Below are 72,089 nucleotides of genomic sequence, written 5' to 3'. Positions count from 1 at the left end.
TAACAATCTCCTCAGACTGTCATTATGCTGGTATTACAGTTGACAAATACTATGTTGCCCTGCCTGCCGTTTCATGGGAAGGGCTGAAATAGCTATCGGCTACAGATCAGAGTCCTTGTGACAGCGTGTGAATGGGTTGCTTGATCTTAGCTTGGGTTTGTTTAAATGTTTAGCTCTTCTGCCTTTCCACGGAATGAGGGCGTATTGTGACTATTAATCTCATGATGATTCATCTCCGCTTATCTACCTTAAACAAACACAAACACACACACACACACACACACACACTCTTGCACGTACACACAGCTTTACACCGGAACACAAATCCTGTCATCAAAGTCGTGTGACTTCTACGTGGGAACACATGCAGAGACATTTTTCCTTCCCTCACCCAGAGAGTTTGCATTGGTAATCAGGCAGTACAGTAGGCCGCGCTTCAAGAAGCACAAACAACAGCCCCTTTTTAATTGCTCCTGGAAATCGAATCGGCACGGCGATTCCTGTAAAAGAGAGGGCAAAACAGACCGATAAACAATGAACGGCCCCGTATTTACGGTCACATGGCGGATGTTTGCTCGGGCTGGAGAGACATTTACGGGAGGCGGCTGCTGGACGTGTACGCCCACTGGACACTTCAGACCCACTCAGCAAGACATGCGGACGATAGAGCAATGCACTCTCGGCCCACTCAGCAAGACATGCGGACGGTAGAGCAATGCACTCTCGGCCCATTCAGCAAGACATGCGGACGATAGAGCAATGCACTCTCGGCCGGCAGACACAGGAGGAGGAGGAAGAGGAGTGTGCTTGTTTTTAATCCTGAGACATGAGGAGGAAGAGGAGTGTGCTTGTTTTTATCCTGAGACATGAGGAGGAAGAGGAGTCTGCTTGTTTTCATCCTGAGTTTATGGTTGGGGGGGGGGGGGGGGCAGGGGGGCTGTTTTGGAAATTGCAGTTAGATGGAAAGGCGTACGCAGGACAGCAGAACAAAAAAAAACAACTCTTTTCTAAATCCAGACTTGACTGGCGGGGATTTTGTGAAGTTGGTCTTTAAGTCTCTGACTTTTTGTTCACTGATGCCGTCCGCTGCTCATCACCTCGTCTCTTTTTGTTCACTAATGCCGTCCGCTGCTCATCACCTCGTCTCTTTTTGTTCACTGATGCCGTCCGTTGCTCATCACCTCGTCTCTTTTTGTTCACTGATGCCGTCCGCTGCTCATCACCTCGTCTCTTTTTGCCACAACTCACTCCCTCTTCATTGTCTTTCCCTTCTTTCTTTTTTTGGATCAAAAAATCTCTCCCTCTCCCTCCCTCCCTCTATCACTTTCTCTTTCTCTCTCTCCCTCTCTCTCCTTAAAGAGTGGCTCATATGAAGCCCGAGGGCTGAGGCTCATGCTCCGTGCTCTAATTTCCTGACTGCACTAAGTAGGTCTGTGTCACCACAAGAGCAGAGAGCGCTACCAATACCACCGTGGCCTTTCAAATGCAGGGGGAACAGCTTCAATTAGAGATGAAACCAAACTTCTCTCTGAAGAACCGATGCAATCCTGCAGGATGAGCTCAGAGTTGCTCTGTCCCCTCAGTGGGTGACTGGAAAACAGACCCTTACCAATGCCGATTTGTTGCCTCATTGTTGCCATAATTGGTGCATCATTTCCCCCTCACACACACACACACACACAAATACAAGCACAGAAACAAATGCAGACATACACACACACACACACAAATACAAACACACAAACAAATGCAGACATACACACACACACACACAAACACACACACACACACACACACATACACACACACACACACACACACCGTCCCTCTCACGTACACACACACAAACACACACACACACAAATACAAGCACACAAACAAATGCAGACATACACACACACACACACTCTCGTCAGCCTGGTGTCGCTGCCTCATGACATGCTGACTAATCAGCCCAGCGCAGCTCCCCGGGCTCCTGGCGCCCCGTAGACGCGCTAAACTGTGCCGAGAACCATCAGGTCCCCATCGTGCCGCCCTGCCATGCTTTCCTGGGAAATGAAAAGTGAGTTCATCGTCTGATCCCGGCAGGATGTAGATGCCAATGTGCAATAAGTTGTCTTTTTGGTACTAAAGTGAGTTCATCGTCTGCTCCCGGCAGGATGTAGAGGCCAATGTGCAATAAGTCGTCTTTTTGGTACTAAAGTGAGTTCATCCATGGGCGTAGATTTAGGGTGGAACGCTCATGACTAGTCCTAACCAATATTTTAAGATGACAAAATTGTCCCCACCAATATTTAAGCGAACTCATTTGTGCTGCTGATCATTCCAAGTCGCGCTATCACAATAGATGCTATTACCAAGTCACTGAATGTTAATTAGCCTACCTTAAGTTAGAATCTTGGAAGTCACAATAAACATTGGATCTGGACATTTTTCGTTTCTATTCTGTTTATGTTATGAATTTCTGAGTGTAGCCTACACAATGCAGAGAAATAAAAGGGAGACCCAAATTCGTTTGAAGGACTGTCATTGCATTGTTATGACACATGCTGTAAAAACGTGTTATGTGAATAAGTTAACACTGTTGGTTATTCAAATATAATAATTCATTATTTGATGAATAATATCAAAATAACTCTATATCATATACAATAGGAGGTAGGAGGGTTAAACTCGCTAGCCAAAGGATAGGCTACAAAATGAATGAACCACGTTGTATGCAGGAAAGACAGCATCAAACCACAACAGATGGATGGCAGGTTGAGGAAACAGCATCAGGGTTTCAGGTGAGGTTCTAATTATTAGCCTATGTCAAATTGTCAATTCAGTTGGAGTCAGCAGCATTGCTGTACAATATAATGAGATGGAGTAGATTCACTTCTGATATTCTGTAGCCTATTGCCAACAGTCTGAAATAACAAAGGAAATCGCCATTAAGGCACTGGTATCTTACAGCAAAAGAATTCCAATTACAGTTAAGCAAATATAAATATAATTTTGAGTCGCATAAATTCATAGACATATTCAATCCTAAACTATGGTGCATTTCCATACTCAGTAACATAAATAAAATACTATGTAACTATATGACTATATGATATATATGACTATATAATCTGGGCAAATTTAAGATATGCTTAGCTTCTGTTATCATGAGAAACAAAGTTGGCATCTAGTGGTCAAACATTTATTTACGTTTAAAACGAATTGTTTTCGTCTGCACATATTTCTCTCCAGTCGGAGATTCTTTAGCTAATAACTTTAGAGTACTATAAATAATGAAAGAGGCTATTGTCTATTGACAGTATGACTCTTGTCAGTAAAAGTTAACTTTTCAGCGGGGGGGGGGGGGGGGTATTGGATGTCCCCACCAAAGCTGAAACCAAACCTATGCCCTTGAGTTCATCGTCTGATCCCGGCAGGATGTAGAGGCTAATGTGCAATAAGTCGTCTTTTTGGTACTAAAGTGGAAATAGTTCTCTTCCCACCACCCTCATTATTTTTTTGTAATCCTCATGCAAGACATTTTGATGGAACTGTAAAAACTTAAAGGGGCTAATTATTCCTGTGTGTTTTTTAAATTTTTTATTTTACATGTTTTAGGACAGAACACACCTCTTAAAAGAAACAGCCAATAGATGAATAGTGTATGGGACCACTGGGAAATTATTATGTCAGGAAGCTTATTTCCTCTTGACAAGAGAAACAACATATTGCACCTTGCATCACTGGATGAGCAGGTTAGGGCACTTGTCAGAAGACTGCATACAACCTAAAAGTCTAAAAATGTAAAAGGACATGCCGGTATCATAGTTTATTCTCTTTATTACAAATGGTGCGTGACTTGGCCAGTGGAGACCAGCTTCATTGGGTCGGCTCCAGAACTTGTTTACGGCTCTCCATGGAGAAGAGGCCTCTCAGACTTTCATGTTCATTAAGGCGAGTTTCTGCACAAAGGCATTTTTTAAGGGGGTCTCTGAGGGAAATGGGTGTGTGTATGTGTTTTGTTTGTGTGTGTGAGTATATGTTTGTGTGTGTGTGAGTGAGTGTGTGTGTGTGTGTGTGTGTGTGTGTGTTTGTGTGTGTGTGTGCTTGTGTGTGTGTGTGTGTGTGTGTGTGTGTGTGTGTGTGTGTGAGAGAGTGCTGTTAGGGCGAGTGTTAGATTTGGCACAAGAGAGATGGCAGCGTGCATGGGCCTGTGAGTCAGCCCTGTCAGATGGGCTGTCAGTCCGCGTTAGCCACTACAGAGCGGCGCCAAGCTGCCACTTCCCATTTGGCCGGGGAGGGAAAGAAAACAACAGCAGCAAGAGTCCAGAATGTTCCGGTGAGTGTCTCCGGCTGGTATTCACCCTCCCACGCTCCTACTGTATCGGCAGGTGTCGCCGGCCTGACTGTATCCACTCGGCCCCGTTCCCCGCCACGTGTGCGGCTCATTAAAGGTTGACTCTCCCTCGCGGTGGCCATTAAGTCACTCCGTTTTGGTGGAGTGAAGATGAGAGGGTCTGTTGGTGCGGTTGTGTCACTCCATAAGCCAACAGCGATGCAGTGGGCAAGTGAACCGCTAATGCACTCTGACACGTAGCTCGTGCCTCTGCCAGTCAACCGAGTCGATGAGGGCTAGAGAGCGGGTATTGGATTTAACCAATTATGTCTGGTGTGAAAGAGGTTGTGCACTGTGTAAGGCAGCACACTGCATCAAATATGGGGAGATCACACCGTTTTCAAATATATATTCACTGCAGTGGCGAGGCAAGAATTTTTAACATGGCTGGACTAGATGGGCCTCTACATTTATTGAGGTATATTTCAAACAAATAAACATATTTACATTTATTTGGAGCATGATCACATGAGAGAGAGAGAGAGAGAGAGAGAGAGAGAGAGAGTCTCTGTAAATGAGAGGGCAAGTGTGTGACAAAGGGAGGTTGATGGGTTAGAAAAACCTAATCCTGATGGCAAGTCTAGTGGGAGGGTAGGTGAGGGAGAGAGAGGGAGGCTCGTCGCTGTTTTTTAGTCTTAAAAGACTGACATAACCTAGATTTGTTAAAGTCATACAAGACATACAAGGTTTATTTTAAGAGCATTGGCTAACCTTGTATATATATATATATATATATATATATATATATATATATATATATATATATATATATATATATATAATATTTTACCTGTTTTATATTGTCTTGTGTAGGATCAGGTTACTGTTATTCTTGGTAATGGGAGGAATCTCTTGACAATTGATCAAAATGGCTGGGCAAAAAGAGCATGACACTCTAAATTAAAGAAAGTTGTATTTTTAAAAGTATGTGGATTAGAATTGTGTTGTGTTCCCTCTTTTCTCTTTTCTTATTGGCCTACCCTGGCCCATGTGGCCCCACCCCTGATGGACAGGTCATGAGATTATTAAACTTAAACCTCCCAGTTACAGTTTACTGTATTTTACACACATTTTAAAAACTCGGTGTCTATTTTTCAAACCTCTACACACAAAACCCATTATTGCAATGCCCACACAAAATGCAAAATGCCTCAAATCTCCAGCAAAATGACACACAACATTCAAAATGTCATAAACACATCTCTAAAGCAAACATTCGCCTCGCTTTACTCACAACACTTTTGTCATTATATGACATTTTGGATACATCATGTACACACTGTTGCTCAAAACCTAAAGCTCTTCTGTCTTCCATGGGCTTCTACTGTATGTATATTACCATACAAGAGTGAAAGTCATCTTGAGAGAAGTTGAAGTACACAGTAAACATGTAAGCAATAATAAAACCAAAAATAGTGATTTTTCACTAATAGTGATTTTTGGATAAATGGAAGCAAAATACAATGACCACCAGATGTACATGGAGTTTTGAAAAAGCTGATTTTGCCAAATACAGAAATGACTGTATTTCCACAGAAATAAATGACTGACTACTAATTGAATACTATCAAATTACTTTGCATTTTCCAAAAAATATATATTACTGTGTGTGTTTGGGGCAGTTGGTTGTGTATATTCATAGGCCTATAGACCCTTTCAATTGCAACAACAAACATGTCCATTCCTAAGGCATTTCCAGAGGCACAGAAAAGTTTTACGTAAAAAGTCGACATTATGTTAAAGTCCAATTCATTTTCATTTCAAAGTATGTGCATTGGTTCTGAAAATTTCAAATGGAAATCCTCTAGGGACAGATTGAAAGGGTCTATTCATATAGAGTATATCTAGTCATACTGTAGGCCTATACTAAGGCAATGATTGGATGGTGTTCAGTAAAGTAATAAGTGTTTGTACAGTATATTGAGGACTGAGTGTGAATAAGTGGCGAATAAGTGTGGCATTTTGATAGGTTGTGTTTGAAAAACGAAATCAAGTTATGTCCTGTTAGATTTGTGTGTGTTAGGTAGAAAATTGTTTGTGCTGTTTTGCAATGTGTTTTATGAAATTGAAAACTGAATCAAACACTGAGAATTAGTGTATGGTTTTGCAGGTGGGTGTGTAGTGGGGTTATGGTGCTTAAAAGACATGTTTAGAAAATTGTGTCAAGGAAAAATGTAGTGTGTAATTCTGAATGATATCGGGGCAGAGCTCTACTTTCTGGTCAGTTTAATGCAGAGCTGGTTGTCTCAGATCCACAGTAGTTGCTGTGGTGTGGAGACCGCTGGCAGTGAGAGTGTGTGAATAATTGTAGGTGTTAATCTTTGAGTAGGTGATCTTGCGTAATTTGGCCTACATTTCTGCCCCACATTTTATTCCTCCCACAATAACAGCCTATTGTGTAAAGCCTCTAACGGTCCACTTCAGCCCAGTCATTCTACCCAGATGTAGATGTGAGAGTGAGTGTGAGAGCTCACGTGTGTGTGTGTGTGTGTGTGTGTGTGTGTGTAGCAGGAAACCCAAGTGCATGTGTCACTGACCTACAGTAAGAGTACCCCATTAGAATGTAAAATGTGCGTCTGCAGAAATAGGTCTTGACCCAGAAATCGAAAGGCTGATGTGTCATGTGGAAGCTCGCGCACAGGGAATAATTTGGAGGAGACAGAGGCGGCCGAAAGCGAAATATCACTCTGTGTGGAAATGAGGGACCCCATGACGAGTGCAGAGGCAGCTACACTTGCAAACTGTGCAAAAGCTCAGCGCTCAAGTCGAGTCAGAGGCGATGAACCACACATGCTGGTAAATGGCACAGCCTGCCAAGCCTTCACCTGCCAATCATGGACATCTCTCTGCGGCCACTGCTGACTGCAGGGCAGAGTCCAAAATAAAATATCTCAGGAGCCGTTGCATGTTAGGTCAGATTTGGAACCCAAATGCCATGCTGAATGTGTCTGTCATGGTTCAGCAATGATTGTGATACTAAGCAGAGATTAAATATGGTGGGAAATAAGACAACGGGACAGTATTCCTGCAGTCTCCTAATATGAGTTAAAGCACAATCCAGATATACAGTATATCACAGATGTACTGTATCTATATACACAGTTCTAAACATGTTTCTAATGCAAGAAGGAAACTTGCAGAGCACAACAAAAGTGGTATGGGTATGAGTGGACCCTATGATGGAGCTTACTAACAGACATACGTGGATACAGTATGAGTGGACCCTATGATGGAGCTTACAGACAGTAGCTCTGGCTTATATGATCTGGAAATAGGATAGATGTGTTTTAGGAAACGGGAAAAAGGATCAAATAATGGACAAATAAGTTTGTCTGCTTGCACAAAACTTGCAGTACAGCCTGTACTGAGCTGTGAATGTGCATGCGTCTCTCTGAGTCACCCATCCCGTGTGCACACGTAGTGCAGACAGGCCATGGGAAGCCAGCCAGTAGCAAACACTGGGGCCTGAGCTAAAACAAACTAGCACACCCCTATTTTATGAACTGTAACTTCACGGAACAGTGTACACAACAAACTTTAATTATTGTGAAATAATAACTCGAAGTACCTCAAACAAAACCAATGGGTGACTATTTAAGATAAACATAAGATAGTGTGTGATGTTGACATAACCACTGAAGCTGAGTATAATTCTGTAAGTGCATGCAAGAAGATGATTTTATTTAGCAAGACACTGATACAAATATTAGATAAAGTCTTCAGCACCACCTAAAGTCTTTAACCTCCCTGAAAAAATATTGGATCATGTCAGCAACTAGGTCAACTTTGCATGAGCACTGTGTTACAACACTATAATCAATATAGAACCAACTGTAACTGTGTTACAACACTATAATCAATATACTGTGAATCTATAGTTTTATAAAAAACATTTTTTCTCAACTCATTATTTTGAATGTGCTAATTTTATGTAAAAAAAGTCTTTTGGCATCATCTCAGTGATTCTCTCAGGACACTGGGGCCAAATGAGGGTTTGTGCACTAAGTTGGAGTGTTTCCATTCATCAGCTGTGATCGTTTTCAGAAAAGATCTCCTTTTCACCTTTCATCTGCACAGAGAAGTGTCTCTTCGTGACTCATGTTCTAGAGCTCACTCTCAATCACTTTCGAAAAGAATGGCCTCTCTGTGCTTTGAACTCGATCAATGACAGCTTCTACAGCTCTTCAGCTGAATGCTTGAAGAAGTTTGTACTCTCTAGAGCTTTGTTAGCGACAACCCTGGCCTCTACCTGTCTGCAGACTTCATCGCTCATAATAGAGCCCCCTGCTGTAAAACTGTGCATCTGACTGACCTGTTAGTGTGATGCGATGTGAGTCACCACTGCCGTGTGGCAGGTGACAGACTGGACAGACGGGTCAGGCTCAGGCAGGTCAGCCTGTGGCTCTCTCCGCTCGCTCCTCCATCTGTGCCGTTGGTGGAGCTGCCATGTCGTGCCACTGACCCAGTTTGGAGAGGAAGGCGTGGGAAGAGGGGGAACGGATCGCTCAGACGGCTCTGCCATCAAGGAGGTGTGTGTGTGTTTGTGTCTGTGTGTGCGTTTGTGTCTCTCTCTCTCTCTCTGTGTGTGTGTGTGTGTGATTGTGTCTGTGTGTGCGTTTGTGTCTCTCTCTCTCTCTGTGTGTGTGTGTGTGTGTGATTGTGTCTGTGTGTGCGTTTGTGTCTCTCTCTCTCTGTGTGTGTGTGTGTGTGTGATTGTGGAGGGGTGTGCTGGTAGCTATCTGGTACGGAGATATTTATTTTTTTTATAACTTAAATCGTTTTAATTCCTTAGGTGTAGGCACAGAGGGCTCTGCCATCAAAAAGGTGTGTTTATCTGTGTGTGTGTGTGGGGGGGGGGGGGGGGGGGGGGGGATGTGGAGAAGATTTCTATTACTTAAATTGATTTAATTCCTTGGGTTTATCAGCACAATGCAGGGGACAGAGGTGTGGAATATGTACAGATTTTGTTTTGCGCATAGACACGTGTGGTCCTTGTGTCAAGCAAAGCGTCTCTCCCTCTCCTCTCATTCAGCTCACGTCATGTTCTCCTGGGCCCCATTTAAACCTACCAGAGAGGGAGGGGGTGATTGGCTCATGGGGGAATTATCAACACGGACTAGGTTACCTCGCTCATTGTTATTCTCAATTAACCGCCTGCTGTGGGGGAAATTACATCTTCATTTTTTTTACATTTTGCTCAAGAAGAAGACGCCGTAAATATCACCCTTGAAATTGCCTCTCTGATAATGAGTCTATCTATCAAAGTATTTCCACTTGGCGTTAATAACATTGTTATTGCTGAAGGCTCCCCATAAGGATCGCAGCTCTCTGGGTTTAGCATTATACTGGCTGCTGTTGCACCCAGTGACATCGATGGGGATTGCAAACGCTCCAATGTTTTACCCTCAACAGGTGTGGTCAGCTCCCCGGGCATTCAAGCTGACCTTTTCTTTTGGAATTCTTTTGAATAGCCGCTTTGTCAGAAGAAATCGCTGTTGTTATTTGTCAGTTATTGTCTGAGATCCAAAACAATCGGAGGAGATTTACATCATATTTACATGGCAATCGCTGTTGACTGATTAAATCTGACATGAGCTGTTTCAGAGCCGAAGTGTGTTCTCCTGAGTACAAACGGGCTCATCTCTAGAGAGTTTTTTAATACAGTGTCCCTATGTGTGCAGGGAGCTGCTGGAGTATTAATATTCATCGGAGGGAGTCAACATCGTTACATTGTCTTTGATAAATGGTCCTCGTTCAGAAGGCGTGAGGCGTTTCTGTTTACCCCCCTGACGAGTGTGTGAGGGGCCTCCTGAGCACAGCGGGGGAACACGGGGGCGGTGTGTGTGTGTGTGTGTGCGTGTGTGTGTGTGGGTGTGTGTGCATGTGTGTGTGGGTGTGTGTGTGCATGTGTGTGTGGGGGTGTGTGTGCGTGTGTGTGTGTGTGTGTGTGTGCATGTGTGTGTGGGGGTGTGTGTGCGTGTGTGTGTGTGTGTGTGTGTGTGGGGGGGGGGGGGGGGGGGCAGGAGGTGTACAGAGGGTGAGAGAGGGCGTGCGTGCGTGTAACACGTTTCTCCTCAGCACATTGCAGGTCTGTGGTGCAGAGGAAAGGAGAGACAGAGAGAGAGAGAGAGAGAGGGAGAGACGGATGGAGGGTGAGAGGGAGGGAGAGGGGGATGAAAAGAGAATGTACATCCAGCTCCCCTTGATGTCCTCATCCTCACATGGACAGAGCTGCCAGAACTCTCCCACCTCCAGCCCAAACTCTGCATCTGAACTCGGATATGAAAGGCCCTCTGGGGCCCGTATGTGGAGCAGACTGTTCTGTTCTCTCCTTGGCACACGTGGGGAGGAAGAACAGGTGTGTGTGTGGATCTGTGTCAAGTGTCGTTGCAGGCGCCTGAGACGCTCGGCCCTTTGGGTGGCTAACACGCGTGGATCAGTAACAATAAAGGCTGGATCCCACTCACACTCGCCATTTTAAGCACGTTAGCATGATTAGTCATTGTGAACTAACAAACTGGGAAGCGACAAACATCTCAATGGCGTTCCGTGTTGCAATTGTTCTGTTTGTTCAAAATAGCAAATGACCTCGTTTCTGAATCAGGATGTTTGTGCCAATTTAATTGTTTCATTTTGTCGTCCTCGAGCTTCAGGCTGTGTGTCATGTAAAAATACCGTGTGGTGGAAAAAGGTTGTTACAGTTTTCAATGAAAAAATAAAGAGGTCAGTGAAATACAAGAATGACATAGATTAATATATATGTTACAAAATGATTACTTTTATGGTGCGATCCATTTGTCCAATGTTCTTGTTTTACCAGTAGGAAGTTTTCCAAAAAACCGCAAAGTGATGGACGTCATGCCCCCCTAAACTCGTCTGACGAGAAGCGATCGCGTACAAGTCAAAGGACCCCGAGGACAAGGAAGTTCATCATGATCATTTCACAAGTAACAAGGTGTCACAAGGCATCAGCATGTACAAATGGATCGCACGATTAGTGTCAAACTTGGTGACATATCCTGACTTCATGACCTCAAAACCACAGTAATGACCCGGTAATGCGTTAAGATTCTGCCCCGTTGCCCTAAAACAAACAGAGCAATCAAATGTGTCTGTCTCACTCTACAGGGCTGAGGGGGATCCCATGGCCTGCCGCCTGTCTCACTCTACAGGGCTGAGGGGGATCCCATGGCCTGCCGCCTGTCTCACTCTTCTGTCAACAAGCGATTGTGATGCTTTTTTCCACAACTGCGCTTGCGTGGTAGCATAACTCGACGGGTAGCCCAGTTCGACACGACACCGGCCCTAATTGGCATTCTTTGGCTGGCAGGGGCAACCCAGGGGCAATGTCCAGGTGACATGTTTTAGGGAACTTGGTCAGAAAAACAGACAGCAGATGGACAGGAGGCATTGTGGGGGCAGGCGGACGGTGCGTAGCGCTAAGTTACTGTGTTTGGAGATGGCTAAGTAAGGGATACCACACAGACAGCTGGCCATTATCACAAAATAAACCCTCTCAGGGTCTGTGTGAAGCCAAGTGGAAGGAGCCTCGAATAGATCAGGGCAGCCTATCAGTTATTTGCATGGATACCAGCATAACAAATCCACGTCTTTAATCTGGGACAACTGTGCCATAGCTTTCAAGAATACGAGGTCTTTCTGCTGTTGTGAAGAAAGACTGTTTGAATATGACAGAGATCTGATATAGAATTTAGTGTTGTGAATTAAGCCTGTTGAGTGTTGACCTAGCAGCCTTGAGCATGGCACACTGATGTGTTACCATCATGATTCAATCATATTTGTGTTTGGAGGCGTCTGCATTATACCAGAGCTGGTGCATTCCTGTTTGAGATCCTGTTGTAAGAAAAATTGACTGCAAGCAGACAGAGGCAGGTTTGAAAACTGAGAACATGGTGAAACATTTATTGGTTAACAATGGTGTTAGAACTACGAGCTCGGAGGCCAGCATATGAGCTCGGAGGCCAGCATAGCCCACCGCTTATGGCGGTGGCCAACTGAACCTCCAGAGCAGTGTCTTCCCTCTGCATTTAAAGCGTAGCCCACCTTCTTTGATTGTGTCAAGAGGAAAGGACTCATCATCAAATGATTAATTGTCGTAATGTGTCCTTATGTGGTTACAATGGGTCATGTGAGCATTTGATTGACAAAGGTCACAAGAGCAGTTTGGTTGACAAAAGGTTTGGCATGATCAAAGGCTGGGGTGATGATTAAAATGACTGTTAAAGTACATACACTCTGGAATTTCTCACTACAATCCACAGTATCATGAGCTGGTCACTGTGGAAGGCAACTATTTTCCTTTTATTTGCACCAAGATGGTGGTTCATCAGCCACTGCATAACATGAACCTTACATTCTTCTACCCAAACCTTTCTACAACTTTCCCCCGTTTTTCAACTGTTGTATCATCTGCAGATATGGATCACATCGTTCATCATTAATCCTTCCTATTCTGGGAGTTCATGCCATGACAATCGATTTTCAACTGTAAAAGACAGAGAGCTTTTGAAGTCAGCTTTGGGTTAGTTAATAAGCACATTCTGTTCTCTCACACTTCTGACTTGGCTTTATAAACATTGAAAAGTATGCATAATGCATAATGCATGCGTTGCACTCCAAATATTTTCACGATTCAGAAACTCTGCAGTTAATTTGTAGCTTAAGACAATCGACCGTGACAAATGCAACCCTTTAATATGTATAGGACTAAATAAATTAAATGAAATTCTAAATAGCTGTAAAGCTGCACGGAGTACTAAATAGCTGTGGCCTGTTACTAACCGCTCCTGTATAATTTGCAAATAAACTGTAACCTAAAATGGGAATGCCAGTATAAGCTTTCAAAGGGGGAAACTAAAGGTGACATTGTTTACCCAAGTTGACAGAGGGAGTGTCCGACTCGTGTTCTGTTATCACATGTGGGCAGCACAGGTAGCACAGTGTACTGAGTGCTGCATAAGAGCTGGCCGCCCAGTGCTATTAATACCTGATGCTCTATGAATCATTTGTGTTTCGTAAATTTCACCCATCTCCTGTCTGAGTCATTTGCTCGGGGTCGTAGATAATGGGCTGTCAATTACGGCTGATAGGAGCTGTTTGTTTGGCAGGGTGGGCACCGACTTTTTTTAACCTTTATTTTAACTAATGAGTAGGAAACATCCTGAATTGCTTCCACATATTGCACTATGCAAAAAGTTATTTCCACTTGTAGCCGAAAATAGTGAGATGCAAGCCTTCCGATCCACTCAGAAATGTAACTAGGTTGACGCGGCTCCTTGAGATAAAAAAAACACAACATTTTGTGATCTTGTGTGTGAAACTTGGGTGCAATGGTACAATCTCTAGTTTAGGTGCAATCTTTAGTTATTCAGTGAAATCTGCAGTTTTCAACTTTTCTAGCCGCTCAATCAGTGGCGATTCTAGACATTTTTAACAAGGGTGGCTCTGGTGAGGCACTGATTAATTCAAGGTTGGCATGAGGCAAAACATCCAGATAAACAGAAACAGGCTCAAGATGTGAAATTAGCACAAATACATTAGGGAAACCAGACACAAACACCATAATCATAAATTGAAAGAAAAAACCCACAAATACCTTGAGGGTGGTATGAAGGAGTGTATTGTGTATGTGAGCAATTTCATCTTCCTAAATCTCAATATTATGATCACAAATGTGGGCAAATTATTAATTAAATTTTCACGTGGGGTAACTTGTTGCAGGGCAACCACATAACTGGTTTCATGTCTTCCGATTAGATGATTAATGATCAGTTTCTTGAGAACTTTAAAGTTCTCAAGAAACTTGAGGTTGGTAAGAAGGAGTGTATTGTGTAACTACAGACCTATAAAGTATTTTGATACAAAATATGATGCCATTTTTTTCCAACTAAATAAAATACAAATTTGTATTTTAAATACATGTATCAGACATGCCTATCCCTGGCTGTTGGCTGCAGCAACTCAAGCTACTGATTGTTTTGTGTTTGTTTTGTGTTTATGTTAGTTTTGATCCAATTTGACAGCTTTGCTATGTTGCCCACCCAAAATTTCTACCAGCCCACACAAATATAGTAGCCTAGCCTAGGTTAGAACCAGCCCTGCCCTGCATGGAGACATATTTTACGATAATAATGGAGAAAATGTGGACAAAACTTTAGGTTTTTGTTAACGGAATCTCCCTCCCTCATTCATCTACAGTATTTGCGCAACAGCCCACATTCTGCGTTCAATCCAGCGAGACAAGTGTTTTTTTTTTTTTTTTAAGCGGACATCGCCATAGCCATGATATTTAGGCTGCCTCTGTTAGGCCTACAAAAAGACCGGCTCGGACAAAAAAAAGAAAAAACTATGCCAGATGGCCAGTCCAGCCCTGTTCAGGAATTATTTAAGCAAAAGTGGAAATGTGCGCAATGTTTCATTTATCCCTCCTGATCGGGACGAATAAAACAGGCATGGGGGACGAAAGAAACATACAGTTTAGCCTAAGCTATGTAAACTTCCCATAATTTCAATCAGGGCTCTCAAGTTTTGAGGACAGGCAAGAGTGAGACCCCCCCCCCTGTCCGAGGATTAAAGGGGTGGCTGGTCAGACGGGTTGGTTGCGAGAATGGGAGTGTTTCATTAATAATACTACAACTTTTTGTTGCTGTTATTAATATGCCTTCAGATGTTCCAGTGTAATAGAGGTCGTTTCGTCAGCCGCTCACGGCCCTTAAACCCGCCACCTCAACACGCATGGGAGTCGAGCGCTCTAACCACTGAGCTAAAAGCCCAAGCTTCAAACTCAGCGGTTAGAGCCGTTCTTAAGGTTAGGGGTGTGAGGATTTACACGCACAACTAGCATCACCAGCTAGCATACACCAACCCCAGGTCGGTTACCAGTTGATCCAATATTAGTTGTGCAGAAGCCCATCTTATACATACCAATTGAATTGAAATAGAAATGGTATAGATTTGTATTTTTTGTAATTATTCCACATTTAGTGTAGTCATATCAGAACCTGAAGTAGCCTACAATCCAAATGCAAGCATGAAACTTCAGAGTATTACCTTTCATTTGAGGCCAAGATTATGCTTATAAGGGGTTCATATGCAGTAAGCATTTGATTGCCAGTAATTTTGGATAACCCAAAGTCCTATGGGGAGTTTTCATAGGGCATTTTACAAAATGCATAGTATACCTTGGCAAATAATGGTCTAAAGTACTCATGTTGTCATTATATATTGATCTACTTTTGCACACAGCATGACAAGACCTAATGCTAGGACTCAAGTCATATCAAGTCCTAGAGGGCTGAAATGTGGTCAGTTCAAAGGTGATTGTTATCCGGTAGAAAAAGAAAAGAATAATCTAGCCTTTGTAACTTTGTGTCAGTACATCACACAGTTATTCTAATTGTTTTCCAACAGTGCCTCAGCTTTCCAAAAGAGAGCAGGCATTTGATTATTGGCTAAAGTATGTAGGAGCAATGCCCTCCTAAGTCAAAATGGGGCAAAAGTATAATTTATAATTGTTCAGATACAGTGTTTGGGGTAACACATTACAAGTAACGCGTTAGAGTACTCTTATTAGTTTTTTTCAGTAACAAGTAATCTAACGCGTTAGTTTTGCGAATTCAGTAATCAGTAACTCCGTTATTTTCCAAAATAAGCACTCGTTACTCCGTTACTTTAAGAATTTCCCTCGATAAGGAAAGTAAAGAGACACATTTTGCATCCACACTGGATAGCAAAGAGGCTCTGCTGGCTGCAGTGACAATTCCTAAATTCAAACTGTGCTGGTTAAGGGATGAGGCCAAAAAAGACACAGCGAAGTGCGTGCTCGCTGGCGAGTGTCGTGCCCTGGGTCATCCACTGCCAAAGGAACTGCCGCCCGCACCTGTCAGCGGACGAGAAGACGAGTCCGACTTTTTTTCATTTACAGAGGACAAAGAGGACTCAAATTCGGTGGAGACTGAAATTGCTGATTATCTTAAGTCAGGAGTCGAGATCACCACATTAAACAAGTTCCCCATGATCAAGGCACAGGGCCGTTTCATGGAATTTGGGGGCCCCAAGCAAAATGGACATGGAGGCCCCCCCCCCCACTGCACGCAAAGCCTACAGAAACCACTGCATAGCCATACAGTTTAAGTTCACCCACAGTTTATATAAATACAAAATTTTGACAGTGCAATACTGCAGTTGCATATATATATACTGTGCATTAGTTTTGAACATTTGAACATTTGCAAAAACACCACAGAACCATAAAATCCAATATAAATGTAAAAAAGTGCACAATAACTAAATCCAACATACTTAAACACACACACACACACTCACATTAACATTTTTCAGTTCTCACAAAGTGAGAAAATAAAACACTGCCATCCTATGCAGAAAAAGGATGCTTTGTTCACACACACACACACATAAGATTAACCTTTCAGGCCATCTTCATCAGTGGAGGTATCCTTAGGAAGAGCCTGAGGGCTGAGAAATTTAAGCAAAGCACCTTGAGGGAGAAAGAAAAGATATGTTAGCATTTCCATATTTTGATATTTAGAAGGGATGCAGCTGCTTTCACAACTACCAATGCTTACTGTAAAAACATCCCAAGCTAATGTTATACATTGACCTAGGCCTACTTGTAGCTTAACATAGCATTTAAGCATTCTGCTGTTTGAGAATTAGACAGACGCACCTGATGCAGACAGTAAACAGCTGGCGTGCATGAATACTACTAGACATGAATGTTCCAGTCTGCTTTGATGCACGGAATTTATCGTGTGGTTTTCCTAACCCCCATTTGGTAAATAGATTATCACGGTCGAATAGTTAGTATAGCAGAGAAGCTATGCCACTTTCATCAAAACCTATTACAAAGCTATAGCAATGTTATGTCATTAAATACGATAAAAAGTGATTCTGGAGCAGATCGTCTTCCTTATCCCGTTAATAAACATATTACAGTATGTAACCATATTCCGTCCGTTCGAAAAAAAAGTTGCGCTAACTGTTCTAGTTTGTTACAAGCAGCATGGGCCGTCAGGCAGGTAGTTAACATAAATTTTTTTTGCTAGGCTAGCCTCCCTGCTGCGACATTACACCATTTGTACAAGACAAGTAGAGCTATTTTATCCAGTTTAATTTATCACTTACCACTATCTTGTTTTTTCTTGTCATCCTCTTCCTTTCTCTTCTGGCTTCCGGACGCATAACTCCGCTTCATCATTATGACTGCCGAGGTTTTATATTTTCGCGGCAGTAGATGAGACCACAAACCTGGCTGGCTGGCTGCTGTCAGCGACTACTGAGAGGGGCCCCCTTGAGGGGGATCCCGGTATTGCCGGTAACAGTGTCGTTGCACTTTACTGCATTGACTATCAAAGGGGCGCTCACAGTTTGTCGTTGCATTTTATTTTTAACCAGTCGTTGTCTTGGGGCCCCGGGCGACGGGCCTGTCAAGGCATTATTTTTGCGCTTCAATACCCCAACACCCTCCAGTGCGCCTGTGGAGAGGCTGTTCAGCCTCGGGAGTCTTGTTCTAACTCCTAAAAGAAATCGACTATCAGACAAACGTTTTAAGAATCTTCTTTTACTACGTTTCAATCATTACTTTGAAGATGAAGAGTAGGCTAAATGTAGCCTACTTAATGATTATATGAATGAATGTAGGGCTCAAGGTGTGCACAAAAGGAAAACTATAGTAACTAATGAGAGATTGAAATGAATGAAGTTATTACCCGATTATCCTGTTCTCTTCCACCTCCAGTTGGTTCTCTTCCAACTCCACCTCGTTTACCACCTCCGCTATGCATTCACCGAAGGCCGAGACTGCTCACGAAACTGAAACTCAGAGTTCGCCCGGCAACAAAACAAAACTATTTCCTGATTGATTGAGAAATCCTATTTTCTGATTGGCCGATAGGTTAGTAACTGAACAGCAGCTCTCTGAGCTGAATGAGCGCACAGACAGCAACGTTGTGACACTTTTGTAAAGTGGGAACCAAGAAAAAAAAGTGTCCAACAATTTCTTTTTTGTTTTGATTTCCTGTCTATTTAGGATTAAAAAAAAACTTCTTACAATCTTACAATTTTTATTTTTTAAAAATGTATTTCTATTTTAAATTTTATAGCATGTCCCCTGTGGTGGACAAAAGGACCATTTTAGTATGAAAAGGTAGCCATGAAAATAGACAAAAATGGACAAATTATGCTTTTAGTGGTATTAAATTAAGGGTAAACTTAACAAAATATAAGGGAAAAGGTTATTTATCCTTATAGACTACTTTATTTGCCTTTTTGGACAGTTGTATTTCTTTTTTCTGGATAGTTCATTTCATTTTCATGTTTTTCTTTCATCTGCGATAATTCATTTTTTAGTCTTACTCTTCCTCGCTATCTTCTTGAGGCACAGGTTCATAGTCCTCATCACTATAATGGACATTCATAAAGTCACTATTATTTCAAAATGTAAATAACTTCTTTCAAAATGAATCATATGATTCCTGACATTTTCATTAACAAGACCATATATTGCCATCATAATGAATGCTTAATAAGAAGACACTATTTGACTTCTCTCCTCCTTCCATAAAATGTGCTTGTTTTGATGTCAACCATTTTTGAGAACAAGAAAGAGGAGGTTCCCAGCAACCCAGCCAATCACATGATATATCATTAGAAAGCCCAGGATGCCCTCTTTAAGAGACCACAGGAATTTATAGAATAGCTCAAAGGGGTAAAGGGGTATGCATCTAGAACTTATGTCCACTACAAAGGACATAGGTCTATGGATTCGGTCTCAGGAGGGTATAGCCCTTAGAAATTTCTGTGCGGGCAAGTTAATAATTTCTCGGAGTGAGAAATGCCATGTGTGGCGTGTGAGCGTGTCAAGTCATTGAAATGTGTGTGTCTCACGCTCAATCCGTGAGACTTGAGAGGTCTGATTTCAATATTTTACAACAAATGCTTGACTGGTTGACTGGTCATACATGTCATCAGAATATCGCTACCTGTAGCCTAGATGCGACGAGTGTTTAGTGAGTAGGCCTAAGCTTGATGAACCATAAATGAAAAGTTTTCTTAACATTACATTAGGACATTATTGCCATTAAACACTTTTACAAAAGTATAGGCCTAGCCTACAGTTAACACTTAATGACCTATCAAATGTCGGCGACTTAAGTGTGTGATTAGATACAGTAAATAGGCACTGGCAGATGCAATAGGTAAAGATATCTTTGCGTGTTAGCACATGCAGTAGCCTGTAGGCCAATAAAGGCAAGCGTGTTTGCCACTTACATTGCTGACGTCTGATACTTCAAACTACTGCAAGTGCATCATGAAAGGTCCTGCCTTAGACCATGTTAATGGCCAATCGTAGACTAAAATGGAATTGGAATTTGGGGGTGGCACCTGGGGTGGCCAATCGAATCTCAAGGGTGGCCTGTGCCACCCCTCTGGCTCCGCCCCTGCGCTCAATCCTGCACATTCTTTCTGCAAACATAAATTGTGTGTGTGTGTGTGTATGGGTTGGGCGGGGGGGGGGGGGGGGGGGGGGGGTGTTAGTGCTAAGTTGATGTGGGCCCTTGAGACCAACATACCATAAACATTTTGTCATCCCTGGTGCCACGCTTCAAGTAGTTATTTAGGAAAAACAGCATTTTTACCCAGCGCCCAGCACGGTTGGGGGTAGGGGGGGTGGAGAGGCCCCCGGGGACCAAACCAAATGTAAAAGTCACGTAAAAGTCTAGTGGGGCTACATGCCCATCAAGTTTCATATTCACCGGCGTTTTTTGTGTTTTTTGGAATCGTTGAGCAAAAGTTCAGGAAGTTCACAACAGAAAAAAAAACAAAATACAAAATTTGACAATCTCTAATATGACCACTATGCTAACTCCACTAACATCTACTGTGCACAGGAGGAGGGGCACTTGGTGAGTAACAGCATAGCGCTAACTTGTTACATGCTCACTTCTTCATTGCTCAATTATGAGTAGATTCTTAGTTTTTGTATTCTGAACATAGATGTACTCGTAGATGAAATATGTTCTGTCTCTTTGCATGTCACAGACAAACACTGAAACACACATACATACACACGCATGTGCACGTACACACACACACACACACAGAGAGAGACACACACACACACACACACACATAGACATACACAGACACACTATCACACACACAAAAGTGAACACACTGAACTTTACATATACTCACATGCAAACCCACTCAGTTGGCTTGACCTGGTTCTTGTGTGTGTGTGTGTGTGTGTGTGTGTGTGTATGTGTGTGTGTTCTGTAATTTTAAAGTTCTTGCCTCAAGGCAGCTACTCAGGCTGCAGAGTCTCATGCATTCTGAAAAGCAGATCGCTTCAAATTTGCACTGGAAGGGTGGAGAGAGATAGAGAGAAAGCGAGAGAGAGAGAGCAAGAGAGAGAGAAAGAGAGAGGGAGCCATCCCCTTTTGTGAGTTACAGGAGAGATGACAAACTTAGTCAGTGCCCTGTGCCTGTGACCTCTGGCCTCATGTGCCATCGTGGTCACGTTGAAACCCAGCGCACTTGAAATTGCTTCCCTCTCACATAATGTTCTTTCACCTCGTCTGCTTGCCATGTTTTCTCAAGCAGTTCTGATTATTTTTCCCCCTCCGGATCCCATTCTTCTTAATGAGTCCCTACCCCAAAGCCTTTTCTCCGTTCAGGCAGTCTGAGGGTATGAATCAGAGAGTGAGGGATAGAGAGAGAGAGGGAGTGAGAGAGAGAGAGATACAGAGAGAGTGAGAAGAGAGAGAGAGAGAGAGAGAGAGAGAGAGAGAGATAGAAAGAGACTCTGTGGTCAGAAGTCGTGTCGGAACTGACATGTCCCCCCAGTGTGTTGTTAAAAAAACCTATTCTCCCATATTATTTTGCCTTATAAATAAGAAGTCTATAAATAGCGATGCCACCGTTTCCTTCCTGAAGCCCAGGGAGCTGTCTGGTTAAGAACGTGGAGCACTGTGGCCGCCACGGAGGGGGGGGTCAGGAGGGGAGGGTCAGACTGATGTGTCCAAAACCAGAGCCCAGTCAGGAGGCTGTCCAATTAGTTTTTTGGTCCAATCAGGTTGATGTGTCCTCTCTTTAGCTCTTGCAGCAAGTGAGGAGAGGAAAAAAAAACAGATGGGCGGAAAGAGAGACTTTTCTCCCCATAAGTGACGGGGAGTTTGGTGTTGGGCTGAAAAGCTGCCCTCCAGGATCTTCGTCTGCTTGTCGGAGAATGTCATGTCTGGGTGCTGTGTGCAAAACCCTGCTGTCGATCCGCAGCAGAATGCCTGGTTCTGGTTCCCTCCCCTTCTCTCCCCCCCCCCCCCCCCCCCCCCCCCCTCCCTCCCTCCACACACACACACACACACACACACACACTGCTGAGGCTGATCCTAGGGTACTGCGGATGCCAGATGCACTGAATACCAAGGCAGAACACGGTCGGGTTAGATGACACACCATACATTACAGGATGTGGCATTCAGAGTGCTCCTTGGACACTTTACAAGCTTCTGTTTTTCACACTGCCAATTTTTGTGAGCAGCAAGTCAATTCGGGATCTTAAAGCCCAATGCATTTAAGATGTATGCATAAGCCGGGTGCAAATACACTTTTGTATAGCATTTTGTATATTAGGAGCATATATTTGGTTGACCCAGATCGAGGTTTTTTTGTCAACTCTGTCACCCTTAGTAAAGGAGATGGCGACGGAGAGAGCGATATAGAGTATGTGGGTTGTTGATTTGGAATTATAGGTAGTGGTGTGTGGGTGTGTTGTTATATGCGCTTTGGCCCGGAGACTCCGGGAAAGAGAGTAATCATCATAATCAGATCATGAAACTTCTGAAGAGCGAGCCCCGTGCTGCTATACCATGTGCTGGTCTTCACTGTGTCCAATGATGACGCACAAAGGACTCAATACTATTCTAGACTTCAGAGTTGAACAGTAACGTGATAACCATTGGGAACTTGGGATTGCTACTGGGGTTCAATTGATTGTTGAAGTATGTGTTGTTTTATAAAGAATAAATAATAATATATCCTTAGCCTGCACGTGTGAATAAAATAACGGTAGAATGTGTGCTTTGAGGCTAACATGTGATCTGGCATGTGACTATGTTAAATATATATGTATATAGCATTTTAAATGTATAAACGTAAATATAACATTTATACAACATAACACACTACATTGCATTACACAAGAGAACCGATTATAGAGTTAGGTATGTTTTGACTGCTTAGCAAATTATACAGACACAATGCATATTCTCATCCAATTTGAGCCACAGAAACCCTCAGGTAACTCAAACAATCTTTAATCTTTAACTCAGTGGGGGAGAGAGAGATACAGTATGTGCTTTATTTTGCTTTCTTTTGGCACCTCACTAAACCTTAAGCCTAAAAAGACTATAATAAGGCACTATGGGACCTGGCGTCCAGTTGTGACAGATAAGAAGGCAGTAGTTGCTGTCCGCTGACCCATTTAGGGATTTAGAATAAAGCGTGTCTGCAGCTGTGCTACAGTGGGCATGCGGCGGAGCTTTGTTAGCGCTTTCTGACCAGCACCTTGTTTTGGACACCACGCTGAGTCCTCGATTGGATGCTAGATTGATCAAAGTCGCGGGTGCTATCACGCTGTGAATAGCAGGGCCTTCCCTCCCCTCGGCGTTGCCCCCACTCACCCCCACCACCACTCTTCTCCAATCTCCCCCTCCTCATCCTCTTCACTCTTCTCCAATCTCCACCTCCTCCTCCTCTTCACTCTTCTCCAATCTCCACCTCCTCCTCATCTCCACTCTTCCCCAACCCCTCCACCTCCTCCTCCTCTTCACTCTTCCCCAACCTCTCCACCTCCTCCTCCTCTCCACTCTTCTCTAATCTCCCCTCTTCCTCCTCTCCACTCTTCTCCAATCTCCCCTCCTCCTCCCCCTCTCCACTCGTCCGTTCCCCCCGTCACACGGTCATTAACGTGTCTCTCCTCTCCACGACTCCCCGTCCAGCGTCCTCTCCTGCCCCTCAGCCGTGTCGTCGTCATCCATCCTGAGCTTTGTGGCGACGGTTTTGATCGCCGCTTCATGCCACCGCTCCTTTGCCCTCGCGGAGGACGTCCACGCCCAGTCCACGGGAGAACGGAGAAAAATAAACAGGACGAAAGTGTTGTGAGACATCAAGTGCCCTGCAGTCTTGGAGAGCGTGAAGGGCTTTTTTTGTTGTGGTGCCACCAGCTGAAATGTAATTCACAGGGGAAATCTAGGCCTCCCCTTAAGAGAGGGCGATTAAGTTTCAGTGGTTGCACATGCCCAGGGTGCGTGAGGAGGAAATAGCTTTGACAAGGAAAAGAGACTGATGGCCATAGCGGTTGAGAGGCCAGCTCTGAAATTGCTTTCACTTCACTCCAGAGAGCATTTGTCATCGGGGGAAAATGGAGGTCTCATGCCAAAGATTGAGGTCGCTCTTGTAGAGTAGGTGGTCTTTGAGATGGCTCCCAATCTGAATTGCATTATAGTCAGCCACAGCAAACACGTGTTGTGGTACATGCAGGTGGATCTTGTTTTGGAGGACCTCATGGAACCCTCAGATAAGACTAGCAACAGCCTGATCCCTGTGGCTTTACTTACGTTACTCTGCTAATGCAATTATATCAGAAGGTTGTTGCTGGTAATGAGGCAATTACATGTTTTTACTTTGCTAGTGATTCCAAGTGCTCCAAGTATCTCTTATGCTATGCTAGTGCAGCAGATAGCTGATCGCTATGCTAATCTATGCTATTCCTATGGTATAGAGGCTGCATTGGCAAACAGTGATTCCCTTCACCCCATGTCAGTTCACACAGCATTGATAAGTATCACATGCGGACATGGAGCTCTGGCTTTCTCTCAGCTACATCACTCTTTCATCATTCCCTCTGATTCCAGAGCAGCGCGTCTGACAGACATGAGACGGAACAGCAGTCAGCGCAGAGCTATCGTGGAGAACAAATGGATCTATCTGGAAAACATTTCATGTGCAAATAGAACTCCAGGGCTTCCAGCTCCATTGATGGGTGAATGCCGGTCCCATTTTCAATCATTCTGATTGATCATAACAACCCATATTTCCATGATGTTGACCCTCCTGGGTGCCCTGTGGCAGTGTAAGAGTCTCTCCCTCTAAACTAATGACATAACAGAAATCAGAGTCCATACACACTTGGTGAATGTGTCAATTCATTCATCCATGGCTATTGAGGAATTAATGTACGTATTCTAATGCACCCATGTAAAGACGCTCAGTGAGCAGATGCAGGGCACTGATGGTGCCCATGTGAAGAGATGCTGCCATGTGTGTGGCTGATGAGCCGTTTGTGTTTGCCCCAGCCTTACATGTGCAGTATGCACAGAACAGAGCATGTCGAGGAAGTTCTCACTCTCTCTTCTCTCTTAAGACAAGATTTGGGAAAGATTGTATAAAGCTTGAGGGGGGGGGGGGGGGCATTAGTTACAGTAAAAGACTCAAATCTTTCAATAATCTTTCCCAAAGCTTGTCAAAGTCTTCTGATGTATGGGTAACATAAAACTCTTGTGAGCTGGGGCCTGTACTATGAAGCGGGGTTACTGGCTTATCTGGGTAACGTCGAGAGTAACTTGATCACGTGTGGCGTAAGTTCCTGATTAAGGTGAGGTATGCTGCCATGACGCTGCATCTCAAACCTGCTCCGAGCAGGTTATGTTCTTGGTTAACCCGAGGTTTCCGTTAACCACACCCTTTACAAGTACCACCCCTCCACTAACAATTCGAGATATGTTGGCGTACCTGGATGATCCATACGATATCGGAGCGCAAATCGTGAGGTGCTCTCTTTGAGGGGTTTTAGAGACCGCCATATATATATATATATATATATATATTCTCTATGAAGATATAGATTGTCAGTCGAGGGAATTCGTTATCTTTGTCAGATGATCTAGGCAGAAGTCTCTAATGTCACCCGTCATAGCAATGCCCTTACGTGGACATTCATGTTTTCCATCTAATCGGTGATGCTGAACATCTGAGCAAGAATACTGTATGTCCGAAAATAAATCGGACATAGGCCTAGCCTAGCCTACAGTATGCTGAACATCTGAGCAAGAATAGCCTAAAATAAATCGGACATAGCCTAGGCCTAATGAATTAAAATCACCATTTTAACAAACTTGTTGAATTGAATGTCATATTACTGTACCCTGCACATAAAGGCTACACATTTCCACAGCACCAGAATCCGACCGAATGCTTCCCTCAACCCCTTCCACAATCGGCCTTCCACTATTATTTGCAATGGCCAACTCCTCTGCTACTGTAAAACACTCCTTACAGTAGTGTTCAAAGACACCTTTTTCTTGTTAGCTGTAAAACAGAGGCCAAGTGAAGGCTATAAGCATACTAGGCCTACATGTTTTCATAATTAAGAAATATTAATGCAAGCTATAACTATATAAACCTGCTATTCTGAATAATGTGTTTGTGTTTCATTTTCACCTGCTGCCATGTGTGTTTGGCAATGGTGTTGTATCTGAAATGTTCACAGGATTAGGCATACACTAAATCAGTCAATGGGGGCTACTTAAACATTCAACTATCCTATTACTGTAATCTACAGTATATGCCCACTTCTAAATTGTGTTGCATCTGTAGGCATTTCTATGAACTCAAAATTATTTAATTATTTCAACTCATTTCAGACATTCATACTTTTAGGCATTTAGGCTACCCGATCTGCAATACGTTGCCAACAGCCTTGCCTTGCTTTGTTCACTGCCGACGTATTTGATTTTTGTCGTAGAGTGGGTTTTAATTCCTCATAACTTGGCATAATAACTGTGCATTTCTCATCCATAAAATAAGGTGATCGCGTCATCATTTAAAGTGGTGACTTGCGCTGCAACCCGCCCCTTTTATGTGAACGCGCACAAACTCCAATTAGGTTAACCCCGGCTCAACAAATCAACTTCATAATCAGCGTCGTAGTACCGATTAACACCACTTAAGATAACCAGGTTTTGTCAACCCCGGTTTAACAAAGTAACCCTGGGTTACATCTGGGTAGGTTAAGCTCCCTTCATAGTACAGGCCCCTGATACTTGAGGGCAAAACCCCATGTCATGTGACGTCTACTGTCTCACGTAAATGCGTTCAGTGTTTCAGTCTTGGTTAGATAGAGTGAAAAGCATAGACAGAGAATACAGGCAAATTATCTAGCATCAAGTCTGCAGTATGCTAATAAAAACAAGTGTTTAGATACACTTAGATACTACTAGATATTAGATACTACTAATATAACTAGATACACTATCATTAACAAAAGCATTTTCTTGTGTAATCCTACGCTCTCTGAACTCGTCTCTCAATGTGTAGGTAAAAACCTGGCACCACAAGTTAGCCACATTTAGTTTAGTCTGTGTTTATATGACTGAAACCTCACATTTCTACAGTGAGTCATTAAATCAACTCTTGTGTTTCCTTGAGGTGGTGTGGTCTGGTTTCACAGGGAGTTGTGTGTGTTACTGATTTATCAGTCAAGATTACTGAGTGAGCCACAGAGATATATGTTGCCACGGTAACGGCAGCTGCAAAAATGGATCAACAGAAGAACACACTTTTTGAGGAGTCTCTGTTAACTTATATTTTCCCTCCTTATGTTTGACCTTTGACCCGGGGAGCGGATGCGCTGTGTGTTTTGTGGGATATGAGTTAGTTGGACCAGTCGCAGGTGAAATGGTAGCTACGGAGTTGCTCTGTACTGAACTGGAATAAAGGTTAAAGTTATATAAACGTAGTGTTTATTGAGTCTAACAGTCTCCATTGCATCCTAAAATGTGAATTAGAACCCTAAATGTCTCGTGGAAGTTATCTAAATCATTCTGTATGAATGAGTTTTCCATTTCCAAGTGAACGTTCTGGGGACATTACTACGAGTCTCTGGAAAAAAAAAGGGTAGCGTCTCCTCACTCAAATCTCTCTCTCTCTCTCTCTTTCTCTCACAAACACACACACACACACACACACACACACACACACACACACACACACACACATAAACATTGAGTTAGTGTTTGACTTCAGATCCACCCCACTTTTATAATGATTCAAATTTAATTTGCATTGGGGAACATAGCTGTAACTCCTTGTAATTCTTGATCAGAGAGTTATTGTTATTAAAGGAGAACTGAGTGGAAAAGAGAGATGGTGTAATATCATTTTAGGCTATGACTTTTATTTTCAATTGGGGCAACTGAGTCTGTAGACCTATAGTCTACTGTGATGGGACAGATCGAGGGAGCTCCTCCAGACAACACTATCATTTTGAGATCTTACGATTGGAAAACGTGTTAAGGGATCATCGGAAAAATCGGAGGGATCTGAGTGTCATACCTGTCAACACTCCCGTTTTTTCCCGGGTTTCTCCCGTATTTCAAGGTCATCTCCCAGCACCCTCCCGTTTTGTTATTTCTTCCGGAAAACTCCCGTAATTTGCATGGCCATCAAACTTCATTTTAAAATCATTGATCCATTCAGGTTGCCAGATTGTGTATGAAATACACCCTACACATACACGATCACTTAGTTTCAATTTCAACCGTTTTGTCATAGGCTAAAACCTGGCAACCCAAAACCCAAATAAGGAAGCGGGTGCCGACTGCGCAGCCTGAGTCTCGTCGTAAGCAAGCGGGCTAGTTGAATGGCCTACTCCAGAACTAGCTGTTGTGAAATTGTTGGGAATTTAATTCATTAACACATCACATAAACTGTTATTGAGTGTTGTTGATACACTGAACTTGTTCCCTCGGAACCAAATCTGACAGCAAGCAGCTTTGGAGTTTTGGAAGTAGCCTAGGCTGCAGGCAGGCAGCTGGTGGATACATAACTGGCATGCGTAAGGTAATGGTAAGGTAAAAGCAACGACCGAAATGCAGTGTTGAAACACGTGTATGAAACGTATTAAATATGCAAACACAGATCCGGTATAAACACTGCCCCCCCCCCCCCCCTCGAAAAAAAATCTCCCGTTTTTGGAAAGCTAAATGTTGACAGGTATGCTGAGAGTATCTCTGCGATGTGGTGCTCTGTACCTACAGATGTTGACAAAGTGTATATAAGGTGTTTTTGTTGCCTGAAGAATGAAGCTCCGTTGTCTTTCTTTACACTAGTTTAGAAATAAAGCATTAAATGTATCCCACAATTCCACTAAGAGGCATATTGAACTATTGTTTACATGTTTTTTCTGCATGGGTCAGCTATCATGTTGTTGTTTGGTGATTTACTCCTTTACTACACCCACTTCTGAGCAAACAAGGCATATAGGTTGATCATGTAGCCTACTGCCATCATATACTGTTCTTTCTTACATTAAATAACTTTAATTCATATGGTTAACTCTATTATCCTTTCTACTTGTCTAGTTATAGCTAATTTCGGGCTCATCATTTTCAGCGGGGGACTGGCTGATCTGCTGCTCAGAGGCTACTTTTGTTTTTAGGCCTAGGCTACTGCATACACAGATCAAGCTTGAGATTTGGGTAACACTTTCTATGAAGGTTGTATTTATAACGCTCTATGAATGCATTCATAATGTTTTATAAGGTGTCTATAAAGCATTGTAATGCTCATTATTACCATCTATATGTATTCACAAGTTGTCATAACCAACTTCATGATGCATTATGACAGATAATATGACATTAAAAATAGATAATTTTTAATGATTATAATTTTAATCTGAATAATGCATTATAAATATGTCAAGATCTGCCTACTCACTTTTTTATGATAACTACTTTGCTTTGCTAAATGCATATAGTGATGCATAAAGAGTTTTGACTTCTACTGTAGTCCTATATATATATCTATAGCTATGTATATGTAATAAAGTTATAATAATTTATACATCTCTGTACAGCACACAATTATAAACAGCTATGCAATATCATAAGTGTTATTTGTCAGCATTGGGGGGGGGGGGGGGGGGGGGGGGCAAATCTGTGGCGGGGTTTGGGGGACCCCCAAACAGAATTTCTAAATATTTCCTTGCATGCAAAAATATTATTAAAAATCACAAACAAGTAATTAGTTAACTTAGTCAATTAGGGTATTCCAAACTGTTGACGGACATATGGTTAAATCCAGTTAAGATAGGGGGGTCAGGGGCCTTGCTCCCCTGGAAGATTTTTTTAACCCTTCAAAGTCATCATGTCGCCGGCGACATGAAAACACACCGTCTGAATCACCGCGAATATCTCCGCGATCGTACCATGGTTTGGTGTGTAACCTGTCGGGATCGCGAAATAAACAGTTTCTTAAAAATACAGAAAATTAATGTGTATTTTTGGAACATTCCATTGTAATCGATCAGTTTTTTTTATCACGAATATCTCCGCGATCGTGTGTGCTAGAAACGAACAGTAGCAATGGAAAGAGCAGGAAAAGCACTTTCAAATGATACCATGATATAGGTATATAACCTACCGGGATCGGTGAAAAATCGCGTTTTTATCATGATGTCTAACATAAACTCAACTAAATTAAGTAAAACATTGTCATGAATCTTCTACCCACAAAATACCACAACACTTTGCTTACAAGGCAGTAATCTTGACCAATCAGAGCATGTAAACAACGGTCAAGATGGAAGTTCCACTCGGCAGCGCTTGGGTTCATCCGAGGGGAATCGTGAAGATGTATTTTCTGGTATTTGAGATGTTTTCTTTGTTTATTTTAGTTTGGTATGCATGGGAATGAATAATATAATGATCAGAAAAAAGTTCATTGACAATATATTGTTGCTCTACCCTTTTTGTATTTTTGGGGTGGTTTTAGATAGGGTATGTCTACACATTATATATTTTTAAAGATATAATTACATATTAAGAAAGCAGATATGTATGTGTATGGCAGTGATAAAAATGACTAAAACCGAGGGTATGCTAAAATGGTCAAAATGGGCTGTGACTCCCAAGGGTTAAAAATCACCCTTTAAATGATGGCTTCTGGTAAGTTTTGTGGAAAGAGAAGAGAAGGGTGGAGAAGAAGCAACTTCACGCAGAGGCTTGGGCTTCAGGGCCCCCTGAGCTCTTGGGCCCAGTAGGCCCATTCAGTAATCCATCCCTGGACGTAGACGTGTGGTATGACTCCATTTGTCTCCCAAATTAATATTTTAAAAGAAATTACAAACTAGAGTATCTTTATTAACCTCTATATTACACAGAATGCAATAGCTCTTTGACTAATTACTTACACCTGAAGATATTTTTTTAAACTAAGGCTTAGACTCATAGGTTTGGACCTAAAGCCTAATAGGATTTTGTATTTTGATTTTGATTATATTATGCTGGTGGCTAATCACACAATTTTAACATAGTTTGAAAGGGACAGGATTCAGGAATAGGCTAAGGCCTCTCTTCTGCTTGAATCACCTCACTTTACTCCCCATGCATTATAGGCTCCTTTCTGACAGAAATGATGTTTTGTGCCAACATGTAAAAACACTAAGCGTACTACAGCCTTTACTTGGTGAATGGAGGTGCAAATTCCTTTCTTTGGTTATTGTCCGCGATTTACATTAAGTGTAGGCTATCACCGCCAGTGCATTGTAAAAATTTTTTCACAAATTGTGTGCCGTCGCCACATTTGAGTCGTAGGCCTATACGTTTTGCCTGCATGGATGCGCGATTGAGTGCACATCTAAATGTAACATGCAAGATGCAACAACTATTTCTAAGAGGCCTATAAACGGGATCATTTCTGACATTACTACCTGCATATGAATGCATTATTTATGTTGTAAGACGTGAAAGAAATCAGCGACACATGCACGCACAAATTCATCATTTAAAATAAATGGGCACTATTTCATTTTCACTATCATTGCGAGGAAAATAGCCTACAATATGGAAAATGCTTCAGAGTTCCCTTTGAGTCTTATCGGCTCCGAAAAAAATAAAAATAATGTGCTAAAAATAATGGGCTTTCCTACCGCACCGCAGTAGCCTGCCCTATGGTACAGCAAATGGAAGCTTTTGATAGCGCACGCCACTAACGAAAAACGAAAAACCACCAGAACATACCACTCAGGGGTGTAGGCTACTCTCTCTGGAACCATACAGTAGGTCACTAATGTGTGCGTTATTTACATTTGACTACATTTTTACATCTTTACCTACATTTTGCATCTTTACCCCATATGCACAATATTATAAACTAGATGTGCCGCATAGCGGTACAAAATATGACCGCCGCTCAGTCCTGTACATCCATTCCGCAAAAATAAATCATATTAATGAATTTGTCTCCATCTTCTACTCCATCCCCCACTCTTGAAACTTTTGTGTATGCTTGTTTGGAATGTGTGTTTGCACACAAAGTAGCTATTTATTTATTTATTATTAAACAAAACAATCCCTGTCAGTTCCATGCAGTTTTCAACAGCTATCAAGAAGAGAGGTCATGTCATGGATTTTTGTGAATGTTTCTTCTTCTACATATGCATAAGTTTAGTCATCTAGTTCATATGATATTCAGCTTTATTGTCAATGCACAAATTAAATACCAGTAGTCTAAAACAAAATGCCTTTTTACCCAGTGGTGCAAATAACTGACATGTCCAAAAGGGCCTTCATGAAATGCGTTGCTAGACTGTTCATACACATTTTAACGGGCCAAGTTGAAGAGCTACTGTCCGTTATTGTTTGTGCAAATAATATGCTGATTCATGTTCCCTTGCATTTTGCAACTATGAGGTCCATGGTTAGTCTGGCTTTCGCCAGACCAAGCTCAATCTTTTAAGAAATCGAAAAGGAATCGCCGGCATATCAGGCTGAGTTCACCCAGCCTAGTCCATGGTAGGCACCCGAATATTGTTTAATTTTGCGATTGAGATATCCACGCACTGGCGCCCCCCCCCCCCCCCTGCGACGTGTTCGCCCCCGGTTTCAGAGATATTCTAAATGCAAAAATGCATAGAGGGAGTTATGACAAAACCGTGACTGTTAACAAACTATAGGCTATATAAGGTAGGCCCTATGCTAGGCCTATTACACAACATAAATTGTCACTAGGCTATGCTGGCGACCCAAATAAAATCTCCTTTGGGAACCAATGGCTTACAGTATCAAGCGGACTTAAGCTGCCACCTCTTGGCGAAAAGTTAATAGTTTTGCATATCAGTAGTAATACATTTCACGCAGCTGTGTGAATCACGGAAAGCGACACTTCTAAATGGAACCCAACCCACTGTACAGTAGCTCAAGGTCTGTGGCTAAAGCAGCCATAATGAAAGCGTTATCATTGTTTGGATACTTCACACACACGTGTTTTTTAATCGCATAGACTACTACTACCAAGCTGGAATCAAAGCACATCGACTCCCCTCTTCACACCCTAAACACGCACTTCGAACAAACAAAAAACGTCTCAGTCTCACGGTATAGCCATAGGCAAAACTGTATTGGACCGGTGTAACGTTGGTACTAAATCATCCATCGCAAAGAATGATTTTTGTAGCACGTGCAACAAATATGTGTAGGTACAGCCCTGCCCTGGATACATCTCTCAACGTGCGCTCTAAAACATTTGGTTTAAATGGAGATGTAGATCACGGGTGCATTAATAAATCTACATTGCGGCGAGTTGACACAAATTATTCACTTTGACGAATTTCTGTAGTTTCAGTCCTAGTTACTTTACTTTGAGCCATGCTCTTCCTTACTTGAATCACCTTTGAAAATAGAGGATTGAAGTAGCCTATATGGGTGTTTGGGAATGAACGTTGACTCAGATGCTTTTTGAGACTTTTGAGCTAAATGTCCCAGCCAGGTGTTTAGGATGCATCATAGACAGGTTATCTTTCAGGTAGCCTATATATTTTCAATTAGAAAACCATCACGTAGCGAACGTGTTGTGGCTAACTCACTTAGCTGCTGTTAGTAGCCTAGGTTATGGTCATAAGCAAATGAGATGACAGTCGAAAGATGCAATTAGTGCTGTTATCAATTTTCTTGGTAGCCTATAACCGCATGGTTTTCCACAAATACATCAATAATCAAATTGGCCTCCATCACTCAACCAATGCTAACGGTAACATTATTTTACCTACTCTAGGCTATTGATATAACTTAAGATTAACGTAGCCTACCTGCAGTAAAAACCAAGCATGTCCGATAAACATTCTCAGATTAATTTCGGCTTCAAGAAGAAATGGGAGTTACATGTCATGCAGAAATCATCCTACCCTTATTAGACGTTCTCTGCGGTAAACTACAGTCTTGTCCTTGTAGGAAGCGTAGTGTCTTTCCAACCCACTTTAGATTAACTTCCAACAAAATTACGTCTCACTGCAACGATGCGCCATCTGGTGGACAAACGACTATGTGACGCCAATACTGGAAATGCAGCCAAATTATTATGATGAATATTTGGTTTTCCTTTAATCCTGCTGAATTTGTAATTATGTATCGCCCGTTGTAATTGCCGATGCTGATGTGCCTGTGTGTGTGTGTGTGCACCACCATCTACAGGCCAATGAATGTACAGTCACTAAATATACACATAACTTAATTTTTTTGGACCCCCCCCATGGATGAAATTCTACGAAACTTGGCATACCCCCAGGTTAATCATACACATACAATTTGGTGCAGTTCTGAACATCTTAACTGAAGAGAGGGGCGATTAAAGCAGAATGATATTGCATTTTCATTTTTTACCGGGGGGGTGCAAATCACAAATGAGTGATTATGAGCTAGGTTGATGTGGGCCCTTGAGACCAACATACCATAAAAATGTCTTCATCCTCTACGGCTACGGTTCAGGTAGTTATTTAGGAAAAACTGCATTTTTTGGGTTTCAGGGGGCCCAGCATGGGGGGGGAGTGGCCCCCGGGGACCAAACAAATTTTTTTCGTAAAAGTCTAGTGGGGCTACATACCCACCAAATTTCATGTGCCCCGGTGGTTCGGTGTCCCGGGTATCGTTGACCAAAAATTAGATGACGGGAAAAAAAAAAAAAAACGCTAGCGCCGGTCATAATTACTATGTTAATGTCATAGGTGTTATTTGTCAGCTTTAGGTAAAGTAGAGCAAATGAGGTGTTGTTATAAATAGATATAAGGTTATTATAAACAAATATGAGACACAATGAAATGAGAGCCTGGACAGTAAAGACAAAAGGAATGCATTTAGTTCACTTTATTTAAACCAACACACATAATCAGACTGATTATCAATGCTCTGAGCACATTACACAAACACAATGAGACAGGCCAAAAAAGTGGCACGGCATGGTCCTATATTTTGTGGTGGTGGTTATTATTGGAATAAAACTCACAATGCTACTGAAATCTATCTTGGGTCATTATGAAAGATCGTTTGAATCAAAATAGACCTTTGGTTTAAATGAAAATAAAGTGGACTAAATGCATTCCTTTTGTCTTTACTGTCCAGACTCTCATTTCATTGTAGGATAATAGGGTCATATTCTTGTCACTTTACTTAGAGCTGACAAATAACACTTATGATATTGCAGAGCTGTTTATAATTGTGTGCTATAGGGAGATGTATAAATTATTATAACTTTATTACATATACTTATAGCAATAGATATATAGGACTACAGTAGAAGTCAAAACTCTTTATGCATCACTATACGCATTTAGCAAAGCAAAGTAGTTATGATGCATCATAAAACTGACAAGTGAGTAGGCAGATCTTGACATATTTATAATACATTATTCAGATTAAAATATCATAATTAGCTGTCATAATGCATCATGAAGTTGGTTATGACGACTTGTGAATACATATAGATGGTAATAATGAGCATTACAATGCTTTATAGACACCTTATAAAACATTATGAATGTATTCATAGGGCGTTATAAATACAACCTTCATAGAAAGTGTTACCGAGATTTGTTATCCATATTTGCATAATATTTGCAAAGTATATGAATCGCCATATTGGATGATACAAAAAGGCTAATATTTTAATTAATTTAATATGTTGCTTGCAAATAGGTTGACAACGCTACAACGTCCAGTATTAGCCCAATAATTACGCCGCTAATAATCATGGCTATGTCTCTTTACCAGTTGCCACTTATGTCTGTCCGGAAGCTGTATCTGGAAGCTTGGCACATTTGGCAGCATTTTCCCCTAATACTTTTCGTCTTTTTTACCTGGCCTTTTCAGTCCCTCGTGGCCTCTTTGTACCATCCATCCTCCCTGACGCTTATCACCACGGTAGGGCCGGCCCGGCTATGGTATCTGAGAAAACTTTTTAGAAAAGACGGGCTATATGGACCCAATCAACTCTTCTTGGGAGGGGAGAACAACCCATGCAGAGCTGCGGTGTTAGGCATAGAATGAACGTGTGTAGCCAACTTTAAGAGAAGATAGATTAACGTGGCAAATGTCAATATTTTTCCCTCGACCGGCCCAAAAGTGAAGTGGCCCACCGGGAATTCTCCCGATGATTCTCCCGATTACCCACTCCGGGCCTGCTCACAAACACACACACACATATGTACATGTATACAGACACACACACATTCAACAAAATGTAGTAATTCAAACTAACTTGAGCTTCAAACTAACTTGCTTGCTTACTTAAAGATTATTAAGTAATTATTCCAGTTGTTAATACAACTTATATAGCACATTAACTTCCACAATTTTGCATTGACATAGAATGTAATGCTAAACTATTTTCCTTCAAATAATGACAATATTTACCACAAACATTACAGAGTGTGCATCCTGCATGTATGAAACTCAGGCTTTTAATACACATTTTTAGTTTGTGCAGAAGGTGATGTTGGAGTTAGCCTTAAGGGGTTGCATGAGAAATGTATGTTAGATTGTGTAAAATACCCTACATGTATATAGGGTTTATAGGCATATAAAGGCCTGCATCTGCATAATCTAGGAGGTCAAACATCAGTCTATATGACGATTTTTCCGATTTTTCATAAAGCCAGATTGTATTTGAGTATATAGGCTACTGTAGACATATCAGCCTCACTACTTTAACTAAAGCAAACATTTTATATTCAACAGTTAATATTGAGATTGGATGTCAGTTGTCAATAAAAGACTACGTCGTTACATTCCTTGTGTCACTGATTCCTTGTGTCCTTGTCTTCTGCCTCACACATTCTTTATACATACATAGCACCAAACCCTCATTATAGCCCCAAAATGAACACGGAATTCTACTAAACATAGAATTCTACCTTGTTTTGAAGGGACTGGTTGTTTTTGAATGTTCTGGCACTTGCCTAAAGCTAGCCTCTAGTGTGAATTTGGTGAGGTTTCACGTGTACTCTTCAGTTTTGAGATTGAGGTGTCTGATGCTCTGTGTTTCTGTGTGATAGTGAGGCCTTGCTGTTCCGGACAGTATTATTTGACGATCTTCAACATTTTATCCATTCCTACTTGTGATACCAAACTGTATAAATAAACTCTCTCGTTCAATCCTTTAAGCAATATAAGCCTAATAAGGCTCATTTCCATAATGTTACACTTTCTTCATGGAATGGTGGGGCATTTCATTCATTCATCATTGCTCTGTAAGCATTGTGCGTGCGTTCATTTTTTTGAACAGAATTCACAATCAAATTGACAGATTCACATTGTCAGATTCAGATGTTTTTTTTTTTTAATGTTTTCACGAGTGAAGTGCACTGAGTAATACTTACTTGACTTGACTTACTTACTTAGTATAACTTCATCTAGATAAGTTCCTTTACTTGTCTTTTCCAGGCAACCGGTTTCCAAATTGTTTAAAGTGTAGTTGTATAGTTTTTGTATAGATTTTACAGTGTACATTACTGTGTGTACATAATTCAAGTGTAATCGGATCATTTGGTGTGTTTGTGATTTTTGTGAACAAAACAGAGTTTCATTTTAAAACGAGTGTTTCATTTTGTAAAAGATCCGAGGGATACTGTTATTTGGCTGTGGCGGCTGTGTGTTAATTGTGTGTTTCGAAAAAAAATTGAATTTGAAATTTCAAAATTCTGCTTAAGCAATGGAAGGAAAAAACTGTAACAACAGTTCTGCTCACACCGTTCTCTAACCATTTGCTCCACGATCTTACAAAGCCCCCTTTAGTCAAATAAATCTCCTCAGGTTGTAATATTATTCTCTTTTGACAACTCAACTGTTTTGACAACAAATCAGATTCCAAAAATAATTCCGTGGAAATGCATGGATTCCAGTTGCTGCTACTGGAAGAAACTGGAATCCATGCATTTCCACTGAATTATTTTTAGAATCTGATCCCTTATCATACCTGTTCATTCTTACTCGTTGCTCGACTTATCGTGACTAAATTCAAGATGGCTGCAAACGTTAAACTTCGTGAAGATACTGTCTGTATAAATCGTCTTGTAAGTAAACTACCAGTGCTTTTTCAAAGTTCTCAATGTCTCGTTTTAAATGTCAGGGCCCTAGGAAGTCTACCAATGAAGCGTGGAGATACATTGAGCCTCGTAAATGGGTGTAAAACAGTGATTTATTTGCATGGCTAGCCCGATGCCGAAGCACCACTACTGAAAAAGTTGTTGGTAGCATCGGCTAACTAGCGCCAGATTTTGGAGTGCAGGGGACAAGTCGAGATGGGCTATGAGACATACGTTCACACTCGGTATCATGTTTCAATACACTTTAGGTCAATATCACACCGGAATTCTCCTTTAAACTACGAAAATTTAGTAAATAATAATAATGTTGTTGTTGGTTTTTGTTGTTTCGAATAAAATATAGGGATACTTATCCTGACCAAAACTTCTTCATGCTGTAAAACGACTAGAATCACGCGAATTTAGTGCAATTTTCCTAGTAGGCCTACAATTCAATGTCTTATACTGTAAGACGTGGACAAATACGTGATAATTAGCCAAATAAATCATTGTTCAAGACACGTTATGGTTCAATTATCGAAATGAGTGCGATGGTGATACAATCCTGCTTTTCAATTAGTTGACATGGTGTTTGACATGAAATTATAAACAGGTGAGTTTTACGTAATAAGCCATTTGTTTCTTTGGGTCTGGGTAATTCATGTGACAAATTCTGTTATAGGCTACTACCGTTTTTCTGAAAAACAAAGCAGTACAACAATATTTCTATCTCCAAAATAGCGCATTTCTGCAGTGTACTACGTAGTGCAATACAGCTTTGTCCAAAGTAGCCTATACTGTATTTTCCTGCATAAGAACTAATACTCCTCCAAATTTCTACAGTGTTGACACTTGAAGTTGTGGATAGTTTAGTAGCCTATTCCAGTATTTGAATAAATACCCACACCAGTGTTACACTTGTCTCACCTATATACAATATATGTTTATGAATTGCAGTAGTGATACAATGAGAAAGGAAGGAGAAAGGAAGTGTTGTTTAGCAGTGTTGGGAGTAATGCATTAAAAAAGTAATGTAATTACAGTAATGCGTTGCTTTTTGCTGTAATGCAGTAACGTAAGACATTACCAATACAATTTCAGTAATATTTTACTCGGTACAATTCTCAGTAACTGAAGTTACTTTGCTTTTTAATCCAAAATTGAGAAATGCTAAATTGACACCAGAGAAGATTATCCAAGAATTAAAAAAATCTATGCTGGTCCTGGAATTGCCTTGTTTAGATGACTGTAGAAAGTGAATTTGAGTTATCTCTGCCATTCATGCAACAGATCTAACATGGTTAGGCTATACTTCTCATTTCAAGCAGTGAGAATAACTAAAATGTTGCTTTTACAGACAAAGATCGTAGCCATTCTCAAATTATTTGCATTAAGTCTACACCACTGTAAGTGGAAGGAAAGGCAACCAGCAATGATGAGAACCATTTAAAATCAACATACAATTTCACTATGGCTATATTTTACTATATTAAGTTGTGAGTGACCTTTGGCCTTTGGGACCGACATTGTCCCATGAGCCATAACTGCAACCATTATATTGTTATTTTGTTAGCCTTAAGCCTAGCTCAGTCATTATGCCATACCACATCACCTCCTGCCGTGTAATAAGCTGCATTGAACACATGAAGATCTATTGAGAACACCAAATCCATATGTTCTGTTATTTTGGTGAAAGTAATGTAAATGTAGTGTAATGCCTTACAATTAAAAGACAGTAATATTGTAATGTAACAAATTACTGACAGTAACAAGTAATAAATAATGCATTACGCTTTTGAAGTAACTTGCCCAATGCTGTTGTTTAGGGATGGTCATGTAATGTTTTCTTGACGTTTCTTTATGTCTTTTTTTTTCTCCCCTCTACTATGTTTTTACAGATCCTTGCTCCTGATATCCTGATGTATGGGTTGCATTTCATTATATGACTCCAACAGAACACTCACAGAAAGGAGAATGGTGTCAAACTACAAGACAGCCAGCATGTAAACAAGGCCTTGTTTGTCCTTGTTTGGCTACTCATTTGTTTACTTCCTGAAGAGGCTGAAGCATGCTGGCCTTGACACCTCAGTCCTTGCTTCCATTAACAGGTGTGTTACGGAGCGCATCCTCACATCATGATCTACTGCAGCGGTGGAAACAGAGGACAATTGGCAGTTATTTAACGTCATTTTTACATTACTTTTACTGCAATTTTGCTATGGTAGATATGGTTGTTGCTGTGCTAAATATAGGCCCATATTGTTTGACCACCTAAACCATATATTTTCTGAAATCCAATAGCCTCTAGATATCAATTAGTATAAATTAAGACATGAAACACCTTCCTACTGACTTTGACATATCATAAGGCATACATAGGCCCATATTGTAGAGCGAGAAACAAATTGTTCAGCTGATACATTTGGGCCTATACTATTAAGGGACAGCTGAACTGACCACCTAAACCCTATATTTTCTGAAAGCCTATAGCCTCTAGATATCAGTTAATATCAATTAAGACATGTCCCACCTTCCTACTGACTTTGACATATCATAATGCGCACATAGGCCTATATTGTAGATCGAGAAACAAATTGTTCAGCTGATACATTTTGGCCTACACTATTAAGGGACAGCTGATTCAACCACCTAAACCAATCCATTAACATTAATTAGGCCGTGTTCCACCTCCTGAAATACTTTGGCGCACTATATTAAAGGCATAGGCCTGTGTTGTATAGGTGAACTTTAGTCATCTGTATGTTTTAACATGTCTTTCTATGTACACTTTTATTTTTAATTTCCAGGTTGTCAGCTGTTGTCAGGCTCATCACCAAAGCAGAAAGACATAGTGAGACCAGACATGCCAGGAAGGAGCAAGGCACAGGCCAGGAAGGAGCAAGGCAAAGCCCAGGAATTTTTCTGCAGCTGTTCCCGCCAGCTATAGAAGGACTGCTCCTGAGAATAGATGGGTGTCTACATTGTTTTGCAAAATGGGTCTTCTACACATGATGCTTGTCAAGCACTGCTCATTGACTGGCCAGGGGTCCTCTGTATTGTGGCCACTGGTCAAAGGCACCACATGACTGTCTAAGAGTCCTCTATATCATTCCGGTGACGGGACTTCTGACCTAGTCTGACAGGATGGGTCTTGTGTTACTGTGACCTGACAGCTCAACAATGCATCATTCTCATCCATGCCCTCATCGCCTCAAGACTGGAGTACTACAACAGCATTCTCTATGGTCTTGAAAAATATTATTGTCTTTATTATTATTATTATTATTATTATTATTATTATTATAAGTACAGGTCTCTCTGCACCCGAACCAGCAGGTTCAGAGGAAGCTTCTTTTCTGTAGCTGTCATCCGACTGGACTGTAGCTCTGTATCCCGGTGACAACCCATCAACTAAGCCCCCAATACCCTATCCCACCCATAGTGTTATTTATTTACAAATGCACATACTGTAATTATAATTATACATAACCATATTCTACTACTCTTCATATTATCCATCCTGAACATACACTTCTTACTACTCTTATAATGTTACTGTAGCTGTACGTACTATACATATCTGTGTATATGGTTCATATCCGTCTCTCCGTCTGGCATCATGTTTTTGTTTGTTTTTATGTAATGTTCGTAATTTTATGTAATGTTCTGTTATTTTTTTTTTATTTATTTGTCAAGTTAAATGTTTTCACCTTTTATTTACGTCGGGAGCCATTAAGCAACAAACGGTCCTTGCTAAAGCCACCGAGCTGCTGATCAGCAGGAAGATCGCCCAAGAACATCAGACTGTTGTTCTTCCGGTGCTCTGCTCTCCAGACTGCCAGTAAACTCTCTGAGTTGGTCAGTGAAAGAACTTTGTTGGTCTTGCATTGGCAGTTTCACGCGGGTCATCATTGCCCTTGGATTTTTTCAGCCGGTTGGAAATTGGACTAATTTTAACATGATTATTATTATTTTATTTATTTATTTTCAATTTGCTGTGTTGTCTGTCTTGTATGTCTTAGTGTCACGGGAACGCTGGCGACTACGCCGCTCCGTCCGGCATCTTTTGTGTTTGTTATTTTTTAAATGTGGTGTCAACGCTGGCGACTACGCCGCTCCGTCTGGCCTTTTTTGTCTTATTGTCTTTTGTGTTTTGTCAATGTCTTGTATGTGGAGCGCTTTGGGTTGCACTTTGTGCATGTTAAATGCGCTATACTAAATAAAAGGGATTTTTTTTAATTTTGGGGGCAAAGTCATGGAATATCAGGGAATTTTGTTGTAGTAGTTTTTGATCTACTAGCCAAAATGCATAACATATTTCCACACAGAATTGGTGTATATCTGGTTATTGTCTTTACAGCTTGCTTGAGTAGCCCAACTGTGTTAATTCAATGCCTATTTATTCATTTCCCGCTCTAAAAAAGTAAAAGACTGTTGACTGCTATGCGAGTGCTCTGAAATCATTGGTCGGTATGTTGTACTACTCATTATATAGTAAGTAATGGAAATTCAGGTGTTTTGTCAGGGAAAAGTCATAGAATTTTACATTTGACTTACAGTGGAAACCCTGTTTGTACTTTTACTCTGCACAATGACAATAAAGGTGAATCTGATCAAATGTAAATGATTATTTAGTGCCTGTAGTGCTGCTTTGTATTAGCATACCTTTACTGTTTGTTTTATGTGTATTGGACAACCCCCTGTTTAAAGCAATCACAAACTTACATATTTTGATTGATCTTGATACACAGATGTGTGTTGTGCTGAATTAAACTGAATTTCACTTATCTTAGGTGCTGTGGGAATTTTGATGCACAAGAAATCTTCAGAAATGGCCGTTCAGAGAGCATGTTTTTCACAGATGTTGACCAACAGAAGTTCTTAAATCATACACAAACCATTAAAACATCCATTTTTTGTTTGAATATGATACACAGAGGTGTGCTGTGCTGAAATAAACCCAATTTCACTTATCTTAGGTGCTGTGGGAATTTTGATGCACAAGAAATCTTCAGAAATGGCCGTTCAGAGAGCATTTTTTTTGACAGATGTTGACCAACAAAAGTTCTTAAATCATACACAAACCATTAAAACATCCATATTTTGATTGATTATGATACACAGAGGTGTGCTGTGCTGAAATAAACCCAATTTCACAGATCTTACCTGCCATGGCAAGTTTGATGCACCGGACATACTCAGAAACTACATTTGAGACACCCATATGGCCAGACAGGCCTAGATAAGTGTCACACCCATTATTTCATGAAATGTCAACATGTGGCACATATTTTGATACAGGGAATGATAACAAACTTCTTTGTCAAATTTGAGACCTCTAGCTACTTGTATGTTGTCAGGAGGCGGAGCCAAAGATGGGAAAATGTAGATTTCTAGGGGGCGCTATAGAGTCTGTGAATGTGTGAGCTGTGATTTTACGTATCTCATATGATTTATGTCATAGGTAGAGGTCACATGCCAAATTTAGTCTGTTTATGAGGTATGCAAGTTAGAAATGCTAACCTTAGGTTTAGATGGCCATAATTTGCATAGGTCAGACAGGCCTTGATAGGATTACACCAGTTAATTCAAGATAGTGCCAACATGTGGCACATATTTTGATAAACGGGATGATAACAAACTAGTTTGTTAAATTTGGGACATCTAACGGCTTGTGTGTTGCCAGTAGGCGGAGCCAAATATAGGAAATATTGGATTTCTAGGGGGCGCTATAGAGTCTGTGAATATGTGAGATGTGATTTTACTACACACTCAAATTTTGTGTCATATACAGATGTCAATTGCAAAATGAAATCAGTCTAGGAGGTATGCAAGACACAAATGCTAACCCTAGGTTCAGATGTCCTTGATTTGCATAGGTTAGACAGGCCTTGATAGGGTTACACCAGTTATTATCAACTAATACCAACATGTGGCACATAATTTGATAAGGGGGTAAAAACATAATTGTTTGTGCAATTTGAGACCTCTAGCTGCTTGTGTGTTGCCAGGAGGCGGAGCCAAAGATTGAAAAAAAAAAGGATTTGTAGGGAGTGCTACAGAGTGTGAATGTGAGGGTTGATTTGGCATAGCCAACCTAGCAACAACCTAACAACAATCCTAGCAACCACTACCACAGCAACCGCTATGTTTAACCTAGCAACCACCATATCGACCTATAGCAACAACCTTGATATTGTCAACCAATGGGACTACCCTAGCAACCAGCATAGCAACCACTTTATTTAGCATTACAACCACCATAGCTACCCTAGCAACAACCTAGAAACCGCCTCTCTAGTAACTGCTTTATTTAGCATAACCGCCACCATATCAACCCTAGCAACAACAAAGAGACCTTGTCACCCTAGCAATAACCTAGCAACCACTACCATAACGTCAAACTAGCAACCACCATAGCAACCATCTTAATTACCCTAGCAACAACCTAGCAACCACTTTGTCAACCACTGTGACTACCCTAGAAACCTGCATAGCAACCACTTTATTTAGCATAACAACCACCATAGCTACCCTAGCAACACCATAGCAACCTTCTCAGTTACCCTAGCAACAACCCAGCAACCGCCACTACAATACCAACATAGCAACACCATAGCAACCTTCTCAGTTACCCTAGCAACAACCTAACAATCACTACCATAGCATAGCAACCACCATATCGACCCTAGCAACCATCTCAATTACCCTAGCAACAACCTAGCAACCACTTTGATATTGTCAACCAATGTGACTACCCTAGCAACCGGTATAGCAACCACTTTATTTAGCATAGCAACCACCATACGTACCCTAGCAACACCATAGCAACCTTCTCAGTTACCCTAGCAACAACCCAGCAACCGTCACTACAATGCCAACATAGCAACACCATAGCAATCTTCTCAGTTACCCTAGCAACAACATAGCAACCACTACTATAGCAACTGCTATGTTTAACATAGCAACCACCATATTGACCCTAGCAACCATCTCAATGACCCTAGCAACAACCTAGCAACCACTTTGGTATTGTCAACCAATGTGACTACCCTAGCAACGGGCATAGCAACCACTTTATTTAGCATAGCAACCACCATACGTTACCTTATCAACACCATAACAACCTTCTTAGTTACCTCAGCAATAACCTAGCAACCGCTATGTTTAAAATAGCAATCAACATATCTACCATAGCAACAGCCTAGCAACCACTATAGCAACCAACATGATTACCCTAGCAACCAGCATAGCAACTGCTTTATTTAACATAACCGCCACCATATCTACCCTAGCAACACCATAGAGACCTTGTCAGTTACCCTAGCAATAACCTAGCAACCACTACCATAATGCCAACCTAGCAACCACCATAGCAACCAACATGATTACCATAGCAACCAACATAGCAACCACTTTATTAAGCATAGCAACAACCATATCTACCTGCCAATTGTCCTCTGTACCCACCCGCTGCAGTAGAACATAGCATGTGCTCCATAACACAGCTGTAAATGGAAGCAAGGACTGAGGTGTCAAGGCCAGTATGGTTTAACCTCTTTAGGAAATAGACAAACAAGTAGCAAATCAAGGACAAACAAGGCCTTGTTTAAATGCTGGCTGTCTGTCTTGTTGTTTGTAGCAGGACACCACTCTCCTTTCTGTAGGTGTTCTGTGGGAGTCATATAATGAAATACACCCATACATTGGGATATCAGGAGCAGGGATCTATAAGTAGAGGGGAGACATTTCTTGAATTTCCCCTTGGGGATCAATAAAGTATCTATCTATCTATCTATCTATCTAAATTTAAGATATGTCTAGAAAACATTGCAGGACCATTAAATAAAATATCAGAACACCTTTCTTTCCTTTTTCATTTTATCACTATTGCAATTCACACATACATACAATTCACATACATATCTTATGAGACAATCTGGTGAGACAATCGTAAAAATGTTGTGGGTTAATAATCAAATACTACATTAGGCTACTAAAATATAACTCCACAACTTCAAGTGTCAACACTGTAGTTTTGGAGGAATATCTGTAGTTCTTATGCAGGAAAATACAGTAGGCCTAGGCTTCTTTGGACATTAAAAGCTGCATTGCACTAGACTATATTGTACACTGTACAAATGCACTATATTTTGGACATAGATATGTTGTTGTACTGCTTTGTAATTTCAGAAAAACGGTAGTAGCCTATAACAGCATTTTTTTGTCACAAGAGTTACCCAGACCCAAAGACACAAATAGGCTATTATGTAAAACTGACCTGCTTAAAACTAGACAATTTAATGTCAAACACCATGCCACCTAATTGGAAAGTTTGGCAGGATTGCACCATCGCACTCATTTCGATAGTTTAACACGTGTCGTGAACAATGATTTATTATGACCGCCGCGCAGCGAAGCGGCGGTCATATAGGTTTAGTCAGATTTTTCTTTTTTTTTTCTTTTTCACATGTCCAAATTTCCGTCAAAGATTCCCGGGACACTGAAAGACCAGGGTAGACGAAACTTGGTGGGCATGTAACCCCATATGGATAGCATGGAACCATCGTTTTTCATTTTGATCTGTAGCCCCCCCGCTGTACTGGACCCCCTGAAACCCCCCTGGGCAGACACAGTTTTCTGTGAATATCTTGAGAACCGTAGGACCTAGGAAGACCAATTTTTTCCGTATGTTTGCCTCCAGGGGTCATGTTAACCCATTCCATGTGCACACATGTGCATAAACAGATACACACGCACACACATACATTCACAGTAATACACATACTCACACAATAGACATATGTACGCATGCATGCACATGCACAAACACACACACGCAGGCAAACACACAAGCACGCACACACACACCCACACACATAAACATAAACGTGTACACGCACATATGCACACAATTCAAGAATTTCTCAGAATTATGAACAGGCAAGATGGGGGTGGGGTTGTATAAAATGAATTTTACATGTGAAATCTATGAACTAATCATGTTTTGGTACTTGTTGTCTAGCAGATACCAGTGAGAATTGAGGGTGGATAATGCAATTTAGTGAGACAGTTAGAATCATATAGGCCTTTCAGCGTGATTTATTTTTGTGGAAAAAATGTGCTGGACTGGGCGGCGGTCATCACAAGACGTTGAATAAATTCGTGCTATTCCAGGGCTCTTCGCCGTTTCCCGAACGTTTACAGACCTCATACCGCTGGGACGCTCTCCACAAGTATGCAGAAGACAGCTGCAGCAAAATAGACCTCCAACTCCAGACTGAGAACTAAGGAATTGATCGTAACAGGACGATATTAACACATTTAATAGGCTATCACTAATTAGATTTATTTTATTTTGTCTATTGTCTATTCGTCTATTTTGACGAGTAGGTTTTGGATATTTTGGTTAACCATGCAGGTAAGCCTAAATGCAGTTTTGTTGTAGGCGAACCGTTAAAAAGGCTGTATATTTCAGATTTAGATAATGATAATAATAATAGAAGAATATAGCCTATAGCGCATCATGTAAATCCCAGACTGAAATTAATGCAATTTTCTAATTAAATCGCCCGTTTATAGGGCTGATTGGGGCCGGGAAATTAAAAATTACCAGAACGCTCCTCCCCCCTCAAAACCGACCGCTAGTACAAGGTTTTTACGAATTAATGTGCACTGACATTACGTACACATATGTACTACACTTGTTTTGAGATCAGGCTGTACAAGGATGGCCGAATCGCATACACCAAGAGTATCCGTTTCCAAGAAAAGAGTTACGCTCACGTCGGTTAGCAACAGGCTAATGGATCCTGAAATAACTTTTGCCATCCTAGAGTGCCCCCCACACTCATCTCTGTGGTCCATCACGCAGAGGTCAGGGGTCAGACTGTGAGGGTCCCTAATACAGTTCACTGATTCTTGGGAATTTGTAAAAACAGGTTTTAATTTTGAAAATAAAAAGTTAGTGAAATTATAAAATCTGAAGGTACATCATTATAGACCAAGGTCTTGGCTGTTCAGCTATGTACTGATGCAACCTCCTCATTATATATTTTCCGATAAGTATTTAAGTATTTAAGTATTTATATCATTATATGGGAGAAAAATCACTTTCAGTGACATTATACACAATACTCCGCATGAATGCAGGTACAAGAAATGTTAACATTAAATCATGTTCATATTAAAAACACATTCATATCAAAACATCAAAGTATCTTGCGTTCCTATCAATATACATATTTATGCAAAACATGCTCTTTATGTAAGTGTAAATAATAAAACACTTTGATTTACAATGTCTTGCCTGAGTAGCCACACTGTGTATATGCAGAAGAAGAAAAAAAAATAACTTGCATGATAGGTGGTCAACACTAATAACACTTTTATTTTATCTATATTACAGCAATATTTGACTTAGTAACATTTCACACAAAAAAACCTTGCATGCTTTCAAGTTCATGTCAATGAGTGATGAAAATACACCGTCACCATTACAAATGCATAGAGAATGTTACAGAGAAAAGCTCCCAGCACTATTGCATCTTGTGTTTGTCACTTAAGGTTTTACAAAATTACTAAAGTCATTGCATTATCTAAGAATTTTCATGTTTGGATTCATAGCCATAGAATTGAGTGAACAATGTGTTTCTTTAAGTATGATGTAATGAATCATTTAGCAACATTTAGAGCAGGCCCGGATCTAGGCTGCTCAGATTGGGGGGGCAAATAGAAATTTAGGGTGGGCTTTATGGTGGGCACAATGAATACACCCCCCGCTCAGTTTCACCTACAAATGCCTTACTTTTCACCTTAAAACCCGTATCAAGGATACAAGGATACAAGGATACAAGGAAGTTTATTGTCACATGCATATAGTTACTGGAAGTAAGAAATGCAGTGAAATTATGTCTGGTGTCAGCCTATTTGTGCATTAATGGGGGGGGGGGGGGGGGGTAAAAAGTGCAGTAGAAGAGGGGTTTAGTAGATTAAGTGGCAAGGGCTGCATAAAAAAGGTGGGGGAGGATTGGGATTGGGTGGGGGGCACCAACAAGGAGCACCCAAGAGCAACAGGGGCAAGGAAAAACTCCCTTACCAAGGAAGAAACCTTGGGCAGATCCACGGCTCAAGGGGCTAACCCAACTGCCAGGGGTCTTGGTGTGTGTGTTGGGGGGATGACAGGGGAGATGGGATAGTGTGCTGTGTATGTGGGGAGAGGGCAGTGTGCAATATGTGTGTTGGAGAAGCTTCCTCATGAGACAATGTGCTGTGTATTGAGGGGGGGGGGGGGGGGCAGTGTGCTGTAAGTATGTTGGGGATGTGTGTTGGAGAAGCTTCCTGATGAAATAATGTGCTGTGTATGTAGGGGGGGGGGCAGGGACTTACTATTGCAAGCAGAGTACTGTATGTAATGTATGTGAGTGATGACAGTGAAGATGTGTGTGTGGGCGGGAGGGGAGTGGAGCAGTGACTGTGTGTGTGTGTGTGTGTGTAGTGTGTAGGTGGGTAGGTGGGGGCAGTGTGCTGTAAGTATGTAGAGGATGTGTGTTGGAGAAGATCCTGAAGACAATGTGCTGTGTATGTGGGGGGGGGGGGGGGGGCAGTGTGCAGCAAGTATGTAGAGGAGGCTTACTGTAGCAAGCAGTGTGCTGTATGTATGTGAAGTGATGACAGTGATGATGTAAGTGTGTGTGTTGGGGGGGGGGTCAGGGACTTACTATTGCAAGCAGAGTACTGTATGTAATCTAATAGCAAACATGACATATTACATAGAACTGTTAACTGTAAATATTAAAATCAGGTCTATGATTAACAGTTCTATGATTTACAGTTATCTAGGCTATATTTAACATTTATTTTCTATGTGGCCTGTTATGAAATCATGTATTGAACAATTAAAGCACAGTTCAGCTTTAAGAAACTCAAATAGTCTACATGCATGCTTAGCATTTTGTCATCATTAAGGCTACTTTGACAAACTCTTAGTCAGCTGATTTTAATATTTACAGATATCTAGGCGATATTTGTAACATTTATTTTGTATTTGGCCTGTTATGAAATCATGTATTGGACAATTTAAACACACTGTGAAACCTGAAGCCCAAAGTTTGAGACATGCATTTAGACATTGCTGCAAATGTAAAACCGGATTACTCTGGAATGGCTTACTGTACAGGGGAATGCTTTACACCTTTTTATTCAGTAAGGTCTGCTGTTTCTTTTAATATATGGTTTGTCATGTGTTCGGGAAAAACTCCACCGTGAAGTATTCCACCGAGATGAATGGGTAGGGAGATGGGCGCAGAATGTAACATGATACATTAAAGTTTCTCGCGAACCGTTTACCACAACTTGCTGCGGTCAACATCATTTAAAAGCTGAGAAAAAGCTCTTTCGTGTGATGTGATACATGTAATATCTTTGTGAAGAGTAGGCTATCGGAGTATAGGCTATTTCAGCAAATAATGGGTGAATTTGGATGCACTTTCTTTCTTGCCGTGCACTGTCACATTCTCCACTGCGTAAAAGACAGGATAAATTAATTTGCGTTGTGAATGCTAAGCTTAATCAGGCCATAGGCTAAATAAAAACAGCCCTATTCTAGATCCGGCCATGATTTATAGTAGTAGTATAGTATCTCAGGAAACAATGCACAAGCCTTGGGAAACATGAGTAAACCTGTAAAAACATACAATATGTTCATACCATCACCAATAAATAAATAAATCAGAAAACACACTCCAATCCTTCCAACTGGGTAGTCATCATCTGTGACTTTACATCATTTGAATACCTGTGTGTGCACAGATTACTGCAAGTCTTCTCCTCAGATTTTATTATTGACTATTTACATGTCTTCAAAACATTCAGCTAAAGTCTTTCTTGAAGAGCTAGGTGATATGCTGTCAGTCATTTGCATAGAGTTTGACTGTCTTATTAGTCAGTCTTATCAGATTATGTCAGAGGATCTAAATTTACATGTGGATAATCCTGAAAACAATTATGCCAAGGAATTAATGTACAGGGGGCCAACTCACTCTCTTAGCCATACCCTCGACTTTGTTATCACAAAGGGTCTCAATGTCTCTACAACTGTTAAAGACCTGGCCTTACCCGATCATTTGTATCTATGTTTCTATGTTCCCACACACTCAGAACATTTCTATGATGACAAAAAAAGGAGAATCATAAATTAACACACAACTGCTCTCTTTGAGCAAGCACTTTCACAGACGTCAAGTCTACTTTCAGACGGTAGAAGACTATTTGGATGACTTTAACACAAAAATGGCAACCATTATGGATGACATTGCTCCATTACGATTCAGGAAAGTTAAGGACAAACAAAGCACCATGGAAGCAAAATCCAGCGGTTAAACTCCTAAAAAGAGAGTGTAGGAAGACCGAAAGAAAATAGCGTAAATACAAACTTCAGATCCGCATTGAGATCAATAAAGAGATGCAGTATAACTCTGACGTATGCAAAGGAAGATAGACTTTCTTTTCTAACATCATCAGTAGAAGTTAAAATAACACTATTTTCTATTTTCAACTGTCAAGAAGTTAACAAATCCCCCCTCAAAATAAATGCCTGAACTTCTCTCAACTAGTCATCTTTTTCAAAGGTAAAATTGACAAAATCAGAGTCAACATATCTGCTCAGTTACTACTTCAACATCAGGAATTTCCAGCTACAAATAGAGGGAAACTTAACTTGATAGAGAACAGAGTTCAGCTTGATAGACTACAAAACACTTGAAAAAAACGGTACAGCTCTGTCGCCAAATGACTATGGTTCCCTAGAATCTCTTTGTCAGTGTATTGAGCAAATGAACAAATGGATGTCTCAAAATGTTCTTCAGCTGAACAAAGACAAGACGGAAGTAATTATATTTGGTAAAATGGAGGAACGATTTTGGGTTGCCACACTCCTTGACACAAAAGGGTTGAAAGCAAAGTATACTGTTAGAAATCTAGGTGTATTAATTGACAGTGATATAAATTTCAACAGCCACATGAAAGCAATAACTACTGAAAGTCAGCTTTTTACCACCTCAAAAATATTGGCAAATTTTTGACATGTCAGATGAAAAATAATATTTCACTCGTGCAATGACAATAAAGTTGAACATACTCTAATCTAAAAACTTAGAAATATGAACTAAACGTGAATTTAATCTTAGTGGAACAAAATCTTCAGCACATCTTCTACTTACTCAAAAATATATGAACTGAATCTCAATACCAATTCAAATTTTTGCCTGAAAATCAGAGGCCACCTATCCAATGCTTGACCTCTTTGGACACTGTAGTCAGACAGAGACACTGTAGTTTCTTTGGAAACAATCAGAATAACTGTACTGACACAGAGTTACAAAGGCTAGAATATAGATTTTTCTTTCTGTCGGATTACAAGCATCTCTGAACTGACCACATTTCAGCCCTCTAGGTCACTTGATATGACTTAGAAACACAACTGAGCCCTAGCACCAGGTCTTGTGGAGCTGTGTGCAACAGTAGATCAATATAGAATGAAAATGTGGGTACTTTAGACCATTATTTGCCAAGATATGCTCATGCGTTTCGTAAAATGTCCTATGGAAACTCCCCATAGGCCTATTGGTTATCCAAAATGCATACTGACAATCAAATGCTTACATGCATATGAACCCCTTTTGTGTAGAAGCATAATCTTGGTCTCAAATGAAAGATAACACTCTGAAGTTTCTTGTAGACTATTTGGATTGTATGTCAGGGTTTCTGATATAGAAGGACTACACAAAATATGGAATAATTACACAATATTGGATAAAACAGCATGAAGATTCCATTTCTGTGGATTCCTGTGAATATGTCAAGACCCAATATGCTGAATCTACTTATTGCTAAGGATATACACTGCAGCTAGAAGATAGGGAAGCACCAAAGGTGAAAGAGGGGGAGGAGGGCATTTTTGATTAAATTTAAGTGAGACATAGTAAGATTAATCTGACAATGTAAAGCACTATACAGATTGTACATGAAAAAAGTTGTCATGGTTGGAGTCCAAGCTTTCAAATGGTGTATACCATTACCATGCTACATAGCAATACGGTGCAAACAATTGGTTTAGAATGTTGGGAGAAGTGGGGGAGGAGGGATAACCGTCTCGCCAGCGGGACACTGAGTAGCATGACCTCTCTTTCTGATACCCGTTGAAAAGTCGAACTGCATGGAACTGACAGGGATTATTTTTTTGTTTTTTATAAATTCAACAACAAAATAGCATGGCATATCATATCATACTGATATATTTTGCTCTTCTCAAACACAATGTAGCCAGTGAGATGTTTACAACTACATGACCTTTTATCAATCCAGTTGCAGTAGCCCTAGATCCCAACCACAATTGATGAACTGTGATGAACTGCTCTACTTGTGATTGTTTTTAGAGATTTTAGAGGTTTTATTCCGATGAAACAGAATTTATGGCTGGTGCTACAAAACTTTTAACCTCTGTAGCACCAGTGTTACTTGCAAAAAAGTTAACATACAGCCCTGATCATGCTTACTGCATGCATCCACATACCAGGCTTCTTTCACCAAAACTAATGTTATAATGTTAACATCCTTTTTGAATTAGCGCATATGTTTGGCTTACCATGTTAGTCTATACTCATATCTATGAGCTAACACTGCTAGTTAGGAAAATGATAGCTAATGTTTGTGAAAGCTGGCTTCCACAAAAAACTTAACATTTACATGGGAAAAGATAGATAAAACACACAAAACATCCTTTCCTTAACATCTATCACAATAGTCATTATTGAAAGCATTTGAACACCATTTAATGATAGCCTATTGCTAATTGAACCAATATGTTTCTTATTGAATGTTTGCCACAGTGCTCACAATTGTTATTTGTTATCTGTTCTTCACGTCTTACATACAGTTTACAATCCAGTTATTTAGAACAATACAATGTATTATTATGAATTAGCATGAGTAGGGGCACTAGATGATGGTTTAAGATGATGTCAGTGATGCATAATTCCTACTGGTAATTACTTTATTTTTTACTATGATGATTTGATATTTGATGATATGGGAATGGGTACTTTTAATAATGATATTGCTTAATTGTACCTTATATTCCCTGAAAAATATCTCAGTGCTTAGGATTATTTAACTTTTGGTACAAAAAATAACAAAGTTGTTAAGCAAGAAGCTATTGACTTGAGTGGTATAAGTTTTGGAATTGTATGTTGTAATGAGGCCACTGTCACCGCCGTCAGATTAGTGTCCACAGTCAGTTTTAAAGTCACCATCGTCAGAGGGAGTTTTATTTGTTTTAAATGAACAGGCTTACAATATGTTTCTTCAGTGCTGTTGAGTTATTAAAGTATAATAGTCTCCTTATAATACAAAAAAATATGTTTGTTGAAGAATTCTGTCCCACGGTCCGTTTGCATGCAATTTCTGAGGCCCCCCTTCTTTAAAATGGATTCAACTATTTATACAGTTATTATTATTTTCAGAACACATACCCAGGCATATTTGCTAAAAATGTCTGTGTGTCAACGTATATTTAAAGTTATCATTCTACTTTGAGTATATACTGTAGGCATCAACCAAGTCTGCTTGAAACTGTTAAAACAAAACAATTCTCTTGTAATTAACATGCATATTTTTGTGAAGTGTATAAGAATCCTCGACAGATAACCAGTCGGTGACATCTTTGTCAGACAAACGTACACTTGTATCTTTAAATACAGCTTCTTTTAATCTTGTTTTATCGCCGAAAGACCCCTCACTGGATGGTGTGTATTGTAAACCACATTTAGAGGGTCCGCCATTATAACCTTTTCACCAAATAATGATTTTGAAAAAATGTATTGTCACCCACACAAACACATTTACAATGGTAAAGTATCTAAATAGTGTAAAAGCTAAATAGAAAAAACACATTTTCATTGCCATACAAATTAATGATAAAAACATCTACAGTATGTACATACAGCTGTTATATGTTGTCTATGACATGTTTTTTCAAATTTCACATACTGTTACATGATATGGTTTGTTAATGGAGGCCCCTACTGTACATACAATAGAGCAGTCTTTAGACAATGAGCTAGCCAGCATCATTTGTTTTTAAGGGCATTAACTTCACTATCGTTGGCTAGATCAAGGTGACGCATCGGGAAAAGACGCCTCTTGATCCTTTGGTATCTATCCAAGCCAACACTCCATTTGAACAATCTATCAACCTTTTTGAAAACATTACTTAAAACAAGCATGTCTTTCCATAGATACCTCACTTTAGGACCTTGTGTGAATTTCTCTACATCATTTTCTGCAGCAAACATTGCTTCAACATATGTTTCTATTCTGTAGTCCTCACTACACAGAATGAACCCCTGTATTTCAAGACAATTAGCACGAATATGGTAACATTTGGTATAGACCGAACTATTCCATGATGCTGTGAAGGTGCTATCAGAAACAGGTAGTTCAAGATCAAGATCACTCCAAATATCCCTAAACATTATCCAATCGGCAGCACAAAATGAGATGTGTAGCATCATCCAGTCTAAAAACACCAAATACGGTGAAGCCAAAACATATAGCTTCACACTGCATTCTTCTTTGTCAAAAACATAGCCTCCTAAGCGACCATCACTCAACATCCATTGGTATTCCAGAGCATTGCTCGGTGTATGATGAAAGTTTACGAATGTTTCCGGCTTTCCTCTTTTTGGTGCAAAAGTTATTTCCGGATCAAGAAATTCTTTATGAAGAAAAAAGCATATGTATTAAAAAACATATTTTAATTTTTTGAATAGTCTAACAATATAGTGAATAGGCTACTTACGTTCCAATCCTTCGGCATCGAGTTGGCCTAGTATATCTAACAAAAGAAAAGGTTTTGAAAAAACAAATTCTTTTTGTTCAAAAACAGCTGTATGTCTATGAGGGTAGGCTATTGAACATTTCGACATGCGGGCTACTCACCTTCGAAATCGTTGCTTTGTATGATTTCGTCGATACCATCTGCGGAAAAGAACATAAACTATGATCTAGGGCTTTTGTTTGGTTGTTTATTGAAACCTCTAAAAACGTTTTAAAATGTCCAAAGCGGTCATTTCCTCTCTCCCTCCAAAGCGAACGCGGATAGTGTGTGAATGGTAGGGTAAAGCAGGTTTGAAATAAAACTTACCTAATACATGGCTAGTTTCTCCGCCTACAAACACGTAAAAAACAAAACAAAAGAAAAAACATTTAGAAGGCTAACGAATAAGGCTATGTAAGAATATTCCAGAAGCAAATCATTTCATAGTCTATAGGCCTAGGCCTCAACTCACCAGGAGTGGGCGGGTTTAATAGTCTCTCCTCACTTGCAGCATGTGGGCCTACGCTATAAAAGAAGCATTCAGGTTTATATGAATGATACAGTAAATATATTAACGTAGCCTAGCTTATATGAAAAGGGGAAAGAGAACGTAAAGTCTTACTATTCGTTAATATTTGCGGGTGCAGGTCTAGCCTCTTCCATCGTGCTCTGTTGGAAACAAGTCCTTTGCTGTCTTCTCTATAACATCACTAAAGATGAGGTGCTTTTATTCTCCTCCCAGGCTAAAAAGAATGCAATGGCCTTTTGACATTCTTCTCTAAACTTAGACCTTCTCTAAACTTAGACCTTAAACGTACGGTATTGTTTTACCCTGAGTTGAGACAGTGACACGCAAGCAGCCATTGAGGCAGGCGGCAGCGCGCGCGTGTGTGTGTGCGTGTGAGCCGGGTGTCTCGTGACTGGCGAGCTGCGTTTTTCAAAAATCAAGATAAGAGTTAAGCCTACCTCATTTCTTACATTCATTAGGGGTTGTGTATATGACCCTTGTATGAATAGGAGGCTTGCGTGCATGGTCCTTTGTATGAAAGGCTCGATAGTTCAGTTACTGTTATTTTATTTTTAAAACGCTCTCTCAAGGATGATGATCAGATAAGGTGCATTTCTTCTCTAAACTTTGACCCTAACCTTGAATGTTGGGTATTGTTTACAGCGAGTGGAGACGCTGAGACGCAGCAAGTGATTGAAGCGCACATGTGTGCGTGTGTGTGTGTGTGTGTGTGTGTGCGTGTTGCTTAGGGTGTCTTTTTTAAACAAAAATCAAGTCTACGGACAACACTGATGATAGAGATGAGGCAAGAACACGGATGAAGAAATAAAATAAAAGTTTATTTCATTCTTAAAAGTAAACACGTTTAAAAATCAAATGTGCAGGTGGTGATGTTGAAAAACTTTTATATTGCGTCATCTCATTTGACCTATTCGGTGGTGATAACTCGGACGATAGCGATTTCATTTCAATATCATTCATTTCATCATTTGGAGGTATAGGCGGGGAATATTGTAGACCTGTAGTTTTTACATTCAAATAGTACTCAATTTCTTGTAAGGTTTGAAACAATATAGGCAAATCTATTAGGTGAAAGGTCATTTTTCTCGGTACAACAAGATCACGCTTTCTCGCGTTCATTCTTCTGAAATGAAACACGTTAATCCGAGTCACATCCTTACACATATGGATAACTAAAACATCTTTGGAGAGGCCATCGATATAAATGCTCTTTGAATAAGGTTTGTGCAAACTTTGGTTAATCATAACCTCAATCAACGCACTAAACCCACTGGATGGTGTAGCGATGCTTTGATTTACGCTTTGGCATCCCAACACAAACAGAAAAAACTCATGAGGCTTCAATTTAAAACTATGCATCTTATAAACGGGGAGAAACTGCATCATGCCTAGCTCCACTTCGTACCCTCCTCCCGAACACTCGTGACATCTCCACATTAATCTTCGCTCCCTCCCGAGCAAAACAATGTTCCAAGGCAGTTCAGGCTGCGGCTCCGTCTCAAATAACGCCGACCCCTCGCCGGTTCCGACGTTGCCATTTTCATCAGTGAGGTAATGCTTTGCAGGCTGTAATGGGACCCTCCGCGCTGGAGAAGGAATCCTCTGCTCAGACATTTTTTCACACAATGAGTATGTTGTGAAAGCACCGCCGGTTCCATCATTAGCATTTTCATCAGTGAAATGAGGCTTTGCAGGCTGTAATGGGACCCTCCGCGCTGGAGAAGGAATTCTCTGCTCAGCCATTTTCACACAATGGGTAGCCTAGGTTTCACCTCTTATGCGCTCTGATGCTGCTTAAAGGAGAATTTTAAAAGGGTTGCCCAGGCCTGATTGTATCTGTTCCTTTTATCCTCTCTGTTTTTACGCCCCTCGTCCATGATGGCCCAGCGTGTCTTAATGGTTAAGGAATGCCTGCGTTTGCAGCATAGGCCTACATGTGCAAGTTCAACTCCTACCCCCTGCTGTGCCTGTACACTCAGCCTCTAACCCAACCCCACAGGCATTTTTGATTCCTCCCCATTTGTTTAATCACGCCCCCAGACCTTCCGTTTTTTCAGTCATTTGCAGTCAAACCATCTGAGGGAGAAGACGTGCAACTAGGAGCTCCAGACTTCAGGCTCTCTCTCTCTCTCTCTCTCTCGCGCGGGCCATCCCCAGGACTCTGCCTGCCTGCCTCTACCGCTACTAGGCCCAGGGAACCCAGGCTCCCTGGGTTCAGAGCCCTCGCAAGCCAACGCACAGGCCCCGCACAAATTCTGTTCAACTCTGTGGCCTCTCACACTCGCAGGTTGTGCTTTACAGACTTTTATTTGAATTTCTTTTTATTTTCAATAATACATTTTTAAAAAGTATTACTTTAAAGTCTAAACATCTAAATCGGTTCTCTAAATCTAAAAGTTTCGGAAACAAGGCCCCCACCACCCCTTCGCACGATGTCATAAGACACGCCTGCAGAAAGTAAGACCTCCCATCATGACGTCATAAGACACGCCTACCTCATGTGATCAAGAATGATCTGGAAGGTAACGCCCACCGCCCCCCACCCCCAGCCCCGCCCCCCTGAATCAGCACATTTTTTAATATGACCTCTGACCTTAGGGCCATCCATCATTTTTGACAGAAGGTGTATCATTACTCTCTCTTCCTGGCCTTAGAGAGATGTGGTCTGATGAAATGTAGTTATACACATGGAAACACACTTGAAGCCAACAGTTCAGACAGTGCTTGCTTGTACAATAGACACACCCTTGTACTAATCAATCAACAACAGAGGACACTTCTGTATGTTCCTCTCTCCTTTAGATCAATTTTAAAGTCCACCACATTGTCTTGAGAGAGTCCTTTTTACACATGAGAGAGTCCTTTTTACACATCAAAAACACAATCCCCAAACATTATTTTTCTCAAATGACCACAATTTTCTTGATTTTGAACAAATAGACCCTCTGCATATTATTTCAATTAATTTGCACATGGGTGTTGGTGTTAACAATTGTGTGGAGGTTCACATTGCTGGAACTCCCCCATCTATCTCTCATGCAACCCCCCCATTGCACCCAGTCTACTGAAAGTATCTTATCTCAGCTCTCCACCACTGACATACATACTGGAGAAGGGTGCCTTGGCTGACCTACACACACACACACACACACACACACACACACACACACACACACAAACCCATTAAGCCAATCTCTGACTGATTGAGATAATGAGCTTCAGAGTGTTGATCGGTTGCCATAGCTTCTCACTATGGGAGATTGGGGGTGAGGGGAGTGAATGAGAGCAACTTTGATTGGACAGAACTTTCTGAAGTGACACCACATGCATGATAAATAAGTGTTGCTTTACGCAGCTCTTTGGCAAATCTTTCTCTGTCATCTCTCTCTCTCTCTCTCTCTCTCTCTCTCTCTCTCTCTCTCTCTCACACACACTCTTAGCCTCCCTCCCTCTCCTCTCCCTCCCTCGAAACTCTCTGTCAGCCTCATTTCACCTCCTCTCTGCCTAACAATCTTCTCCTCCTCCTCCATCTCACTGACCTCTTTTTTTCATAATGAAACACACTTGTCTAGGGGACCATTGCGGCGACCACAGCCGTGTGTGAGTGGCGTTTCGCACGTTTCACACAAGCCTTGTTTATGAACCATTGTCTGTATAATGGCTCCTCAGTAATTACCACCCTCCCCTCCCCCCCCCACTCCCTCCAGCACAGCCCCACGTGAGCCCCTGGGCCCTCCGCTGGCTCCGCCATTAAGGATGACACAACAATTAGAGGAGTGAGTCAGGGGCAGGTCGCTCCTCAGCAGGCTGCTGCCACGTTAGATAAGAGCCGAGCGCTGAGAGACGCGGGCGCAGGGTGGGATGGCTGAGGGCTGTCGCTGAGCACTTTAATACTCGGCATTATGGGCCATTATGGGTCAGCTCTACTGCGTTCCATTTAGGGGCCTGTGGTTACTGGAGGTCTGGACGTCTTTTAGGGCCAGATGGAGTGGACTTATAGGACTATATTTTATGTGTCTTGAGGATGAAGTGGGGTTATTGTAGCCTGGCGAGCCAGACCCACATTAAAATGTAGGGTCTGGGCACTCACCGTTCGCAGTGCTCAGTCCGAGGGGCGGGATAATCAGTTGTCTTTCAAATTCCCTCTGCACGCAATAGGACGCAATAGGATATTTGTTTTCAAGTAGCAGGGAATTCAAGCCAAACCGTTGCAACTCTGCCATCAATCATTATGTTAAGCCCACCAAACGACTCTATACACGATTTCAAAGGCCTGATTAAGTTTCGATTTCTGGAGCTCACAAGCCAACGGAGACTTGCTAGACTAGCCCTGGCAGCAAATGTAATTTGCTGCCGCTAGGGGCGCGTCTAGATTTCTAGGCTAGGGTTATTGCTGAATTTCATTAACATTCCGTGGTCTTCCGTCACTAGTATTGTCCTGTATGGATATGGTTTCATGGGCTTTTGAAACTTCTAACCCTTTCTAATACCTTGTGTTGCTGAGCCTAAAATCACATCACAGGTAATGGTGCTCTTGGTAGGTACACCCACTGTTTCTGCTGGATTTCATTGCAGGACATGACCAAAACATCTGCAGTGCAGGATGACAAAAATACTCTTGTCCAAGTGATGTCTGCCCTTAAGACAAATTTTCCATTTTGCTTTAGTATCAGTTATTATTCAATAAAGTATTCATTTGTTTTTTAATTGCTGTACCTTCGATAGATAGATGGATAGATATACTTTATTGATCCCTAGGGGAAATTCAAGAACCTTGCAATGAGATAAAGAATAATTACTACCAAACTTTGCAGACATGTTATTTCCTTGGTTGAATTCATTAATCACAGTTGTAGGATATATTGGTGCAGCAGTTGCCTGGCAACAGGTACGTATATAAGATTAATAATGTCACCCTGCATGACTGTTTGCATAGTGGATGCAATTTTATTCACACGCCTCCCTGTCATAAAGACAATTTACCTCCTTGATCCAATAACCTTTGTGAATTTTATAAATCTTCTGGTGTCTTATTGAGCTGTCTTAGGTCTCTAATGTGAAGGAAATGTGATGGCCCAATGTAACTATCTGCTGTGAGAAAAGAACAGTTGTTGATATTCCTGCACCGTGCAATCGGTAATGTAATTTTCGAGGGCTCTCTCTGCTCAGTCTTTGCTCCCAGCCAGGGGGATGTGGGAGGGAGGACGGAGGATCTTCTGCATAAACAGCAGGCGCTGTCGAGTCGAGAGTGCCCTGGAGGAACAGCGTGGAAGGCAATGCCTTTTATCATGCTAAAACAACTCACACAACACCTTGTCTTGTCCACTCCGCACCCCTCACTCTCCAACGGTCTCCGTGCTGGATGACCGCGCTGTCTCTCTCTCTCTCTCTCTTCTCTCTCTTTCTCTCTCTCTCACACAGCAGTAGGTGAGATGTTTGAACCAAAGTCACAACATTATTAGTTTCATGGTTGAGATGTCATGGTTGCTGTTCCAGTCTAAGCCCAGAGTAAAATAGAGTAATCTCATTTCAAGGCCGAGGGGTAAAAGCAAAGTTAGAGAGGAGAATTAAAGGAAATTATGACAGAATTTTAATAACCCAAAGTATAGAATAATGATAAGTCAGAAACATCATTGGCCCCCTGAAAAATACACATTTTAATAAACAATTAAGGTTTAATGCAATCATTGTCAGCAAATGAACAGATTCACAGCATAATTGTGCATGATTGTGCTTGTGCACTCACATGCAGCCATGGAGGTTTTGATTCTTCCTGTTTGTCTGATTGGTATGCAGTTAAATTCCCATTGTTTTGCAGCGGATCACAAAAAGGCTAGAGAGAGAAAGAGAGAGAGAGAGAGTGCGCTCTCTTGTCCTCACAGCTGTCGCCAACTCATACAGACAGCATTATTCTGCCCCTCGGCTGTCCCCATCTCTACATCCACACACACACACACACACACACACACGAGAGAACACATATTTATATACAAATACACACACACACACACACACACACACACACACACACACACGAGAACACATATTTATATACAAATACACACACACACACACACACACGAGAACACATATTTATATACAAATACACACACACACACACACACACACACACACACACACACGAGAACACATATTTATATACAAATACACACACACACACACACACGAGAACACATATTTATATACAAATATACACACACACACACACACACGAGAAGGCCAGAGAGGGTATGCAGCCAGCCCACTTCTCACAACAAGTCCTCCTCTCCGCTCTCGGCTGACCGTGGCCGGCTCACTTAATGAACAGCCCAGAGGGATCCTCATTCAGTAGTGGTGGTCCCTGGCCAGCAGCTCAATCTGATGGGTTGATAATGATGATAGATTATGCACACAATGCCGGATGATGAGCCGGGTGAGATTGTTTTGTGATGGTGTCTTATAATTAGAGAAAATTGAGCAGTCGAGTAATGAGAGAGGGCTCTAACACTTAAGAAAACTCTCATTAACATTTGAATAGTGAAAAACAACTTTTTTCTGCGTTTCAATTTGCGGGGGGTCTCTTTGCACAGCTACCCTTTCGTGGTATATAGACTCTATAGAGGGCCTATCCAACGCCATTATTTAGTCAGGATTTAGATTAGATTATATTCATACACATATGAATATGCTCTCCTCATCCGAGATTTCTTCTAGTTCGTCAAACAATCGGACGACTCCCCTTCCTGAGAGTGGACGGGGAAAAGAAGAGTGGACCTGGAAGAGAAGCTGCTGGTGACCTGTCAGTGCCACTCTATTGCTTACTGCATCTCCAAGGCTCAGCGGTGGACAGGAAGGGCCTTCAGATGGTCATCAACACTGCCCAGAAGATCACCGGCCGTGCACTGCCTTCCCTGGAGGACACTTTCAACTCCCGCCGCCTCAGCAGAGCAAGACAACACAACGAAAGACCCTTCTCATCTCGGACATCATCTGTTTAAATCTCTGACCTCTTGAAAATGTTTCAGGTCCATCAAATTTCCAATGAACACTTAAGTCTGTTCAACAAACAGCTTCGACCCCATGATTGTACATGCACTGGACACTGCCCATCACTGAACCCAGGTGCCATCTAACTACCGGCACTACAGCAACATTGCCGTCAAGAACCGTCAAGAACAATCTGTTCACTGCTGAGTCATTTTATGTAAATAACTATTTGCAATGCCGCACACAAATGTGAATATTGACCTGCACTACTTCATTCTGATAGACTGATGTCACCACTGAATCACTCCCTTAGTTTCACTTGGTGACCTTTATTCTCAGGGAAATGAAAAAGAGCCGAGTCACAGGGAGGCGGGACCAGGCTGTCATTCTTTTGCAATGCAACTTAATGCACAGTGCAGTTGCACTGCATTCTATCTCAGTCGCCAACTCCTCATGTTGCACAACTATCTCTTGCACCTGTGTGTGTGTGTGTCTTGTTTACAGATTTGTATTACTTTATTGTACTCTGCGCGCTGACAATGGAGGAATTCATAAAGATGGCCTCACCTCTAAAATATCCCTAGTAGCCTCCAGGCACTTCCCCATCGTTGGGTAGCCCTGGCTACGTTTATTACCCTCTAATTCCTCTCATCACTGCACTCCTGCCAGTGAACCGCATGGCCCACCTTGACCCTGAAGTGTGACCGCCTGACTCGCTTGCCACAGCACCTGGCACCAAGCATCTTCTCCCTTTCATGTCGCTCCGCAATTACCTCTCCCTCGATCGGCACCCCCCCCCCCCCACCCCCACCCCCACCACGGGCTCTGGTCACCATGGAGATCTCTAACTGGCCCTCTAATTAGCCAGTGGATCGGCCGAAAGGAAACAGAGCCCATCTGGCCACGGCAACGACCAATCAGGGCGCAAGTGCTTCTACACAGTATTCCGCCGGCAGGTTGTTGCGGGTGCAGAGGGCCAGAGGGGAAAAATACAGCCTCTGCTATTTTTTCCATCACAGTGGAGTTCTGCAGTTGTCCATGGGAGACGTAACCCACCGCGGTGTTTTGTTTGCAAATATAAAATGACTTGTGAAGAAAATGGGAGGGATGCCTTTTAGTTTTCAAGCCTAAAACGTTGACTTTATGTAATTTAATTACATGACATTATGAGTAAAGTTAAGGTGACCTTTTACATAAACCTTAGGTGTTTATATGTAATTATTGAGTAAAGTTAAGGTGACCTTTTACATAAACCTTAGGTGTTTATATGTAATTATTGAGTAAAGTTAAGGTGACCTTTTAGATAAACCTTAGGTGTTTATATGTAATTATTGGGTAAATTTAAGCTGAACTTTCACATAAACCATATGGTTTCCATCTCTTGTAATAACACACAGTTCATTTAGTTCAGGAACTTTATTGTCAGACCCATTAATAACAGATAAACATGGCCAATACCAACAAGCTGGAACTGACTTACTAGGACCATTTGGGCACAGACAGACACAGGCTTAGAAACACAGTACATACACACAGGCTTAGATACACAGTACATGCACAGTACAGGTGATGTCTGAACCTGCGGTTCCTCTCGTACTGAGCAGGATTACCATTGCAACAACACATCATCAGTAGGGTGACACACAGTACATGCACATTCTTAGATACACAGTACATGCACACACGGTACACACTCAATGCGTATATACACAGTACACACACACACACACAGTACACGCACACAGGCTTAGATACACAGTACATACGCACAGTACACGCACACAGGCTTAGATTCACAGTACATACACAGTACACGCACACAGGCTTAGATACACAGTACATACGCACAGTACAGCCCAATCACAGCACACTGGGAAAAATTAGAACCCTAATTTATGACAGCAAGTAATGAAAAGAAAGGGTGACCCACTCGAAATGAAGATATGGCCTTCAAAATGTTACCACTGAACTTAACTGTGAATTTCCTCTGGTGGTCCCCTATCTTATTTCTTGAGTTGTAATGAATAAACAAATTAACACAAATTTCGTTTCAATAGAGGGATGCCTGAATGTCCAAATGTTAGAAAAGGCGACAAATTCGGGCTGCTCTCTAGTAGGGGAAAGAATGGCGCTCGCAGTGGGAAATGGGGGAGAATATCATTAGTGGCCATCACCCCTGGTCTTATCTCTCCATCCCTGGTCTTATCTCTCCATCACCCCTGGTCTTATCTCTCCATCACCCCTGGTCTTACAAACACACACACACACACTCCACAGATGAACAGGCCCAATCACAGCAAGGTGGGAGAAACTACAACCCTAGTTGAAAACATCAAAAAGTTACCACTTAACTTACCAGAACATTAGTGCCCATCACCCCTGGTCTGGTCTCATCACACATACGCAGTACCGTTTAAAGGTACCATGTGTAAGAATTGAGGTAAGAATATCCAAAAAAAGAGCTACACACATCAAAAGAATGAGAAGAAATAAGGGTGATGATGTCATTAAAAAAATGACAAGGTATAGTGCTGCAGAGATTTCAACCTGAATTAGCATGCTAAATTACTAGCCACAGCCCGACAGGTGTCATAATACCAGTTTCGGCCATGGGAGGCGGTATGCGGGCAACATAACCGCAAGCCAAACTGCAATACACGTTTCTTGGTTGTTACTCTAGGGTAGACCAACTCACTTTCTGGAGGTATACTGCCCCCATCTTTTATGGAATGTGGAGTATGAATTGATTTTTGGCGGACATTACACATGGCACCTTTAAGGTCCCATTCAGATGAGAGTATTGTTGGAGTGGTGATTGAGGGTGTGGAGCTGCTCACTGAGCTGAGAAGTGTTGCGTTTGGGTGGGGCATGTGTTTTGGACTCATTTATGCTCTTAATTTGACCTATCCCCAAGAACTCAAGTATACATTAGAGTTCTTCCAGAAGGTGTTTGGATGGAAACAAACTGTCCCCAAAGGTCCAAACCCTTAAGATCAAGATGCTCCAGTAAGTGATGCGGTCTTGTAGGACAATGCTTTGATTTTTCTTCTATTTTCATTTTTATACAGTCTTTTTTTTTAGCATAGTTTCCATTAACCGTGTAAATCGAAACTACCCTGTTAAGTTTGTAGAGATCAGGGGCCGTATTCACAAAGAATTTTAAGGCTAAAAGTAGCTCCTACTGTAAGTGGCGAATTTAGGAGCAACTTCTAAAAATAATGGGCGTGTCACTCCTACTTTAGGACTCCTAATTTTTCTCACTAAAAGTAATTCACAAAGCATTTTAGACCTAAAAGTAGCACCTAAGTCTGGGACAGCTTAAAAGAAGTCGAGAGGACTCCTAACTCCCTAAGACCTATTCACAAACAGCTTTTTGTGGCATTTCGCCTCGCGATGTTTTGAAATCCTGTCCCTTGTTTTGGAACAATTTTGCATTGTAGGCATAACTAAGGGATGCAATAACGCCACAAACAACCAAAACTACTCATTCTCAACATGTAAATACGTCTCATTGGGAATCAAATTAAAATGTTCTCCTCTTTGCAAACGTAGACATAGGCATATGGTTACCGATTAATTTAATAATATTACAAAGATATTGCATCAATCCATATGTTTCATTAGGCTGCAACTACTAGGCTATTTGTTTCGCCTTACTCTTTATTCATTTAGGCTAGGCCTTTTTATTCAGTTATTCATCATCTTCCGTCCTTCGCACTACTTGTGTAGCGCATGCATTCTCAGACCTGTCACCTGTCACTCATCATCGTAAGGGAGGTGTTTGGAATCATTCCCACGTTACAATCATCAGCCAATCAAGGTGGTCACTTCAGTCAAGCTCGTGCATGAGTAATGACGTCATCCATAGCAACGAAGACTCACTCTTAGTTTATGAGTTGTCATTTTTCCTTACTAAGAGTAGGTCTGAAAGGCTTTGTGAATAACTTTTAAGAGAAAACTCCTACCTAAAATCTTTTAGTGCGATTTAGGAGTACTCCTAGTGGTAAAGATAAAATGCTTTGGGAATACGGCCCCTGGTCCATTTGTGTTCAAACTCCTGTTGCACGATGCAACTCCTGTTGCACGATGCTTTCTAGAAACGACCCCCAGAACGTGACGTCGGTGCAAACCCCTAATTGAAAAACTTACCAAATCTGTTTTTTCATTTGTGGTCAGCCAGTTCAATTAATTGCCTGTGGTATGAAAGCAGGTGGCATCCATAAGGAAGATCTACGGGGTCTACTCATTAATCCATGCTAATCAGGGGCTTGTTCTGGTCAATTTTTTTAACAGCGAAAGGAAGTCAGTGCATACCGCCACCTACTTTACTGGAGTGTCACGCACATAACTGCCCTAAGGATCTAGTCAAATAAGGTTTACCTGATTTGTTTACGTTCAGTTTACATTGAACACATTGACCTTGTGTTTATGTTTTTTGCTCGAATAAACTTTTGATTTAACACATTTCAGTTACATTTTACTTTTTTACTTGATTTTATTTTTTAATGTTTATTAGGACCAAGAATAATTTTTTATTCTTGTGCAGTATTTGAGCCTTTAGATGAGTGGCCACACACTCGGGCCATGGCCGCTGCTCCTCCCGTGCCAAGAGGGTGCAAGTCTGTCATCTCTCCCAGGGCTGAACAATGGCCTCTCTTCCCAAGCTCCCGTCACCTGGCCGCCTCGACTGTACCGACCTGCAGGGCTGGCGTGTGTCTGACGTAGATGGACTCCATCAGCGGGCACTTGAGCCAGCTTTTTGTGCAGCTGTCTGGACTCAGAGAGGAGCGCCCTGAACAACTTCAGTATTGCCGACGACAACAACAACAAAGAATGTTCTAGAAATATAAAGGGGGCACTGGATGTACGCAGACAATTTCAGCTGAGGTGAGGCCAGATCTTAGTGCTAATTTAGCACATAGCACAGTGGGAATTCAGCACATTTTCTGTGATATTTGTATAATTTCTGTAGTATAACATTTGAGTCACATTGCTGCCACTATCAGTCCAGTCCAGTAGCAGAGCCAGGCAGTGCTTTAGACCAAATGGTCACTTTTTGCTCTGCTATAGACTGTGGAAACAATAGACAGGAAAAGAAAGTGCTTGTAAATTTCACTCCCAAGCATAAACGCAGCAGCAAAGGGGTCGTAATGGGTTATAGGTTGAACTTCGAATAACAATTCATATTTTTTACTAGCAAAGAAATTAAACATTGTCGGCTTTTGGCCGGAGGATTTTTTGTAACCACTATAGTGCTGGAAATATTCAAGCATAGAACTCTGTGATGGGTCTGATGGGAGCAGTTTGATGCAATATTCTGCCACTAAGATTATGTGTTTTAAGGGTAGAGGTGGAGCTCAGACCAAAGCCTCACAGAGAAGGGGCGAGGAGGAACTGTTCTGCACAAAAACAATGTTCTGCAATGCGGAACACAGAGCCGTGTGAGGCGACTTAAGTCTATGGTGGCCAGTGGCCAGCCTGGGTCCCCTCTATGGCTCTGCTCTCAAGCATGACCAGTATGATCCAGTATGGGGCACAACAATGTGAGATGTGTGAACGTGACCAGCTGAAACAGTGACTGGCCACCAGTTGTGTGTCCTAAGTGCGGCAGCACGTGTCCAGGGGTGCGCGGACCCTCAGCACACTGAGGGGGAGGTCAACATTTGAAGTGCAAGAGAACGCACACGTGGTGTGTAGCTGCGTGCCTATAGACTGCACATACACCCTACAAACCCACTCCTCCTTTAAGACAAACAAGTTCAGCCTTGGTGTGGGTAATGACTGGCAGCTTTACTCGCGTATTGTTCCAGCGTGACCTTGGCTGTCCAATTTTAATCAGGCAGCAGCCCAGGGCGCCTGTTTGAAGCTGATGACTATATAAAGATGCCTGCTCAGGGAGGTGACAGCTGTCTGTCCTTACGAGGCTACGCTACGCCGTGGCGGTCGGGTTATCTGAGGCGCTGGGGCGTCCGACCCATCAGAGTGGGTTAAGCGGACGCAGCGCTGATAGATGGAGCCTTGAGGTGCAGGTCTGGCCAGGTCACCTCGGCTATACTGGAGTTGGAGCCGGGCAGGCTTTGTGCAGTGTTTACGTTTGGTCTTTGGTCAAAAGGTTTTTTGGAGTGTATTGTTTTTCAAAAGAGTGGTGGTGTCCTTATGCTGTCTGTGTCCTCATATCCTGTCTTCAAAAATCCCAGTGAAGTCATTTGGATTTTTTTTAAAAACATTTGCTTACCTTTTAAAGTGCCTTACAGTTCTTAAACTGTAGATAATTAGTTGCAGCATATTTTTATATATTAGTCAATAGTCATTACACATTATGCACTATATGTGTTTATATTAATCAGTGGTTTAGACCGTTCACATCAGATCAGTTGTATTGATATGGTAATACCTGTAATACCTCTATTAACTGAATATGATGTATCAGGCTTCTTGTTCTTCTGAATACAATGTATTCAGGCTTCTGTCACTCTCCTCATTTCAATGACTGCATGGATCCACATGTGCTACACATCTGTGTGCATTGCTCATCTGAGCCTGCATGATGGGATGTCTGAAGCTGCTTATTATGGGCTGGGAGGGCAAATGGAGGAGTGCAGCAGCATGAGGCTCAGCTGGCTCGACGCTCCTCATCAGCGCACCTGTCACCTGGTCCTCCGCCACCTCCGTCCTGCCGCAGGCTCGTGTGGATGAGAATGGAAGAGACCAGACTGACCAGACCGTGCTTCTGGGCACTGAATGCGGAGGCGGCCTGGTGTTGTTTCTGTTAGCGGGGCCGCGCCGATGATGATGACCTGATGTCTGGCCCACAAGCTCTGATTTCCAGCTGTGCCGTGATGGAACGACGCTCTCAGGTGAGAGATGATCAAATATTCTTTCTATCCATCTATCTTCATACATTTATAGACTTTTTATATTTTCAAGCCACTACACAATCACTATCAAAGCAGTTCCTGAAATGCTGAAAAAGTTTTAGAGCAAAAGAGTTTTAGAGCATACTGTTGTAATGTATATGGTTTAGACTGTTGCACAGAAACACACATGTAATCCCATAGATTATATATGTAATCCCATAGAGTTTAGAGTGCACCCAGGTGGTGGTGCACTCTAAACTAAGGACACCCCAGAAACACCAGGGTCCTCCTATGCCCGTCTACCCCCCCCTCCCCCACCGCCCCCCACACACACACACACATACATTTAACTTGTGCTGGTTGGATAACAGCTGTTTGAGTCACACGAGGGAGTGCGTTGTGCCCTCCTTCTGACGCTAACATCTGCTTACATGACCCCAATTTTCCGCCCTCTATAGCACGTCAACAGATACCAGCTAGGGGGGCTGAAACAAGGCTGGTTTATGGGCACTGAGTGAGCAGCATGACAAACACACACACACACACACACACACACACACACACACACACACACTGACACACACACACACACAGTCATTCTCTTGAACACACACCGACAGGCAGATACTTCCTCATACTTCATTTCATCAAATTTAATATGAAACTATGACTCAGCCTGTCGGCCTGGTTGTCTGTATAAACTGCAGTCTTAGCCAGCCTGTGTGGCCATGCTAGCAGGTGGCCGTGAGATCTGGCTACTCTACCGTGGCTTGTTAGCCAAAGCGGAGCGTGTTAAGCAAACATGCAGCGGATGGGACTTATTGTAAAGCCTAAATATCAATATTGAGTTTTTTTTTTATTATTATGGCTGCTGGTGATTGTGGGGGTGGGGTGAGGTGGGGTGGGGAGCAGTCCAGCTGGTTTTGCTTTGCCTTTGATTGTCAGAGTTTTGCCAGCTGCTCCTCCAGCCAAGCAAACGTTGGTGTATTTGTGTGTGTATGTGTGTGTGTGTGTGTGTGTGTGTGTGTGTGTGTGTGTGTGTGTGTGTGTGTGTGTGTGTGTGTGTGTGTGTGTTAGGGGGAGAGAGAGGGGGGTGAGGTGGAGGTGTTGTGGATAGAGGGTGTGCTTTTCTTTTCGTTAGACAAAAGGCAGGATTCTGGCGTGTATGTGTGAGAAACAGGAGAGTGGGCCCTTCCTGGGAACAGTATGTTTTCATTTCTCTCTCTCTGACGGTCAGGACCTCCTCCTCCTGCCCACCCACATGGCAGGGATGCACAGCACCTCACGTCTTAGTGTCACGCTAACCTGGACAGGTATAAGAGATTACACACACACACACACACACACACACACACACATATACACACACACACACACACACACACATATATATACACACACACACATCCCACACACATGCACGCACGCACAGACACACACAGACACATACACACGCGCATACTACACTCACACACATAACACACACACACAAACACATTGCATGCACACACACACACACACACACACGCACACGGATGTATGAATATGTATGATGAATATGTATGATTTGCGGTCACTGATATGTTTTTAAAAAAAATACTGCAGAGCACTTACAGTTTTTGCCCAACTGAGACCAAAACCTACATTTTCAAACACAGTGTAACCATACCTTAAACATATATTCTGCTTTGCACTTTGCAATTCTGCAACACATTGCAAAACACTACACACAGTTTCTTACATTAGACACATTATTCAAAAATGAACCTACAGTAAGGTTCAAACTAGACCTCAGGTAAGCCATTGTGCACCTGTAAAGTGTGTACTTTTACATTGTGCACCTGTAAAGTGTGTACTTTTACATTGTGCACCTGTATTGTGCACCTGTAAAGTGTGCACTTTTACATTGTGCACCTGTAAAGTGTGCACTTCTACATTGTGCACCTGTAAAGTGTGCACTTTTACATTGTGCATCTGTAAAGTGTGCACTTCTACATTGTGTACCT

General features: G+C 41.6%; 2 long non-coding RNA genes across 2 annotated transcripts; one reads left to right on the top strand and one right to left on the bottom strand.

Moving 5' to 3' along the window:
• The first annotated feature begins 22,145 nt into the window (after positions 1-22,145).
• LOC121719288 lies at positions 22,146-40,004 on the top strand. Its single transcript, XR_006034223.1, has 3 exons — positions 22,146-22,155; positions 24,067-24,069; positions 39,734-40,004. It is a non-coding gene; the product is annotated as an uncharacterized LOC121719288 (long non-coding RNA).
• Positions 40,005-54,597: 14,593 nt separating this feature from the next.
• On the bottom strand, positions 54,598-56,496 carry LOC121719328. The gene is made up of 6 exons (XR_006034246.1): positions 56,333-56,496; positions 56,183-56,235; positions 56,038-56,061; positions 55,833-55,871; positions 55,693-55,728; positions 54,598-55,608 (listed from the first exon to the last, which is right to left on the bottom strand). It is a non-coding gene; the product is annotated as an uncharacterized LOC121719328 (long non-coding RNA).
• Positions 56,497-72,089: the final 15,593 nt, after the last annotated feature.

The sequence above is a fragment of the Alosa sapidissima genome, chromosome 9, assembly GCF_018492685.1.
Source record: "Alosa sapidissima isolate fAloSap1 chromosome 9, fAloSap1.pri, whole genome shotgun sequence".
Lineage (NCBI taxonomy): Eukaryota > Metazoa > Chordata > Actinopteri > Clupeiformes > Clupeidae > Alosa > Alosa sapidissima.
The sequence above is the reverse complement of the archived record's forward strand: the minus strand, read 5'-3'. Positions and strand labels throughout refer to the sequence as shown.